The sequence below is a fragment of the Schistocerca cancellata genome, chromosome 2, assembly GCF_023864275.1.
Source record: "Schistocerca cancellata isolate TAMUIC-IGC-003103 chromosome 2, iqSchCanc2.1, whole genome shotgun sequence".
Lineage (NCBI taxonomy): Eukaryota > Metazoa > Arthropoda > Insecta > Orthoptera > Acrididae > Schistocerca > Schistocerca cancellata.
Window position 1 is genome coordinate 775,527,130 of NC_064627.1, and position 72,089 is coordinate 775,599,218.

Genomic DNA, 72,089 nt, shown 5'->3' on the forward strand with positions numbered 1-72,089 from the left:
ATTCGAGTTTGGAATCGCCTGTAAACGCTCCTGAATACCGCAGTATTTAAGTTGGTATCTCAGGGTTTTGGGGTCGACTATCTGTTTGTTTACGCATGCGCAACTACTTTCCTTTCCCCCTCCGTACACTGTGCTGTACCGGCCTCACAATACGTTACGAACGTGAAGGAACCAAGGACAGAGGTTACACCAATGAAGAGTATGCTGACACGCATTTCATGTATGGCAAAGCGAATGGCAGTGTCCTTGTGGCTCGACGATTGTGTGAAAAAGTTTTTCCTGTCTGCAGGCAGCCCGACAGGCGTTCATTTAGCTGTTTACGTCAGCGCCTTCGAGAAACCGGGAGTTTCACGCACCATGTACTAGGAGGCCGACCCAGATCCATAACACCCGATGTTGAGGAAAGGGTGTTACGTGTTCTACACGAATGCGAAGTACTTCAACAAGAAGGATAGCTACCCAAGAGCGTGCCCTGAGTCACAGCAGTGTGTAGCGGATTTTACATCGGCAAGTACTCTATCCATATCATCTCCAACGAGTGCAAGCCCTCAGTAATGCAGACTTCTCTCCATAAAGAGAATTTCTCCCAATGGGTGCAACAACAGTGAACCCTGAATCCCCTGTTTATAAGCAATGTTCTGTTCACATATGAGGCTGGATTTACACGTGATAGTATTTTTAACTACTATAACTGTCACATTTGGGCCTATGTCAATCCCAATACAACGCAAGTATCACGACATCAGCAACGTTATTCGTTGAAAGTCTGGGCAGGACTGCTTGGAGACTGCATAACTGGACCACCCTTCCTACTATAAAGACTAACAAGACAGCAGTACATGCGGTTTCTCTGAACTGCACTTCCAGATGTACATGATGATGTCCCACTGAACCAACGGCTGAACATGTGGTTCATGCATGATGGTGCTCCAGCACATTTTCATTTACGACTACGCCGGCCTCTCTAACTCGGACGCACGATCAACATTGGACAGATAGTGGAGGGCATGTGCAATGAACTCCAAGATCTCTGGATTTAAACCACATGACTTCTGTGTGTGGGCCCCTGCCAAAAGCCTGGTCTACGCTATTAAGGTCACGCTTCCGGATTGAAGCAGTCTTCCAGCATTTATAGAATTCCCCAGGAATGCGTATGAGGGTTCATAACTCATTTCAGAGACGATTTCAGTTTTGCATTCAGACGCGTGCACAACATTTCTAACACCTACTTTAACGTCTAGAGATGCCATGTGTTCCTAGACACTGATAAACCGCAACAGAAAATGTGTTCTATCCCGACAACGGTTCATTTGTGGATCCATGTTTATTGGAACTTCTTAGCTACTTTTCGCCTGTACTTCTCATGTGTGAATTATTGACCATCACTTCTGAAACGCCCTGTATACATAGAGATGCTAATGTGAAATTCTAGCCGCGCGGGATTAGCCGAGGGGTCTCAGGCGCTGCAGTCATAGTCTGTGCGGCTGGTCACGGCGGAGGTTCGCGTCCTCCCTCGGGCATGGGTGTGTGTGTTTGTCCTTAGGATAATTTAGGTTAAGTAGTGTGTAAGCTTAGGGACTGATGACCTTAGCAGTTAAGTCCCATAAGATTTCACACACATTTGAACATTTTGTGAAATTCTATATATTCCACATTACATTTGTGTCAATATTAGAAAGCAGCTTTATTAAAATGTTACCCAGAACGCCCACTAGAAAATAAATAACCCATGTATGATTAAAAGGATTAAAATCTCATGTAAGACAAATGGGAAAATTATATAAAGACTAGAATAAGTCAAGACCCGAGGTTAATTGCATTCTGCACAACATACAACGATATTGTGCGGAAATTCATTAAAATGTCCAGAAATATGCATGTCCTGTAACAATTTAATAATGCATATCGTAAGGATAAAACTGTGTGGGATGATGTGAAATGGGAGGCAGCACAGTCAGTCATTGCACAAGGTTCCATCACAATTAAACAAAATTACATTGTCGTGCCTGTAAATTCACAAGTTACGAGTACTCTTAGTAACCAATGTAGCAGGAAAAAGTAAGATCAAATGGTGCAGTTGAAGAAGCAACAGAATATATTAAAAATTAAATTCCACAGAAATTTCAGCAGCTAAAAGTAGCACCAACATCTTTCGCTGAGATAAAGAGAATCATATGATTGCCAAAGTACAAAACTCATATGGTATTGATGAAATTTCAAGCATAATTCTGAAGAATCGTTCTGACTTAATAAGTAATTCCCTTAGTGATAAGGCCTCTCTGACATAGGAAATTTTTCGAGACATATTAAAATATGCCATTGTTAAACCTCTTTATTAGAAATGTGGCAAGAATGATGTAAGTAATTATCATCCATCTTTCTTCGTGTTTCTTCATTAAAAAACATTCAAGAAATAATGTACGTAATTTACTTAGCATGTTCCATTTCGGGTTCCAGAAGGATTTTTCGACTGAGAATGCAATTTATACATCCACTCGCTACATGTTACAAGTCTTAAATAATGAAATATCGCCAGTTGGTTTTTTTGTGATCCTTTCGAGGTTTTGATTGCGTAGATCATGTTACTCCTACGGACAAACTTAAATTTTATGAAACTGATGGCCATACTCACAACTCATTTAATTCATACTTACCAAACAGAATGTGAAACGTTATGCTGAATATGTTAAAATGTTGGAAGGAGAGAATGTTTCAGTAATTGGGATGAAACTACGAAAGAACTCCAAGAGGGTTCACTTTTGGGCCCCATTCCATTCGTTGTGTGTGTGAATGACCCTCCACGTAAGTCATCAAGAAAAATTTGTACTTTTTGTATATGTACTTGTGCTATAATTGGTAAAACTAGAGAAAAAGCACCACAGGAAATTGTTAATGATGTATTTCAAATAACTGTTAAGTATTTCCGTGATAGGAACTCTGCCTAAATTATGAGAAAACATTATATTCAGTTCTGTATAAAAAATGGTCATATCCGCAACTGGTTCACTGGATGGGCAGAAGTCATTAAACAGGGCAGAATGTTCCGAAGTTTTGGGTGTACACTTACTGGTATAATAGGGCTATAGTTAAGTTCAGCTGCTATTGCCCTTCGTATAATTGCTAGTCATGGGAATAAATGACTCAGTCTCTTAACATAATTTGCATATTTCCTCTCAATAATGTCTTAAGGAGCAATTTTTTAATTAACTGATAACTCAGAAAGAATGCACTGATTGCACAAAAGTGAGCCGTAAAAGTAATATGTTGTGTTTACCCACAGTCAATATTGCAGTTACTTTTTCAATTTTCAGTTACATTTCATCTATTGTACCACTATACAGAGACATCCATACCTGCAATACTAGAGGAAAAAATGACCGTTATTACCCATTATTAAAACTGTCAGTGGTTCAGAAAGGAGTTCAATACACAGTTCGATATACATTGGTCCAATAACGCAAAATGTGTAACAGATAGCAAAATAAGTTTTAAATCTAAACGAAATCATTTCTTCTGCACAACGGCTTCTGTTCCATGGACGGGTTTTTTATTTAAAAACTGGTAGCAAGTAAAAGAAAGCCCTAGTTTTTAAGTGTTGCTGCATGAGTAGAACTGAAAAATTATCATGCATGGTACATATCCTGTAGAATAACTCGTTCCACATCATTTCGATAAAAGAATCGTTGAAATGATCTACGGAACATGTAAATAACTAAGTAACTATCTTGTGTAATTCAAATCATCGCACATCTTGCAGAGGCTCCATCAACAGTCTTGGATGCCAACGCTCATTTTGCACTACATTTTTTCCTTGATATTTATGTTTGACAGAAACTGGTTTCAGGCGAACTGCAGTTTACACACCCACAAAATTAATTTGTATGTAGACTGTCACTTTCTCAGAATTTCTCTGAATTTTGGCACAAACATTTTTATTTAATTTATTATTTTGATATTTTTTCGACATAGTTATATGAGCTTTCCACAGTGTCATAATGTGTTCACATTTTATTCAGTTTGGATATATCACTAATCATTTTAATTTCTGCTATATAATTTATGACAGTATTACTGTCTAGGTTTTCTTGACCCTGCGTTAGTGTCTATTACGCAAAATGTTCTCGTTGTCATTATTTAAAGCAACGTTAGATAAATCTTCCATGCATTTAAAAATTTTGTGAACGTGAGGCACTTGACGTGGTAGTCTTTCCTTAGAACCTCTAGCCTTCTGTGTAAATATTTTTATCTAATGCGAGTTTGAAATTACAGTGATGTTAAGCTGTTACTAAATTTAAGATGCCCTTACATCACTTTTCGTCAGTTAATTGTGGTCTTTTATTTACTTCTTACAATTGTGCTTTAATCCATCGCATTTCACACTCTTTTCTTATCTTGTTAGCTCTCCCAGAAAAGTACTTCGTTTTTATTGTGCAGTAAGTAATTATGATTTCTGACTTTAAACAGGTGTTATTAAAATTAATTTTAACTCTCTTTGTTAACTGCTTTAGTTTAAGTTGAATAAATATCTAATACCTCTGTACACATCTCTCGGTACACTCTTTGGAAAAACAATATATTGTCTTGGAGAAAAAGTGATTAACTTAAATGCTGATGTGATTGTGTCCAATAACTATAGTATAACTAATACAATGTTCTTGCTTATAAGGTCTTTATTCATATTAGGTCTACAACTTTGCTTCCGCCGTTTTGCAATAGACGGCAGTAGCGGCAAGTGGGGTTCAGGTGGTTGGGCATAGGTGTAATACAATAACTTAGGCATCTGTAAACATAATGCCATAAAAATATTAGTCGATTTGGAATTGCGTCATAAGGTTATTCTCGATTAAGTACGTCAACTTACCTACCCATTTCTCGCCATTTCTGTTAAGTTTTAATTTTCTTCTTTAACATGAAGAAATCTGCGGCTGTGGCTCTTAAAATGCTGGATAAGACCAATGGTGAGGGAACTATTAGTTAAAGAACGTGCAGAGGATGTTCCCAATGCCTTAATAACGGTGATTTTGACGTCGAAGACCGGCGTGGTGGTGGAAGACAGAACTTTTTCTTAGCTATTGAAACAGACGAAGACAGTCACAGACATCATTATCGAAAGCAGTTGATGCGTTCGAGCCCAGCACTGAAACACAAATGGCCACAATACAGCGACAGACACGTAAAGGTAATTTTGGAGCAGGTCAGTGCTCGACCCCATGTCGCAAAACCCGTCAAAATATACATGGAAACGTTGAAATGAGAAGTCCTGTCCTTCCCTCCGTATTCTCTCTCTGGCTACTACCTTTTTCGATCAGTGGCCTACAGTCTGGCTGACCAACACTTGCGATCATGTGAAAAAGTGCAAAATTGAATCGATACATGGATCCCCACAAAAGACGCCCAGTTCTTCCGCCGTGGGATTCGTATGCTATCCGAAAGATGGGAGAATGTAGTGGCCAGTGATGCGTAATACTATGAATCATAATTTTTTGTAAGTTTTTCACAATAAAGCCCCGAACTTCGAGACAAAACGGCGGAAGCAAAGTTGTAGACATAGTACAATAGACAGAAATTTTTCTTTTGATAATTATTGCCATGTATATATTAAGCAACCAATAGAAGTGTGTTGTACACATTAAGGGTCAAAATTATATACATAATACAGGATTCTAAACTGAATATTCTGGGGTAAGGATCTAACTTGCAGAAGTAAATATTTGGTCTGTCTTTATGTACAGAACCAAGTACAGCTTATAGCAGGTTCTCAAAGTGATGACTTTCAAGTTAAAATGTGCTTATCGATGTGTCTTCTGCCACATGATGCACAATTGCCTTCTCAGAAATCATTGCTGAGAACCTTGCACAGTTCTATGGTTGGAACGGCCCAGTTTCTTTTACATATACGTCCACGACGGTAAATTTCTTCCAGATGGGGCCACATCTGTTGAGAAATTTTAGTATATCTACATTCCTTCGGCTTTCAGGAAGCACATACCCCTACAACATATGTTAAACGCATGTACGTGAGTTGCTGTAACAAGCAAGCCTCCGTCTTCAACAGACAGGCGTGAGCTGTAGCAATACTGAACTCCGCCAGGGAAACACTGTAGCGCTACATACCTTGTTTTTAACTCGTAAGTGTCATGGCATTTATTCTTTGATTGTCGCCCTGTGATTATTGGATTTGGTGAACAATTATTCATTCGATCTCTTCGTATTTTTTGGCGCTAAGTACCATATCGATGATCAGCTTTGTACAATGCAGGAGCCTCAGAATCTTAACACAGTTCTGTAAAATAAACCCATTAACAAATTTTCTACTTGTAGAAAAGGCTAACATAGTTTTTTACACCACGCTAACTGTGATGACGACTATGCTGACTGAAATCTTGTCCACAACTGACGGACGCTATTATTTATTGACATGTATTATACAAAGAACACAAAATGGTCAAATACAGGCTTACTACCTTTTAAATATATCATATTATTCTTCTTCCATGTTCTATGCATCTACCTTCCATACATATATAAACTGAAGTACCAAGCTATGGTTCAGTTCGCATGTTTGGACTAAGCTTAGAAACTACGGTGTTGCACAGATTTTGAAATGGTTTTCACTGACATATAGACTGATTTACGAAGAAGGTATGTGTGTATAATTATTTCATTAAAATAGACTGAACTATGAAGAATTAAAATTTCCTGTCGTTGTGAAAACGGTATCACTGCCACCTAGCAGTGAATGGCAGAGCTCCTTGGAATCGCGATAGCTCGTGCGATGCTCCGTACCAATGTTATGTAGCAGACGGTTCTTCTTATCAGTTGTGTGTGGCAAATGATGTTTCTTTCCATTGTTGCTCGGCACAGGTAGTTTCGTATCGACGTTCCGCGGCGGAGGGTGCTTCGTACTGTTGGTGGAGGGTCTTTCGTACTGATGTTGAATGGTATACAGTGACATCATAACTGAATGGTAAAGGCTGCTATGTACCAATGCTACATGGTAGAGGGTGTTTCGTACCTACGTTACGTGGACGAGAAAGCTTTGTACAAACGTTGTGTAATAGAAGCTGTTTCATACAAGTGTTTCATGACAGAGGGTGCATTTTGCCGATCACGCATGACGCATGGCGTGCGCTGCTTACATCATTTGTTATATGAAAGTGGTGAGACTCATTTATCTAACATCATTCTCTGAATTTTTTATCAAAAGTCTATGCAGTGGCCCACCACCAAAATTACGGCTAGGCCAGGCAAGTCATCTGGCTGTAGACACGCAGTGCCACCTGCGCGAAGCTGGAGCGTGTCAATAATACCAACACACAAACATAAACAACAAGAAATACAAAGATACTATAGGTAGATAAGTAAATCTGTTCAACAAAAAACTTAACTATAAAATACACTACTGGCCATTAAAATTGCTACCACGAAGATTACGTGTTAGAGACGCGAAATTTAACTGACAGGAAGAAGATGCTGTGATATGCAAATGATTAGCTTCTCAGAGCATTCACACAAGGTTGGCACCGGTGGTGACACCTACAACGTGCTGACATGAGGAAAGTTCTCAACCGATTTCTCATACACGAACAACAGTTGAACGGCGTTACCTGGTGAAACGTTGTTGTGATGCCTCGTGTAAGGAAGAGAAATGCGTATTACCACGTTTCCGATTTTGATAAAGGTCTGGTTGTAGCCTTTCGCGATTGTGGTTTATCGTATCGCGACATTGCTGCTCGCGTTGGTCGAGATCCAATGACTGTTAGCAGAATATGGAATCGGTGGTTTCAGGAGGGTAATACGGAACGCCGTGCTGGATCCCAACGGCCTCGTATCACTAGCAGTCGAGATGACAGACATCTTATCCGCATGGCTGTAACGGATCGTGCAGCCACGTCTCGATCCCTGAGTCAACAGGTGGGGACGTTTTCAGGACAACAACCATCTGCACGAACAGTTCGACGACGTTTGCAGCAGCATGGACTATCAGTTCGGAGACCATGGCTGCGGTTAACCTTGACGCTGCATCACAGACAGAAGCTCCTGCGATGGTGTACGAACCTGGGTGCACGAATGGCAAAACGTCATTTTTTCGGATGAATCCAGGTTCTGTTTAAAGCATCATGATGGTTGCATCCGTGTTTGGCGACATCGCGCTGAACGCACATTGGAAGCGTGTATTCGTCATCGCCATAGTGGTGTATCACCGGGCGTGATGGTATGAGGTGCCATTGGTTATACGTCTCGGTCACCTCTTGTTCGCATTGACGGCACTTTGAACAGTGGACGTTACATTTCAGATGTGTTACGACCCGTGGCTCTACCCTTCATTCAATCCCTGCGAAACCCTACATTTCAGCAGGATAATGCACGACCGCATGTTGCATGTCCTGTACGGGCCTTTCTGGATACAGAAAACGTTCGACTGGTGCCCTGGCCAGCACATTCGCCGGATGTCTCACCAATTGAAAACGTCTGCTCAATGGTGGCCGAGCAACTGGCTCGTCACAATACGCCAGTCACTACTCTTGATGAACTGTGGTATCGTGTTGAAGATGCACACCTGTACACGCCATCCAAGCTCTGTTTGACTTATTGCCCAGGCGTATCAAGGCCGTTATTACGGCCAGAGGTGGTTGTTCTGGGTACTGATTTCTCAGGATCTATGCACCCAAACTGCGTGAAAATGTAATCACACATCAGTTAATGGCCAGTAGTGTAATAAATACAGCTTTATGAGAGATAAATTTTAATGTGTGCTAGGATTCCCAAAGTTCGCCAAGTATTGTCAACAAACTGAATTATTTAATTAGAATAATTAACAAACTAATATGCTATTTTAGTGAAACTATACATTTTCAGAAAAAAGTCAGGGCCACAAGACTGTGACATTGAATTTTGGAAATAATTATAGATTGGAACATTCTACAACACAAAAATCTTGAATGGAAATAACTTGTGAAATAATACGTTTTTAGAAAAAGTAAAGCGATTGCTGAACGTTGGGAAACGAGGGCTTTTGAATCACCTGCAAGTTCGTTATTTACATGTGTGAGGCGAATGATTTTTAGCAGTATTGAACTTCAAAGTGTATTTGTTTTCATATACCAAGAATTATGAATATTCCTTTAAATGAAATATTGCCAACTGTGTTCAACAATGTTTAATGAAATATCGTACGGATAAGAATTTAACTATTTTTGTGTAACTGTGATATATGCGTTAAGTGTGTAGTGGAAAAAATTATGCATTTAAGAAGTAGAATTGTAAAAAGTGGAGATATTCCACCCTGCTACGTCTCAACGTCACAGATAGCTGCGTCGAAATAATCAACTTAAGACCCTTTGCAGCGTTTATAATTTTGACTCCAATGGTTTTCGCCATCCCGGGTTGATGAGGATGCAGTGGCTTTGATTCAAATAGAATTATTTTTAATGCAATACAAACAGTTAGTTTATGACAGCTATTTCTCTTCGTAAAAATTGGGTATTTTTAAGGTCTAGAACTAGCATTTGGGAGAACGTCGGTTCAGATCCACGTATGGCAGACAATATTTACGTTTTCATTAGTTATTGTAAATCACTTAAGGCGAATGCCGTTATGGTATCGGTTTTCCTTTCGCATCCTTTTGCATCCAAGAATGTGCTGTGTCTGTGTTGGCGTAGTTGTCGATGGACAACGCCAAATCGCCTGCACTTGCTATTCGTTAGTGTGTAACAAGAAGTTCCATAATCCTGAAAGTTCTCAAAATATGGTGAAAGAACGTGGCTACTCTCGTAAGAGCAATGAAAGTGTTAAGTGAAGTTCGTGGTTTATTATAACACACACACACACACACATACACATACACACACACACACACACACACACACACACACATTCACGCCCTACTTTAGAACCTTGCAGCGCAGTTTATCTTGTACTGAACAGCTTTTATTATTTGGCTTGGGTTTAATGAGCCACGCTGCCTACAGTTTGGTAAAAATATGAATTCGTATACAGAGGGAACCAAACCTCCACAGATAAACTTTCAGGGGCTGTTCAGAGATACTTTCTGAGTATTCTGGTATAAGGGACCCATCGTTATTGCATTTAGTTGGCATCTTGTCCCAATTAGCTTTGTACGAATATCTGTATTGCACTGAGATAGTGCGCAAGAATGTAGATGTCGACAGTATGTAATGTTTACTGTGCATCGTGTCGGAAGAAACTTGTTCTGTTCACCCACGTACTTGTTGTTAGGAACCACATTGAAGACAGTATGGACAAGAATGGACTGGTCGCGGAGCTCGCGTTCTGTGGCCAGCTCGGTCACCAGACATGGCACCAATGGACGTCGTCTTCTGGGGGCACGTGAAGAGCCTAGTTTACGAGTTACATACTTCTTCACTGTTATGAAGGTATCTTCACAGAAACAAGGGCGTTTGCTGTGATAATCCGAATAAATCATAATTACGTAATTACTCTGTCACGAGCGGCTGGATACCATGGATCCCTTACACCAAAGTACTCAGAAGGTATACCTGAATAACCTCTGGGAGTTTATCGGTAGAATTCTGCTCCACCTAGAATACACAGAAAAAATTACAATATGAAAAGTTTGAGCAATTATTCTACAATTTCCAGGAGAGTAAAGTGTTTACGCAACAACAGGTATAACACCAAATTTCATACACACATGTTACAATCTCAGAGAAAACAAAAAGAGGGCTCTGTATATTTGATGATCGTCATGACACAATAAAACAGGAGCACTTGGAATTTCCCAAGGTTGTGCTGGAAGCCGTTTTCCGGGCTCTGAAGAAACCGCAGGAAGACACAGAGTGGTTGACATAACCTTCTTCTTTCTTCTGACAGTCGCCCGAACGATTATCCTTGATACCTCTACGATTTAAGTGAGAAGAAGTTGAACCATGGTTGATACGCATTCGTGCCAGGGTAGTTATCTGCTTCCTGCTCGTCTGAAAAATTAGAAACTAGGGGGTGCTTCTAATTGCTGGTTAGATGGCAGCGTGTTATTGACCTTCATGGACTCTTAAACATGAAACATGGAACGTCCTGATACTCCTCACTCTAGCAAATTTATGTTGACAGAATTGGAGGTAGGCTTGTAAGACAAGCACACGCTCTTGTCAGGGCAACAACGCCCCTCACTTCAAAAGCGATCTCCGCATGGCGAGTCCACACTGGCCGCGTTGTATATGCGTCGTCCTATTATCAGCGCTGTGTTAGCTGCCTTCAGTTACCTTCACAGCCACTGAGGGTCATTTAGTGCTCATTAGGGCGCCCTACCTACGTCTCCCGAACAGTTGTTGACATGTCGCTATTGTGAAGCGAGAGTACCCCATGAAAACTGCTACGAATTTTGTTGAATAGTTTCTATCGTCTCTACAGCGGAGTATATTTTAGACAAAGGAATAAGCGACTACGTCGGTCCGTCATCCCCTCTTTCCACACATTTTACCGTGCGTAAACTAGGCCTATCCGTCTGGTTAATATAATCAGATCATGATACATGGTTTATGGAACACCTTACAATACAGGGTATGCACGGTATAATCACGAAAACAACTGTGTGTTGATTACAGCGCATTTAGAAGCAGTGGTTTGCATATAATACTCAAAGTATGCCACAATAACGGTTTTGTGTTCACGTAAATACTCTCACTAGTAAAAGAAAGATAGTGACTTCCCGTGTTTTTTTTGCTTTTACAAGTTTATTATTTCAGCTAGCTTAAATCTTATCATAAATTACCTGGTTGTCGTACCATCTGTATGAATAATAATATAATGTTCCAAAACAGACCCCTATGAATTATGCACCTTCTCTTGGTTTTCACAGGAGGGTAATCAACAAAGCTGCACAGAATCAACCGTTATAAGAGTAATTTTTTTCAGTGCAGAATATCATCGGTAGCTTCACATACTTAGATGAGGTTTCCCATGCGTTTATAACCATTCGGTAAAACATATTCCGCTAAGACTGTAAGTGAACATACACACATCAAAAAACGTTTCGCATTACCCCGATTTCCACAACTTGACTGTGGATATTGTATCACAGACACAATCCCTTTAACTGTTCAGAGATGTCACGAAACCCTCCCAAAATATGTAAACAATAATGCATGAGCAGCGCCTATTACACGGAGGGGGTGCGACAGCCGATCAGTTCCAGTCATTCCACTACGAAAGAGGTACACAGCACGTGTTTGTTCTTCAACCATGCCTAGACGGTCCATACCGCTGTTCGATCGCGTCCGCATTGTTACTTTGTGCCAGGAAGAACTCTGAACAAGGGAAGTGTCCAGGCGTCTCGGAGTGAACCCAAGCGATGTTGTTCCGACATGGAGGAGTACAGAGAGACAGGAATTGTCGATGACCTGCCTCGCTCTGGCCGGCCAAGGGCTACTACAGCAGTGGATGACCACTACCGACGGATTATGGCTCGGAGGAACCCTGACAACAACGCCACCATGTTGAATAATGCTTTTAGAGCAGCCACAGGACGTCGTATTACGACTCAAACTGTGCGCAGTGGGCTACATGATGCGCAACTTCACTCCCGACGTCCACAGCGAGGTCCATCTTTGCAACCACGACACCATGTAGCGGAGTACAGGTGGGCCCAACAGCATCCCCAATGAACCACTCAGGATTGGCATCACGTTCTCTTTACCGATGAGTGTCGCATATGCCTTCAACCAGACAATCGTCGGAGGCGTGTTTGGAGGCAACCCAGTCAGGCTGAACGCCTTACGTGGGGCCGACGTACGCATCTGGTAGTCGTGGAAGGCGCCGTAACGGCAGTACGATACGTGAATGCCATCCTCCGACCGATTGTGCAACCATATCGGCAGCATATTGGCGAGGCATTCGTCTTTATGGACGACAATTCGCACCCCCATCGTGCACATCTTGTGAATGACTTTCTTCGAGATAACGACATCGTTCAACTAGAGTGGCCAGCATGTTGTCCAGACATGAACCTCATCGAACATGTCTGGGATAGATTGAAATGGGCTGTTTATGGACGACGTGACCCACCAACCACTGAGGGATCTACGCCGAATCGCCGTTGAGGAAGGGAAAATCTGGACCAACAGTGCCTTGATGAACTTGTGAACAGAATGCCACGACGAATACAGGCACGCATCACTGCAACAGGACGCGCTACTGGGTATTAAAGGTACCGGTATGTACAGCAATCTGGACCACCAACTCTGAAGGTATCGCTGTATGGTGGTGCAACATGCAATGTGTGGTTTTCATGAGCAATAGAAAGGGCGGAAATGATGTTTATATTGATCTCTATTCCAATTTTCTGTGCAAGTTCCGGAACTCTCCGAACCGAGGTGATGCAATACTTTTTGATGTGTGTATATTAATTTTTCTGAAAGTTATCATGCATCTCACTCTGGCTATGAATTAAAATAAAAATACACTATAAAACGTTTCGAAACACTGCTACTATGAAACAATAGCTTGGTTTTTATCATAGAGTATTTGCTGTTGCCGGACGTGATTTTCGTTTATTTACCTAATTATGAGGACTGGGAGTTTTTCACGGCCAGTAGTGTTTTTTATTACATTATGAAGATTTAAATGTGATGCCTGTTGCGTCTCAACACCTGCGAAGTTATGAAATCCTTACTGTTATGTACACCCGCTAACATTTGTTGTTACTGACTTTCATAGACTGTTCTACAGGAAAATTTGATGGAACATGTGAGTCTACGATAGGCTGAAAGTTCTAGGTTTGTAGAACAACTCCAGCTACTCCTAAATTACGAGTACTGTTTATTTAATAGCAACATTTACATGCAGCCAGGCAGGTATACCTGTACGATCGTCCTTATGTTGTACCATAGCTGACATCTACATAAATCACTTGCATCAGAAAGTACTCCCAGTCATTACCTTAACTGAGGAAAAATATTTATTAAAAATATGCATATGCACATACGTCGAAGGAGTCGCCAAACACATAATTAATAGTATTAAAAAAGAAATCACTTCCTAATGTTCCGCAAAGCTATATTTATTTGGTCTCGAACCGGTTTCTGGCTTCTTAGGCCATCAAATAACAACTGAATGTTACCGACACAGATAAAAATCATGTGAGACACACACTGATATTATTTGTACAGAAGTTACAAAGATGTCGGAGTGCTAACATGCAGAAACATTGCATTTTTTGTCACTTAGAAATAATGGCATATGTAAAAAGGGATAAACAAAGTTTTTATGTGGAAATACATTTAACAACTGATGATGAATAAGGTGACATTGAAGTCTGAATCTAGTATTCGTGACGAAAACTTTGTTTAACAAATGGAAGAATGGAAACGGAGTCTGATCATTTAATGCTAGGCTGGTATTTTGTGTCATGTGTTCGTTGTATTCCAGTATTACCTGCACGGTCATCTTTCTGCTTTTCTTAACAGAATATAGAGCTTCACATTCTACTTCATATGAATAGTCTTCTTTTAAAATATGAGCATCAAAGGTTTAATCCTTCGTCCCTAATCTTCACCTTCTCTCGTGTTCACGTAGCGTAATTGCCACAGCTCTGCCTGAATGACCAATACACTATTTTTTACACTGCTTATAATTTATTTTATACACACCACTCTGTGCCAAGGGTATCAGTTTGTTTTCACTATTGAATAAAAATTTTAATATGCTATTGGTATCATGAAATGTAGGTCTTTAGTTACGAGATTTTAACTTTTTTGCAACGTTGTCTGAAATGTCACCAATACATGGAATTTTGCAGCAGGCTTTGTAACTACCGAGTGACTATTTTTGACCAGCGTAAAATTTTTTGTAGAATATTATCAACCAGCGCAGAGCTATAGCCATTGCTGGAAGCGATGTGTTTGACGGTCTGTAGTTCTGGTTGAAAGGTTGATTCAGATAATGGAAAAGGTATGCACCATCGAATAAAAGTTGCATGTTTATGGCTGTGCATTTAAGTACTTCAACGGTCTAGATAAAAAAAAATAGTACTTATATTTGAACAGTAACGGAACAAAAATATTAATTATCTCCATTTACGCATTAAATGATGCAACACACACACACACACACACACACACACACACACACGCACACACACATATTTAAAACATAAAGAAGAGACAGTGATAGATGCACAACACCTTTGACGTCACAACTTCACATTAAAAATTAATCTCCCCTGCGTTTTTCTGTCTGTAACCCCTGCGTTTTCCTGTCGAAGATTAATCTGTAGAGCTACTGAGGCATTTCGATACGGTTTTCACTAATAAACAGACTGATTCTCGAGGAAGGATTGTGTGTACGATTTATTACCGCTATGCCAGACAGTAGTCCGGCCGTAGATGCTCAGTGCTGCCCGTAAAATACAGTGTTTCTTCATCTCAGAGTAACAGTTGCAACCTACTTCCTCAATTATTTGCTGAATGTATTCCAATCTCTGTCTTACTCTACAATTTTTGCCCTTTACAGCTCCCCCTAGTACCATGGAAGTTTCCTGATGTCTTAATAGATGTTCTATCATTCTGTTCCTTCTCTTTGTCAATGTTTTCCACGTATTCTTTTTCTCTCCAATCCTGCGCAGAACCTCCTCATTCCTTACCTTATCAGTCCACCTAATTTTCAGAATTCGTCTCTAGCACCACATCTCAAATACTTCGATTCTCTTCTGTTCCGGTTTTCCCACAGTTCATGTTCCACTACCATAGAATGCTATGCTACGCACGTACATTTTCAGAAATTTCCTCCTCATATTAAGATCTATGTTTGATAGCAGTAGATTTCTCTTTGCCAGGAATGTCCTTTTTGCCAATGATAATCTGCTTTTAATGTTCTCCGTGCTCCGTCCGTCATTGGTTATTTTGCTGCCTAGGTAGCAGAAGTCCTCAACTTCATCTACTTCGCGACCATCAATCCTGATGTTGTTTCTGGCTGTTCTCTTTTCTGCTACTTCTCATTTCTTTCGTCTTTCTTCGAATTACTCTCAGTCCATATTCTGTACTCGTTACACTATTCCTTCCATTCAGAAGATCATGTAATTCTTCTTCACTTTTACTCAGGATAGTTTTGTATTGATATCCTTTCACCCTGAATTTTAATTCAGATATAGGGCGTTTTACTTGTGACGTTAATGTGTGGTATTCACAGGTGAGGCAGGCTTCGCAAGAGATGGCATAAGAAATTGCCACAGCCGCACGCATAGGCAGATGCAAATACTCGAGCAATCATGAAGGTGAGGCATCAGGATCGCTTCAGTATCAATGTTTGCGCGGGAATTGTCTGATAGGGCCATAAATTATACCAAAATTTCTTCACGAGGAATTACCAGCGCTACTGGAGAATTTTAGCCTTGCAGGAAGAGAAGAATTGTGGTTTTGCACGGGACGCCATCCCATTTTCTCCGGGCCGTGCGACAGTACGTCATCGCAACGTTTCAGGGGAGATGCATTTACTGGTGGAGGAGATGCGGTAGCACGACCTCCTCGTTACCGGCGATGAATGCGTTGGATTTCTGGCTGTGGGGACGTTTTGAGAAACTGGTGTATGATCAGCCCGTCGACACAACGTGCAAACCTTACAAGAGCGTATGTGATCAATGTATGTGGCGCAATGGGAATGGAGCCAGACGTGTGTGAAAGAGTGCGTGATTCACTGCGAAGGAGGGATGAAGGACGTGCCAGGGCGGCGTGTGGTAACCACATGCATCACTGCCTGTAGTGTCTACGTCTACGTAAGAGATAGGTAGATTGGTTCAAATGGCTGTGAGGACTATGGGACTTAACATCTGTGGTCATCAGTCCCCTAGAACTTAGAACTACTTAAACCTAACTAACCTAGGGACATCACACACATCCATGCCCGAGGCAGGATTCGAACCTGCGACCGTAGCAGTCGCGCGGTTCCAGACCGAAGCGCCTAGAACCGCACGGCCACACCGGCCGGCAGATAGGTGGAAATGAAGGAAAAGACAGTCCCATATGTCCACAGAAATTGGTTTCCGGATCTAGTTTTGACCAGGACTACCTCCTATAGGAATAGTGTCAAGGAAAATATGCTCAAGAAACAAATACAGTGGAACAAGTTATTGTATTCAACAACTTCTCTTCGTCCATGAGCAGTCTTTTTTATGCAACTGGTACAAATCTCTCAGTGGGAGAAAATCTCCTATGCATAACAAGTATGCCATAATACGCAACGTATCTCAAGAGAATTGCGAACTTTTTAAAAACATCACAAAAATAGGTTTCTCTACATTTACCACTTTTGCCAGAAGTGTTCTCTTTTCTAATACCGTAACATTATTGGTGTATTGGCAGTCCATCACAACATATCTCTGTGTCTGGTTCACATACATGGTGTCCCATTTATCTTGCTCATCCAAAATAACTTTTATCTGATGCATTAAATGAATAATTATTTCAGCCAATGTTTTTTAACATAATTGGGTAATTCTTGGAAAGGGTATATGTTTTATGTATCTCCACGGATGTAGGAGGTACGAGGTAGAGGTTAATTTTTTTAAATGTAACCATGTACATTTTATTCGAGAATACACTCACCCTCTCCAAGAGCTATTCAAGAATGTATCACACTTTACCATTTTATCCATGGAACTAATAGCTATAAAAATGATAAATAATACACAACTTCTGTAATTTAAATATCAGTTAAATGCAGTTCGTTAACTAAACCATTTAACCTCTTCAAGGCGCTTTTGAACATTTTACAAATTACCGATAAACACTGAATGCAACAGTATTGCACTGTACAGCAATTGAATCGTTTTGTCGTGCAGTACTGCATTACAGTACGTATGTGGCAATGCACAAGTAATGTTGCCCTTTGTAGTAATTTTTACTGTGATAATACCACTACATGAAAAACAGAGCATTTGCATCACATGCTCATAATGGTAGCCATTGGCAGGGTCACTCTGTGGCTAAAGGACACCCTGCATTGTGATACTACTTCCTCTGTAATGGCTGTACGAGCGTCAGTAATGTGTTGCTGCATGTCTTCTGGTGTTGTTGAAACATTTTGATAGACAGTATACCTAACTACTTCGGCCGGCCGTTGTGGCCGAGCGGTTCTAGGCGCTTCAGTCTGGAACCGCGCGACCGCTAAGGTCGCAGTTTCGAATCCTGCCTCGGGCATGGATGTGTGTGATGTCCTTAGGTTAGGTAGGTTTAAGTAGTTCTAAGTTCTATGGGACTGATGACCTCAGCTGTTAAGTCCCATAGTGCTCAGAGCCATTTGAACCATTTGTAGGTGGTACATAGGCGCACTTCTGAAATGTACCAGTTGGTATACTGGAATATCCTGTTTGTGGAGCTTTAGCAGGCTGTTCACTATGGGTGCCTTGGGATTATTTTGTTTAACCCACTTCACTTTCGTGAGTATGTGTGAGATGTTTTCACAAGTGCCTGTATATTTTTCTGGTATCTTTGTTTTGGGTCACTGGTTAGCTTCTTTATGTTGCCTTGAAGAAAGTAAATATCGACAGCCGTAAATTGTAAAATTATAGCTGTCGGTATTTATTTTCTTCAAGTCTTTGACCCGCCACCGTCCCATTTCATTCAGACAAGATGGAATAACAGAAACTTCTTATGTTGTTGTCTTTTAGAAATGTTAATATTTCATTTACTGTGCAAATGTTCAAATGTGTGTGAAATCTTATGGGACTTAACTGATAAGGTCATCAGTCCCTAAACTTACACACTACTTAACCTATATTATCCTAAGGACAAACACACATACCCATGCCCGAGGGAGGACTCGAAACTCCACCGGGACCAGCCGCACAGTCTATGACTGCAGCGCCTAGACCGCTCGGCTAATCCCACGCTGCTTTATTTACTCAACGTGGCAGCTTAGACCCTTGTTAACCTCTTTTCTAGAAAACTGGAGTGTCAGACAGTCACCAAGTAAACATATGATTTTTGTTAGTTTTACTAGGACTAATGACATACGCATGTAGCCTGTGACTTACGTCAGTGCCTGAACTAGGTGATCAAACACATCCGAAAAGCCATATTTATTGCGGAATTGACCTCTAGAAGCTACAAGAGGTGTCCGCCAGTATAAAAGAAGACGGGGAATATTATCTTGCCAGTAGAGAAGCAGTACCAGCAGAATAGGCCGATAATGGGGACTCAGCGGCTTCGTATGTGGACTAGTCATTGAGTATCACCAGAAGTGACGAATCAATTAGGGACATTTCAAACCTTCTAGGAGTTCCTAAGTCGATAGTTGGTTATGTGATTATGGAGTGAAAATACGAACAAACGTCCACAACTAAAGAGGATCAGGCATTTACTGACGGACAGGGACCATCGAGAACTGCGGAAGGTTCTTGTAAAAAATCTCATGTAATGATCGGAAGAAATCTCTCGTTAGATCCAAAGTGCTATCAGCAGTCCAATCAGCACGATGACTGTGCATGAGGAGTAAAAAAGAAAGGGGTGTAGTGGTCGAGCAGCACCTCATAAGCCACCCATTTCCGTAGTCACCGCTAAGCGGCAGTTTAAGTGTTGTAAAGTGCGTCGCAACTGGATAGTGCGTGACTGGAAACTAGTCATTTGGAGTGGAGGATCACGATATACCCTACCGCAATTCAATGTAATTATTGAACTCCGGTGAATGCCTGTAGAAATACCTACCATCTTGTTTAGTGGAAACAGGGAAGTATGGAAGAAATGGTGTTACGATACGGGGATGTTTCTGTGGTTAAAAAAAGGCTAATGCGGAAAGATATGAACGCATTTTCAGCATTGCATACTGCGTGCAGCGGGGAAAGATTCTGAGACGAAGATTGTATCAGCATTACAATCCAAAAATGGTTCAAATGTCCCTGAGGTCATCAGTCCCCTAGAACTTAGAACTACTTAAACCTAACTAACCTAAGGACATCACACACATCCATGCCCACGGCACAATTCGAACCTGCGACCGTAGCAGCAGTGCAGTTCCGGACTGAAGTGCCTAGATCAACTCGGCCACCACGGCCGGCCATTACAATGCACCCTGCCATAAAACGCCATCTGTGAAACAATGGTTTCTGGACAATAACAATCCTAAAATGGACTGTTCTGCCAAGACTCTAGACCTAAACCAGCTGGAACACCTTTGGGATGAGCTAGATCAAATGGTTCAAATGGCTCTGAGCACTATGGGACTCAACTGCTGAGGTCATTAGTCCCCTAGAACTTAGAACTAGTTAAACCTAACTAACCTAAGGACATCACACACATCCATGCCCGAGGCAGGTTTCGAACCTGCGACCGTAGCGGTCTCGCGGTTCCAGACTGCAGCGCCTAGAACCGCACGGCTGAGCTAGATCGTCGACTTCGCTCCAGACCCCAGTGTCCAACGTCAATATCTCCTCTGAAATGATAATTAAATCGACACCTTGGCTGCAAACAGGAGTTGATATATATCATTGGGGACATGTTGAAAATGTGTGCCGCGATCGTGACTCGAACCTGGGATCTCCTGCTTACATGGCAGACGCTCTATCCATTTGAGCCACCGACGGCACAGAGGTTAGTGTGCCTGCAGAGACTCATCCCTTGCACGCATCCCGTGAGACTCGCATTACCAACATGTCGACACCACTACATTCGTTGTGCGACTAATAGATGTTTGCCCATAACACTCATTACTCGTGGCAGATTAATCGACGAAGTCCCGTACGGCTCATGAGGAAGAATGGGTTGCCATTCCGCCACAGATATTCAGGCACCTCTTTGGAACTGTACTCCAAAGTTTGAGAGAACGCATTATTTTTATTTCTTTGCACCAAATGAAACATACCAACAAGTGATGTAGTACATGGACATGAGTCCTTAAATAGGGCAGAATGCTCCAAACTTTAGGGTGTACATATTCGTGGAAACTTGAAATAGAAGAAGCATATCAATGAGCTGCTCAAACACTTAGTTTAGCTACTTTTACTTCTCGTATAAATGCTAGTCTTGGAAATAAACGAATTACTCTTCTGAAATATTTAGCAATTTTCCACTCAATAAATATCATTAAATTATGATAACTTATCGCTTAGCATGAAAGTAGTGATTGCACAAACGCGAACAGGCGGCCGGTATGGCCGTGCGGTTAAAGGCGCTTCAGTCTGGAACCGCGTGACCGCTACGGTCGCAGGTACGAATCCTGCCTCGGGCATGGATGTGTGTGATGTTCTTAGGTTAGTTAGGTTTAATTAGTTCTAAGTTCTAGGCGACTGATGACCTCAGAAGTTAAGTCGCATAGTGCTCAGAGCCATTTCAACAAACGCGAACAGTAAGAATATTATCTGGCGTTCACCTATGGTCGTGTTGTTTTCAAGAGGCTAGAACTTTTAACTGCACCATCACATTACAGGTATTCATAATGAAATTCGCCATAATTCGAGAAGAGATGTTCACATCTGCAACACTAGGGGAAAAATTAACTTTATTAACCATTATTAAAGCCGTCAGTGGCTCTGAGATGAGTTCAGCATGCAGCATGTTTGATCATTTACCCAAACCATAATATGTCTGACAGGAATCAATGCAAGTTTTAAACCTAACCTAAAACAGTTTCTTCTGGTCAACTCCTTCGATTCCATGGATGAATTTTTATTTTAAAACTGGTAGTCTTTAAAAGGAAACGCTGTGTGTGAAATGTAGTTGCATGAGTAGGACTGAAAGACAATATGCGGATTAATGTTAACATTGATCATGTATATATTCCCTGTAAACTGCCTAATACACGTCATTTCGACAAAAGAATCGTTCAAATGATCTGAAAAATGGTTCAAATGGCTCTGAGCACTATGGAACTTACCATCTGAGGTCATCAGTCCCCTAGAACTTAGAACTAATGAAACCTAACTAACCTAAGGACATGACACACATCCATGCCCGAGGCAGGATTCGAACCTGCTACCGTATGGGTCGCGCGGTTCCAGACTGAAGCGCCTAGAACCGCTCGGCCACATCGGCCTTCTTGCCGGCCGGAGTGGCCGTGCGGTTCTAAGCGCTACAGTCTGGAGCCGCGGGACCGCTACTGTCGCAGGTTTTAATCCTGCCTCGGGCATGGATGTGTGTGATGTCCCTAGGTTAGTTAGGTTTAAGTAGTTCTAAGTTCTAGGGGACTGATAACCTGAGAAGTTGAGTCCCATAGTGCTCAGAGCCATTTTAACCACACCGGCCGGTGCTCAAATGATCTGTGGAATATTTAAGTAACGAACCAACTCTCCAGCAGAGTTCAAGCCGTCATTAAGGCAAAGGGTGATCACCACACGTTAATGTCCGTATAGTGTATATTTTCGTTTTTGTTTGGAATATTTTTTCTTCATTGGTTACTTTCACATTTTATTTTATACTCGTATTGGTTTGTTCAAATATAACACAATTTCCATATTTGGCCTTGTATTCCGAATACGTCCTGTGGGTTAAAGAAAAGCATAAATATATAAAAAGTCAAACAACACATTTCGAGACCGCATGTATCGAAACTATCATTCCGATATTATCGGGTATCGATGTAGTTTCAAGTATTGGTATCGTTACTGTTAATCGTATCGCATCTGCAGTTGGAACGTCCCTTCACGTGTACTGGCCGGTTGATTGACGCGAGTGGTGCGGCGCGCCTGTGGCAGTGGTGGTCGTCACGTTTGGCGCGGCGCCGACTGACAGGCGCGTAACCATCTGCAGCAGGTATCAAGCACGACATCGGGGAATTTCAGATTTCACCCGTCCGAAATGGCGCTTTCATCGCTAGGAAACAACGGTGCGAGATAGCCGAACACTGGTTAAGGACAATAACAACTGGCAGAAGCAAATACACAAAGAACCTGGCAGGTTCATTCAACGAAATCTTTACTGAAACAAAACTGCTCATTTACTGATCTAGTATGTGCATCTTTCACTTTAAGAGTTACAAATATTCAGTGACAAAGAGTTAGCGGAATCACTGCGAATTTAGTAGTGACTAAATGCAGGTACCTACTTTGACAAACGACGTGTCAGCTTTATAGGACGTCAGTTTCCTCTTCGGGCTGAATGATATTCTATTCTACTGTTGCAGTTTCGGCATTACACTACTATCAAGCGTCTCTGTCCATTCACTTCACAAAAAATTCAATAACCAGCTTTAGAAAGGACATCAGCGCCTAACGAATACATAACCGTTACGTAATCGAATAAAAATTCTGCATCTACTGCTGTAGATACGAGGTGTGTCAGAATAGTAATGAGACTGATTTTTTTTATCAACCGTAGTTTCTATTTTTTTTCAAATATTTTCGCCTTCAAAATAGTTCCCTTCGGCAGCTATACAACGGCGGAGTCGTTTTTTCCAGTCTTGAAATCAGCGCAGGCTTCAACATAGGGCGTTTAACATGTTGCTCACATTCTTTTGAATGGTCTCCTAAGTTCGAAAGTGTTCTTCTAAGATATTTTTCAATTTAGTTCAAATGCTCAAATGTCTGTGAAATCTTATGGGACTTAACTGCTAAGGTCATCAGTCCCTAAAGCTTACACACTACTTAACTTAAATGATCCTAAGGACAAACACACACACACACACACCCATGCCCGATGGAGGGCTCGAACCTCCGCCGGGACCAGCCGCACAGTCCATGACTGCAGCGCCTCAGACCGCTCGGCTAATCCCGCGCGGCTTCAATGTAGTGAAAAGAAAGAAGTCAAAAGGAGGAATGCCTCTTGAGGTCAAAATTCCATGACGGAAATGGCCGTGTGACGTGGGGCATTGTCATGACGCAGCCTCCACTTGTTTGCCACGTCCGGTCTCACATGATTTAGTCTTCTAACGAGTTTTTCAAGGACATCTTTGTAAAATCTTGGTTGACAGTTTGCACTGGAGAAACAAATTCTTTGTGCACAGTACTACCACTCTCAAAAAAGCAAATCAGCGCTGTTTTGATCTTTGATTTGTTCATTCTAGCTCCTTCCGATCGTGGAGATGTCTGTCTGAAACCCCTCACATTGCCACTTTGTCTCAGGATCATTCTCAAAAATACAGGATTCGTCTCTTGTGATCACACGACTGAATCATTCGTGGTCACTATCAATCCTCTCACGAAGATCAACGCACAGGTTTCTCCGATAGTCCTTTTGCTTGTTTGTGAGGTTTTTCGGCACAATTTTGGCTCAAGCCATTCGCTTGCTCAAACCTTCGGTCAAAATCTGATGCACGGTGGGAGTGTGTACGTTTAATAGGTCATCCACCATCCTTATTGTTAAATGTCGGTCTGATCTCACAAGAGCACGCACACGTTCGACGTTTTCGTTCGTTTTTGAAGTGGAAAATCTCCCTGAGCGACATTCATCTTCAATGTTTTCTCTGCCTTACAAAAATGATTTATACCAGCGAAAAACTTGTGCTCTTGATGTGAAATGTTCCCTGTAGACCTGTTTCAAGTTTTCATAGGTCACACTCGCGGATTCCCGAAATGTAACACAAAACTTGATGGCATAACTTTGCTCTAAATTCCGTTGTTCCATTTTCGTAAGACACTACAAAAATGCAAGCTCACTGATGGCGCTGTCAAAAATCACGGGATGGGTGTACTTACCTGAAACTCGGACTGAGCATCTGGAAGGAATGAACACACCCGTCTCCATAAGTAGAACCATACAGCATTGCCAGATCGCTCCCAGTGTTGTCAGTCTCACTTTTCTGACACACCTCGTAAATGTAACAATAACGTCTTGTTGCTCCTAGTAAGGTGAAAAACAATAAGAGCCACAGGCAAATAATGCAAAAGTAAAAGCTGTTGCTTCCTAACAGTACTGTGATGGGGTCCACGGAAGTGGATTTCGACTCTCGAGCATCCCATGGGAAATTGTGGCGTGCCAGCAAATTCTTCATTCCCAGACGCTCTGTTAGTGGATATCAAGCCAGTCTGGAAACTATAAGTTGTAGTTAAATTCCGCCATCGTTGTTTTTGTGCCCTTTGCCACTCAATGCATGAACCACTCAATGAGCGATTATATTCAAAGCAGGTAACTTAAATTTTGTTCTGAAGTGGCGGAGAAACATCCTCGACAGTGGCGCAACGCCGAAATTGCAGTAGCAGAATAAATTGTATCTACACCTATAGGCGGAAAGTGACGACTTGTAAATAGTTCATACAGGCTGGCGACTCACATTACAAGATTTGCTGTATCAACTGCTACAGAGGGGCGCCAACGGTTGAATTATTTTTCAGAGTTTCACAATAATTCACAGAATTGCCGGAGCCAGAAAACTATTAATTACAAGTAATTATCGATTTTCACCTGTAATGGACCTATACAAATTACAGTGCATACTGTAAGGGGAGGTCAGATGAAAATGATATAGATTGAGGAAAATTAAGTAAAATATTCATTATTTCAAACTTAATTGCCATATCTGTTAATTCATTGATACATTACAAAATGTATCAATGCGCGGTCTTTCCCGCTCTTTACTTAAAATGTATCCATACGCGGTCTCTCCCGCCCTTTTTAAAATTATATCAATTTGCGGTCTCTCTTGCCAACAATACTTTGGTGCAGACATTCTCTGCTACCACAATTATTTCCAACATGACAAATATTAATTATTCCTACTTAATCCTATTAATAAAACATACACATCTTTCATAAATTGTGGTTTGACAATAGACAATAGAAATATACACGTCTTACAACATTTATGGCGATTTCTTTTGAACATGCATCAAAGACTGTAAATTTGCGCTAGTGTCGAATGCTCAAGAAACTTCTACAGAGAGCTGGTGAGCATGCGAAAGTGTCTTCTTGGTAAGGACCAACAAAATACTAAATAAAGTTTCGGTGCCCGTGTACAGCGTTTCCTAAAAGTAAAATGTAGTGTACAAACTTCTTTACTTCGTGAAATTTGGACGCGGCCTGGAGTTTACTGCGAAGCTAGGAGGATGTTGGTTTTTATCTAGTGTTCAGACATGAAAATCATCAGTTTGATTCTTCGCTGTGATTGCAAACCGTCTCATTGATGTTACTGGCTTATGATTGGCGTACAGTCCAACAATGAAACTAAATGCTGGATACAATGCAGTTGATAGGACGTGCCACGCGTGACCTACGATAAGTAGACAAGAATGAAAGTTTATATTCGCTCCTTTTATACATTTGTGATGCGTATGTTGGCATTGTCAATGTGAGCAGGAAATACTCATTGAGAATTGAATAAAGAACTTGTTTATTGGCAGAATGTTATTTGGCTAATCGAGTGCTGCAAAATTAGATAACATTCGTTACTTGCTGCTGTGACAGAAGAGCCGTGTAAGGAAGAATGACATGAGTCACTGCTATAATTATACATTTCCGTAGATCTGTACTTGCTTATCACATTCAAACGACATATTTCGTTGATTTCTACTGTTTCTATTTAGTAAACCATATCAAAATTCTTCTGTTAACTAATGACAAATCCAAACTTGCATACGTTTGTCTTCCATAGTGCCATTTTGCCAGTACATATATTTGCTTTTAGTGAGTATTTCTTGCTTGATCTGTTTTGACATAGACTTATAAGAAGTTATTCTTTGAGCTCTTTCTCAAACATTTTTTTTATAAGTAGCTAGTCGCGACAGTTTTATAGCTGCAACATCTGCGAAATACGAGTTGCGGAATTATACTTGTTGCAGCATTTTCTGGGAAATACTATTGTGATTTGAAAGTATGACATAAATATTATCTCTCTACTCGTCAACTTCCAAACTGTGGTTGTTAAAACAGAAGTTGGCCGTGCCGTGTTTTGAACAAGAGTTGTGAAAAGAAATTGGCAAACACAGCTAGCAACGGTCACATGAAACGTTTTTGTGAGTTTCAAATGACTGTCTCTTGGAAGTCGACGCACATAAATCAAATAATTTAGTGTTCGGAATGCTGCCACAAGCAGTGCGTTTTGATCATGTTCCAGACCGAGAAAATCTTGTCAATAGAGGCAGCGTAAATTTTCACGCATGTACTAAATAAACTGAACAAAAAGGTAGTGAGAATATTTTAACAGATGGTAGATTTTACAATAGCATCACAAAAATGTGCCACTGTGCTGTTACTTTAATTGTAACATCTCATAATCTTCAATTATCTCTTCACCGAAATTTTTGGAAGGGAAAACAATAGTTCAGGAAACCAAAAGACAAAAATACAACATTACTTTAACTGTAACATTTCAAAACCTTTACTTATTTCAACATAAAAACTTTTAAAAGGAAACACAACAGTTACTAAATAGAAAATCAGAATTATTGAATAATTTGAGATTCGTTTGGGTTTAACTGGGGCCTTGAAAGAAATGGTTTGCCATGTGATGAAAGGCGGTGATGTAGCTATAATTTACTTATTATTCACTGTTAGTACACGAATGAATTTGCTCTGTCTGTTTTACTTTAATATTGTCAGAAAAGATTTTCATATTAAACACAAGCAGAGTGATGGTGAAGTTATTAGAAGCTGAGTTCTTTCGCCAAGGTCTGAAGTCGCCTGAAACAAATTATGTACTGTGCAAAATACTAACAACACTGCAAGGGCCAACCTTCAAAGTGGTGTTCAAGTACACGGAGCTTACATTACCTGCATGTCTGCTGCCTATTTCATGAACGAGTACATGGAACAAGAGTGGCCGGAAAGGAGATAAGATTATAAACATTTAATTTTTCAGCGTTTACTCTCTTCATTCTGAAGTATGTAGCAGATGTCTCCTGATAGTTTATGTAACATGTGACATATCTCCATTACGCAGACAGTACATGTCATACGGAGACACAAAAAAGTGATTTGGGTTTTAAGATCTGTCGACGACAAGACATTAACTTCAGACTGGGGTAGGATACGAAGGGATATCAGCTGTGTCTTTTTCAGAGCACCTTCGCAGCACCAGCTTCGCAAATCTTGTGTTTTAGTTACCGCACTGCATCAGTCAGTAGATATCAGGTCTGGTGGTCTAGTGGTAAAGTGGATGCCTGAAAACCAAGAGGTCGCGAGGTTGAATCCTTGTGAGACCACGGAATTTTGAGTCTACCTTCAACCTAGCCTCGCTCAGTAATGTGAAGTTCTGGGAGGAATAACAAGTGCTTCGCATTCCACATTAAACTGTAGGCCTCCATTCCTCTATAGGGTCACTGGACTGGGTTAGGTGCATCCAAGTAGCAGACGTGGCGTCCAATTAAAGACTTGCTCCAGGCTCTTAAAAAAAATGGTTCAAATGGCTCTGAGCACTATGGGACTCAACTGCTGAGGTCATTAGTCCCCTAGAACTTAGAACTAGTTAAACCTAACTAACCTAAGGACATCACAAACAGCCATGCCCGAGGCAGGATTCGAACCTGCGACCGTAGCGGTCTTGCGGTTCCAGACTGCAGCGCCTTTAACCGCACGGCCACTTCGGCCGGCACCCAGACTCTTAAGCCACACGGAATTATTATTATAATCACTAAATTAAAGTAAATATGTTAATATTTATTTAGCATAACAAGATTAGTGCTATCAAGCCCTCTGACATATCCAACCAGACACTGTACATATTTTACGTTACATGCGGTATATTAGGGATATAGTTCACATATATTTTTATTGGTGACTGAGGATAGTGCACGAAACAAAATTATATCAGTGTTTACTTCATTTGCAGACTGATAATTGTAGGAGTAGCAAGTTTTTAGGTTGATTAGTATCTCCAAATACAATGTTGAGTCAAAAGTCACATTTAATGTTGGCGGTAGTATCGCTCACACAGGGTATGAAAGGGCTGTGCATTGGTGGAGCTGTCATTTGTCCTCAGGTGATTCAGGTGAAATGGCTTCACCGTGCTTATGGCCGCACCACGGCAATTAACAGACTTCGAACGCGGAATGGTAGTTGCAGCTAGACGCATGGGACATCCCATTTCGGAAATCGTTAGGGTATTCAATGTTCCGACATGCACAGTGTCAATAGTGTGCTGAGAACGTCAAATATGAGGAATTACCTCTCACCATGCATAACGCAGTGGCCGATGACCTTCACTTAATGACCAAGAGCAACGGTGTTGGCGTAGAGTTATCAGTGCTAACAGACAAGCAACACTTGGTGAAATAACGGCAGAAAACAATGTGTGACGTCGATGAACGTATCCCTCAGGACGCCAAATTTCTCACATTGTCCGGCGAAATTTGGCGTTAATTGGCCATGACAGCAGACGACCAACCCGAGTGCCTTCGCTAACACTGCGGCGTGGCCTGCAGCGCCTCTCCTGGGCTCGTGACCGTATCGGTTGGACCCTGGACGGCTGTGAAACCGTTGCCTGGTAAGATGAGTCCTGATTTCAGTTGTTAAGAGCTGATTGTAGGGTTCGAGTGTGGCGCAGACCCCACTAAGCCATGGACCCTACTTGTCAACAAGGCACTGTGCATGCTGATGTTGGCTCCATAATGATGTGGATGTGTTTACGTGGAATGGACTGGGTCCTCTCGTCCAACTAAGCCGATCATTGACTGGAAAGGGTTATGTTGGGCTATTTGGAGACCATTTGAAGCCATTCAGTGATGGAATTTTTATAGATGACAATGCGCCGTGTGTCACCGCGGCGCAATTGTCAGCGATTGGTTCGAAGAACATTCTGGATAATTCGAGCGAAAGATTTACCCACCGAATGTGTATACGACGTGACCGAGACAGTTCGTGCACAAAATCCTCCACTAGCAACGCTTTCGCATTATGGACACTGTACAGTCAGCATAGCCCCATATTTCTGCAGCAGGCTTCCAATAACTTATTGAATCCATCCCATGTCGAGTTACTGCACTACACCCGGTAAAAGGAGGACCGAGACGATATTACGAGGTATCCCATGACTTTTGTCACCTCGGTGCATATTTGGCAAGAGCAAGCCATTAATGCTTTTTTTTCCCCTGGGCGGCAGGTTATGTGTCGAGGTGTGGACGCGTTGAAGCAAAACGGTTAGTTGATACTGACAGGTGTAGTCCACTTATTTGTGTAGTTACGACCATACAAAAAACATCAGATAGTAAAGTATGTGACTTGTTTACGGGAAAACTCTTAGACACAATTAAAAAACAGCAAACACACTGAAGTAGGAACAAATTAACGATACCAATGATCACAATGTCTGTCTTTATACCCTTAACACCCTGTATATTTCAGTAAGAATCTTATGCTACATTCGTATATTAAAAATCGCAATAGTACAGATAAAATAAATACACGCCCACAGTTTACATTCGGACATGATAAGCACAGCAGTACCTAGAAATTCCCGCAGGGCGTTAGAGAAAGAGGTGATGGAGGGAGGGAAAGAGGAACGTGATAACATACACTTAAAAATGAAAAGGAAAAGAAGGTGGCGTGGTACACAGACGAAGGAACAGAGAAAGAAGCGTAACTGGGAGAAGAAAGAAGTATTGGCTTTGCTATTTGGCAGAGTGGCCGAGGGGGATTTGGGTTCAAAATGGTTCAAATGGCTCTGAGCACTATGGGACTTAAAATCTGAGGTCATCAGTCCCCTAGAACTTAGAACTACTTAAACCTAAGTAACCTAAGGACATCACACACATTTATGCCCGAGGCAGGATTCGAACCTGCGACCGTAGCGGTCGCGCGGTTCCAGAGTGAAGCGCCTAGAACCGCTTGACCACACCGGCCGACGGGTATTTGGGCTTACACGTTAATTTTGAGGAAAATGTTACGAGGATGACAGAAGGAAGTGCTTCAACTTGAAGTGTGAGCAGGGAGCATGGCAGCTTGTTCCAGAGGCGACGGCAGCGACAGCGAAGGAGTTTGCGAATGTTTTTGTTTTGTGAGTATGCACAGCTAGGATAATTGCCATGAAAGGTGTTTAATCTGTGATGCGGGGTAATGTGGTGCTTGCGCATTGAGGAGCGGCATTTGTCTGGCCGCAACCACACTAACTGGCGTATGCAACGCTGACATTGTCATATCGACGGATGTTGCAGATGTAATGCACACAAGCGTTCATGGTTAGTTCTAACCGTCTTGTGTTTTCACTACTCGTCCCAGGTTGAACTACATCACGATAGTGGATTGACTGATTCTGGAGAGGGGACCAAACAGCGAGGCCATAGGTCCCGTCGGATTAGGGAAGGATGGACTAGGAAGTCGACCGTGACCTTTCAAAGGAACCATATCGGAATTTGCGTAAGCGCTTTAGGGAAATCACGGAAGAACTAAATCAGAATGGTCGCACGCGGGTTTGAACTGTCGTCCTCCAGAATTCGAGTCCAGTGTGGTAACCACTGCGATAGTGGAGGTTCGGTAGAACGAGTGCTCATTGTGGTTATGATGAAAACAAAAGCTACGCAAGACCAGACAAGTTAAGAGTAGGACTCGCACTCTGGGGCTTCGGTACAAACTTAATTATGTATGTAGACTCCGCCTGCTTGGCTAGGTGGTGACGTGCTCGCCTCCCATGCAAGCGGGCCGAGGTTCGATTCCAGGCAGGGTTGGAGATTTTCTTCGCTCGCCCAATGTGACGTCAACTGAAATAAGACTTGCACTCGGCGGCCGAACTTCCCCGGGTGTGCCCTCCCGGTCAACAATGCCGTACGATCATTTCGTTTTTGCGTATGTAGAGAGTAAACTTGTATGTCTCAATGGCCTGGTGCAAGTCTTTGTATTCAACGCCACTTCGGCGACTTGTATGCCCCTAATACACAAATTACCCAACCGGGTAGAGGAGTTTAACGTGCTCGCACTTTCCCGCTAGACCATCAGGCCAGATGTGTATGCAGATAGTACATAGACAAATTGTGATGAGTGGTTTTGCGAATATCAAAATATACGACATATATGGCCGTGTCCCTTAATTGCATTGACTTAGAAGCTTAAATTATTTAAATCGCTAAGGGACTGCAGACCTTAGTACGTGACATAATTTGAACTTCATACATATATTCGTTCCTGAGGAAAAGGGATCTTAACAGGCGGATAGACAGACAGGCATTAACAGATGGCAACAACAACAAAAAATTTATTTCGTATGATCGTAAATTAACATTTATCAGATTTTTCCATTACTCATAATGTGAAGTCTTGCTTCTTGTCAAGTTTCAGGACTCTGGGTCAACGGGAAGTACACTATAGGTTTTGATCAGTGAGGTTGCCAGTATCAAAATGTGTGACGTAATGGCCAAATGACCGTGTCTTTTCCCTGCATTGACATGAAAGCTTAAATTTTTCGCAGTCACGGTGCTATAGACCTTAGTCTGCGACGTGAAGCCGGCCGGTGTGGCCGTGCGGTTCTAGGCGCTTCAGTCTGGAACCGCGTGACCGCTACGGTCGCAGGTTCGCATCCTGCCTCGGGCATGGATGTGTGTGATGTCCTTAGGTTAGGTAGGTTTAAGTAGTTCTAAGTTCTAGGGGACTGATGACCACAGATGTTAAGTTCCATAGTGCTCAGAGCCATTTGAACCATTTGCGACGTGAATTTCAACTTACTATGTCTACCCATTCCTGAGAAAAAGGGATCTTATCAGTCGGACAGGCAAACAGACGGATAACGCAGTGATGCTGGAAGGGCTCCGGTTTTACCGAAGGAGGACATTTTATACCTTTCTGTATTTCTCAATTTGGATGTAGAGAACTATGAGCGAACAGCAGTTTCACTCGCTTTTGTAAGCCTGTTCAAAGAACGGTCCTCAGTTTAAATGCACAAGAAAATTTGTACTACGCCCGCTGGAACTCCAACATTTCCGTAGCGTAGCGTTGTCATCGGTAGCGAGTAATAACAAAAAACGTAAAATTCGATGTTACGGAAACGAGCGCAATGTCTGATGCCTAAGGGATTAAACGCTTGTGACAGATATTAAGATCGGGATTTAGAAAATCAACTAAAGTCTGCCAACAAGCATTTCTGAAACCGCTAAGTTTGTAAAGCGTTCGCGTGCCACCGTGTTTAAAATATACCGCACATGAGAAAATCGCGCTATCCAAAACCGGCGAGGGGGGTACCACGGACCGTAGACGACAGGCGTAAAAAACGGCTGCATAGATGTGTACGGGGAGTGGACGTGCAGTTGTTGAGCAAAGGACCACCGAGATGAGCCAAGCCGCTGCCAACGCTATCTCCTCAATTACAGTTAAGCCAGCGATGCCTCGTATGGGCCTCGGCAGCCGGCGCCTGATCCATGCACTCATGCTGACTGTTGTGCAATAGCGACGAAAGCTGGAATTTGCACGCCAGTAGTACGAGGAGCAGTCAAGTTCTAAGGGCTCCGATTTTTTTTCTCCGGACTGGAAAGAGATAGAAACATGCGCATTGTTTTAAAATGAGGCCGCGTTCATTGTCAATACGTCCCAGAGATGGCAGCACCGTACGGCAGATGGAATTTTACCGCCAGCGGTGAGAATGAGAACTGTTTTAAATACTTAAAATGGCGACGTTTTCCTTACTTGATCAGCGTGCAATCATTCGTTTTCTGAATTTGTGTGGTGTGAAACTAATTGAAATTCATCGACAGTTTAAGGAGACATGTGGCGATGGAGTTATGGATGTGTCAAAAGTGCGTTCGTGGGTGCGACAGTTTAATGAAAGCAGAACATCGTGTGACAACAAACCAAAACAACCTCGGGCTCGCACAAGCCGGTCTGACGACATGATCGAGAAAGTGGAGAGAATTGTTTTGGGGGATCGCTGAATGACTGTTGAACAGATCGCCTCCAGAGTTGGCATTTCTGTGGGTTCTGTGCACACAATCCTGCATGACTACCTGAAAATGCGAAAAGTGTCATCCAGGTGGGTGCCATGAATGCTGACGGACGACCACATGGCTGCCCGTGTGGCATGTTGCCAAGCAATGTTGACGCGCAACGACAGCATGAATGGGACTTTCTTTTCGTCAGTTGTGACAATGGATGAGACGTGGATGACATTTTTCAATCCAGAAACAAAGCGCCAGTCAGCTCAATGGAAGAACACAGATTGACCGCCACCATAAAAATTTCGGGTAACCACCAGTGCTGAAAAAATGATGGTGTCCATGTTCTAGGACAGCGAGGGCGTAATCCTTACCCATTGTGTTCCAAAGGGCACTACGGTAACAGGTGCATCCTACGAAAATGTTTTGAAGAACAAATTCCTTCCTGCACTGCAACAAAAACGTCCGGGAAGGGCTGCGCGTGTGCTGTTTCACCAAGACAACGCACCCGCACATCGAGCTAACGTTACGCAACAGTTTCTTCGTGATAACAACTTTGAAGTGATTCCTCATGCTCCCTACTCACCTGACCTGGCTCCTAGTGACTTTTGGCTTTTTCCAACAATGAAAGACACTCTCCGTGGCCGCACGTTCACCAGCCGTGCTGCTATTGCCTCAGCGATTTTCCAGTGGTCAAAACAGACTCCTAAAGAAGCCTTCGCTGCTGCCATGGAATCATGGCGTTAGCGTTGTGAAAAATGTGTACGTCTGCAGGGCGATTACGTCGAGAAGTAACGCCAGTTTCATCGATTTCGGGTGAGTAGTTAACTAGAAAAAAAATAGGAGGCCTTAGAACTTGAATGCACCTCGTACAACCGGTCGTTCACTGAATGGCGAAAGGTGGACTTTGCAGGTAAATCACGCTTTATGTTCGATCGGACTGATGATCGTTGGCGTGCACGGCGTAAAATGTCTGAAAGCAAAGGGATCACCCCGGTGGTGGGAGCATTACAGTCTGGGGAACGTTTTCGTGGCATTCCCTCAGTGATCTCGTCATTGTGGAAGGCACAGTGGATCAACACGAATACGCATCTATCCTTGGGGACTGTGTTCACCCTACATGCAGTTTGTTTTTCCTTGGCACGATGGTATCTATCAGCAGGACAATGCAACGAGTCACACAGCTCGCAGTGTACGTGCGTGGTTCGAAGAGCACCAGAATGAGTGTACCGTATTCCGCTGGCCACCAAACTCTCCAGAGTTATGCCCAATCGAGAATCTGCGGGGCCACCTCGATCGGCCTGTTGGCGCTGTGGATACTCAATCCAGAAACGTAGCGCAGATTCCCACGGCAGTGGAGTCGGCACGGCTTCACACCCCTGTCGGTACGTTCCAAAACCTCACTGACCCTCTTCCTGCACGTCTTGCAGCCGTCCGCGCATCAAATAGGAGTTCTTCAGGCTTTCGACAGGTGGTAACATTAATGTGAATGCACGTTGTATAAGGCTGTTACTGTTCAGAAGGTATATGCAGGGATTAAAAGACTACGTATACAATTTTGTAGAATTATTAGAGGAGATAGCCGAGCGGCTCTAGACGATTCAGTCCGGAACCGCGCTGCCACTAAGGTCGCAGGTTCAAATGCTGCCTCGGGCATGGATGTGTCTAATGTCCTTAGGTTAGTTAGGTTTAAGTAGTTCTAAGTCTAGGGGACTGATGACCTCAGATGTTAAGTCCCAAAGTGCTCAGAGCCATTTGAACCATTGGAGGAGATAAAAAGAAGCACTACTGTTATGTTACACAAATATTATAGCAGCAAAATTTGCTCGCTTAGGGTATTTGGAAAATCTGCTGCATTTCCCTTACGCCAACGTTCACAGTTATTTTGACTGCTTCGTAAGCAACACGTTGACACAGCAGTCTGAGTTGAAACACAATTACATCTCAGTGCGAGGAAGGGTAAGTTTTCATTACTGCTAGCAGTGTCAACCTACCTTGATAAACAACTGCGTTCGGTGGACGAAACTGCGGTATTTAGCTACAATATAGCAGGTCAGCAACTGGAAGCAGTTAATTCCATAAATTATCTGGTAGTAGGCATTAGGAGCGATTTAAAATGGAATGATCATATAAAGTTGATCGTCGGTAAAGCAGATACCAGACTGTGATTCATTGGAAGAATCCTAAGGAAATGCAATCCGAAAACAAAGGAAGTAGGTTACAGTACACTTGTTCGCCCACTGCTTGAATATTGTTCACCAATGTGGGATCCGTGCCACATAGGGTTGATAGAAGAGATAGAGAGGATCCAACGGATAACAGCGCGCTTCGTTACAGGATTATTTAGTAATCCCGAAAGCGTTACCGAGATGATAGATAAACTCCAGTGGAAGACTTTGCAGGAGAGACGCTCAGTAGCTCGGTACGGGCTTTTGTTGAAGTTTCGAGAACATACATTCACCGAGGAGTCAAGCAGTATATTGCTCCCTCCTACGTATATCCCGCGAAGAGACCATGAGGATAAAATCAGAGATATTAGAGCCCACACAGAGGCATACCGCCAATCCTTCTTTCCACGAACAGTACTAGACTGGAATAGAAGGGAGAACAGATAGAGGTACTCAAGGTACCGTCCGCCACACACCGTCAGGTGGCTTGCGGAGTATGGATGTAGATGTAGATGTAGATGTAGATCTTTCTCGTTGAAATAATACTTGAAATGTTGGAGAATGTTCCGGTAGCAGTTAGGCAACCATCGTGGTTCCAGCTTGACGGGGCTCCACCTCATTTTGGCGTTGATGTTAGAGAACATTTAGACAGTGCTATCCCAAATATTTGAGTGGAACGGGTGGGCCAGTACCGTTGTCACCACGTTCCCCCAATTTCTCTCCTATGGACTTCTGTTTGTGAAGAGAGATGAACCGTTAGTTGTGCGAGACCGACACTTCAGAAGAGCTGGTTCCCCGTTTGGCTCAAGCTGCAGCCATCATTCGTAAAACACTTGATTGTTTAGACTTGAGAGCCTGTTAGAAGGGCGTTTGCACGCAGATACCAGTTGTGCGAAAATGCAAATGTTGCTGTTGCATACAAGACAGTAGCAACACCGTAAAAATTGTATCGTGATGCAAGAAAAGATCCACAGGATTGACTCTTGGTGCAAGGACTGGTATGTGACATTGAACACAACACATGTAACAGATTATGCATAAATAGGTGCAAAGACCTCTTATTGTTTGATCCTACGATTGGCGATCAGTTACTAGAAAGAGTAGCTGTCTAAGAGTATGCGTACTGTGCGATTTCAAGCGGTACGATCACAAAAAATTAGTTATCAGAAAAGCACATGCCAGGATCAGATTCATTGGAGAATGTTTAAGAGATTAATTCATCCACGAAATAAGCTGCTTGCAAAACATTCGTTCGACCAATACTAGAGGTTGATACCATTTGTGGGTCTAACTTTTTTTTATGAGAATGGAGCTGGCATCTACTCAAGGTGATAACAAAGAACTGCAGATAGCTAATATCCATGTCGTAGGACGAAATACCCCAGTGTATAGTGTCGGGTGGAGGGTATGTAGTGCACTAGAAGCACTTTTACAGACATATTCCATTCGTGACCAGCACCTCTCAGAATGAAACTGAATTTCCCTGATTTTGTCATCGTGGTCATTACGCGAGATGTATTTTTCAAGAAGCAATATAATCATAGACCACTATTGTAAGAGAGGCTGAAATATGGCTTTTCTTCCTGCACAATGCATTTTTGTAACGTTCCCCATCAATATTTGCCAGCAATGTTAAACGTATGTGAGAGAAAACGAATTTAACGGTAGCTGTTACGCTGAGCTGTTTAAATCCTGCTCTTGTAAAAACGGAAACGCTTCTGACGTATAAGTGCAGTCTTTGTTCTTGAGCAGCACTTCAAATCTCGATCGTAAAAGTGTAGAAAGATCGTTTGAGTTTTTGCCGCATTGCGCTGTGACTGACACCTGGTGTTCAGGGCAATATTAGCGTTCACACATGGGTCGGTACCGATACGGCCCTGGGCGGCAGATAACGCATTTATCTGCGGACTGAGCAAGCAGCTGCGCTGTACGCGTGAACACGATGACAGCGGCGTGTCCGTATACGTCTCTGCTAATGCCTGTCGGCCGTGGCGGAACTCTCTCTGCCTTCGTGAGACGAACCTTTCTGTTAACAGAGATGATAAACCACACGAACAGTACCTGGTGCATCCCTTCACACAATGCGCCCTCGCTGGATCATTTATACCGACTACTCTGATGAGCGTGAGGGCCCGTCTTTGGTACGCAATGCAGCGGCGATACTGCGAGGTATGGAGTCGACAAGTCCGTGTTAGTACGTTTCCGTATTACTGTTATTATTATTATTATTATTATCTTCCGCTCGAGGATCGTGCGAAGGGTCAACTTGATGTGAGATTTTCTAAGGCGCCACACTTCTTTCATCGTCTCACAATGTTTATAATCCTTTCATGCCATCAAGTTGTTCCTGTCTTGTTATTCTTGACCTCTTGGCTCACTTTCAACTTGAGGTCTCTGTGATTCAGTGTTTGTGTGACTAGCATAACTGAGTAAGTTGTGCCAGCATCCTTCAGTTCTTCTCAGACTTCAGTGATGCACTTCATGTCGCACCAGATGTCTACGCCACGTCTTATGCACCTCCCATAAATTACGGACCGATGGTTTTCGGGCGTGGAGCTAATATCCGACAGCGTCCCCAAATACGTTCTAAGACACATAAAAAAAGACGCACACGAAGGAGTTATGCAAATTGGTCGCAAACTGATGTTCATACAAGTGTCAACGCAAAATACAAAACTGTAAACTTCGGCGTCCGATGGATGAATCTGTGACACAACAACGCAATTTCACCGTGCAGCTGCCAAGGATAGTAAGCAGGGGGACATACACTCCTGGAAATGGAAAAAAGAACACATTGACACCGGTGTGTCAGACCCACCATACTTGCTCCGGACACTGCGAGAGGGCTGTACAAGCAATGATCACACGCACGGCACAGCGGACACACCAGGAACCGCGGTGTTGGCCGTCGAATGGCGCTAGCTGCGCAGCATTTGTGCACCGCCGCCGTCAGTGTCAGCCAGTTTGCCGTGGCATACGGAGCTCCATCGCAGTCTTTAACACTGATAGCATGCCGCGACAGCGTGGACGTGAACCGTATGTGCAGTTGACGGACTTTGAGCGAGGGCGTATAGTGGGCATGCGGGAGGCCGGGTGGACGTACCGCCGAATTGCTCAACACGTGGGGCGTGAGGTCTCCACAGTACATCGATGTTGTCGCCAGTGGTCGGCGGAAGGTGCACGTGCCCGTCGACCTGGGACCGGACCGCAGCGACGCACGGATGCACGCCAAGTCCGTAGGATCCTACGCAGTGCCGTAGGGGACCGCACCGCCACTTCCCAGCAAATTAGGGACACTGTTGCTCCTGGGGTATCGGCGAGGACCATTCGCAACCGTCTCCATGAAGCTGGGCTACGGTCCCGCACACCGTTTGGCCGTCTTCCGCTCACGCCCCAACATCGTGCAGCCCGCCTCCAGTGGTGTCGCGACAGGCGTGAATGGAGGGACGAATGGAGACGTGTCGTCTTCAGCGATGAGAGTCGCTTCTGCCTTGGTGCCAATGATGATCGTATGCGTGTTTGGCGCCGTGCAGGTGAGCGCCACAATCAGGACTGCATACGACCGAGGCACACAGGGCCAACACCCGGCATCATGGTGTGGGGAGCGATCTCCTACACTGGCCGTACACCACTGGTGATCGTCGAGGGGACACTGAATAGTGCACGGTACATCCAAACCGTCATCGAACCCATCGTTCTACATTCCTAGACCGGCAAGGGAACTTGCTGTTCCAACAGGACAATACACGTCCGCATGTATCCCGTGCCACCCAACGTGCTCTAGAAGGTGTAAGTCAACTACCCTGGCCAGCAAGATCTCCGGATCTGTCCCCCATTGAGCATGTTTGGGACTGGATGAAGCGTCGTCTCACGCGGTCTTCACGTCCAGCACGAACGCTGGTCCAACTGAGGCGCCAGGTGGAAATGGCATGGCAAGCCGTTCCACAGGACTACATCCAGCATCTCTACGATCGTCTCCATGGGAGAATAGCAGCCTGCATTGCTGCGAAAGGTGGATATACACTGTACTAGTGCCGACATTGTGCATGCTCTGTTGCCTGTGTCTATGTGCCTGTGGTTCTGTCAGTGTGATCATGTGATGTATCTGACCCCAGGAATGTGTCAATAAAGTTTCCCCTTCCTGGGACAATGAATTCACGGTGTTCTTATTTCAATTTCCAGGAGTGTATCTGTACTGCGGCATAAAGTCTTTGCGAATCTGATTCCATATAGTCAACTGAGCAGGACAGGTGTGTGAACAATAAACGCAGTTGACAGCATTTGAGAGAGGACGTGTAGTTGGACTCAAAGAAGCCAGTTAGACTAATCGGCGAATAGCTCTACATTTGAATAGGAGCGATGCCGCTATTGGATAGTTTTGGCGGAATAGGTGAACCATGGCCGAACACAGCGTTAAGAAGGAAGCGATCGACCTAAACAGACGACAGAACGTGAGGACCGAACAATCGTCAGAGAGGCACTCAGACCTCCGAATTCATCATCATCATCCATCCGACGTGCAGCTGGTGCTTCAGTGATCACAAGCGTGATTAACAGGCGGCTCACATAAATGGGGACTGGGCTCACACCTCCCCTTGGGCCAACTAGCATTGACCTCTGTTGTCCAGCAATACCGTTTGTATTGGTATCTGGAACATTTGGCCTAGAATCTCAGTGACTGCAGTGGAATTACCTTCACTGATGCGACCCACTTCGAGCTGAGCCCCGATGGCCGGCGAAGACGCCTGGGACAGTTGTGGAATACCAACCTGTTTCTACTCGTCATACGGCCCGAAAACCAGGAGCGATGGCCTGGGGTGCCATTTAATTTCATACCAGGCCCCCATTATTTGTCATCCGCGGCACCATTACAGCACAGCAGTACTTTGACGCCATCCTACGCCCGTTTCGTTGCTCTTAATGGCCAGCTATGCTGGGCTTAAATTTCATAAAGGTTGAAACACGTATGTACTCAGTAGCAGCGATGGCGAGGCATGACAGAATCTCTGACCAGAGAGTTATTTATCGTTGCTAGTCTGCGCTTGACCGCGCGTGAGTGCAGTAGTTGTACGTAGCGAGTCGCGAGAGCATGTAGTTCAGTTGAGAGTTGCCTGTCGGAGTTGTGTTTGAGGAGTCGGCGGGCGTCGACATGGGTCTCTGGTCACGATTCAGGACGAGGTATATTGTTAAATAAGGTATTGAAGCAGCGTTGCGCTCAGCTAATAATGTATGGTAATTGTAATTAATTTGTTCAAGAAATGCCCCAATAATAATTTCGTTTTCAAAGCAATCGTTTTTAAGAAAAGAATCATTACAATTGAAACGATATTTCCTATGCTTTTCCTCCCTGAATCAATTTATCAGATTAAATATTGCACAGGGCCTAAGGTCAGCGCAGCTGGTCTTATAAAATTTATCAGGTTCACCTTAACGTTAATTTTGTGGGGACTTAACATTTTTGCACATTTTTATTATCATTGAGTTTTATTACTGTGGGAAGCTAACATTTGGCACTATTTGCAATTTAATTCCATTCTTTTCATTTTTCACATTTTTTCGGGGAGGTTACACTTGGCTCCATTTATATTTAATTAATATCATTAATTTTTGCGGGAAGGTTACGAGGTAATGGACGTCTGCACACGGCAAGAGTTTCTTCTGTTTGCCTTCATGCTTTCCAGATCCTACCTCGATCAGCAAGGTCACGTGGTCTCTGCCCAGCTGAGATCGTTTTGAGCATTATGGGCAGGCCCCTCCAGCCAGCTCGGGATTTTGACTGTTTAACGCTGGACATTTCGCGCGAAATTCCTCAGGACATCCAACAACTTAATTAGTATCAAGCCAGGTAACTAGTTCCGACCCGTTATGAGAATTATTTCATGGTGTGTCCTTTTTCTGTAAATTGTATGTTACACCACGTTCTGATCCGCCAAATATTACAAAGACCTCAACGTGATTTCATTGTCATGCCCCTGAACACACTTTAGCATGATTCTAAGCTTCTGACACGGAAATTATCCTGCTGAAGGATGCCGTTGATGTCAGGAAAGACAAAGCGTGGTCGGATGCACATGGTCCGCATTAATAGTCATCTTTTAAGTCTCAAACGTATGTGATGTATACATGCAGACGACAAATGAAAATTTGTACCAAAACCGGGATTCGAACCCGGGACAGGCAGGATCCCCCATTTCGTTCTATACTGTGGCACTATTCCAATACAGTGGGAGAGGCTCTGCAATGCTGTTCGAGTTTATGGGGAATATCAAGTAGTCTGCAGTATGATAGGGAATTTGATTTGAGGAGGCGGCATGCTAGAGAAGTTAGTGCAGTTGTGCAGAGCCACCGTGTCTGGGTGGTGTAGTGATTAGCAGATCTGCCTGGTAAGCAGGAGACCCGGGTTCGAATCGCAGCCTTGGTACAAATTTTCATTCGTCTCTTCAGTCTGCATGTATACATCGTAAATGTTCATCTAGTCCACAACTGTCATGATGCCTTTCATTACTGCCATAGGTCCCTTGCAAGACAAGGTGAGTGTCCCTCGTAGAATAATATTCCCGCACTGGGCTGCGTCCGTGGCGCAGTTAATGTACCAAGCAACCGTTCATCCCCATGACGGCTTATCCGGGTACGAACAATGACTTGGGGTAACAAGAAGCGTGATCCATTCGATCATACGACAGGTTTCCATTGATACAATGTCTAATCTGGATGATCCTGCGTCCACTCCCATCGCAGCTGACGATGTCGTTGGGCATTGGTTCATAGTAGGAACACGTAACTGATGTCTGCTGTCGATCCTTATGTTCAACAATATGCACGGAACAGTGTGCTCCTAAAGACTTGTGCCTGCACCAGCTTTGTGCTCTGTCGACAGACCGGCCAAAGATCGCCTCTCCTGCTTTACAGGGCAGGCAATCCTCCGACCTCCACTTTCTATGATGAGGCGTGAACGTCCAACACCTTGACTCGAACTCGGGACCTTTGCCTTTCGCGGTCAAATGCTCTACCAACTGAGCTACCCAAGCACGACTCACGCCCCGTCCTCACAGCTTTAATTCCGCCAGTGCATCGTCTCCTACCTTCCAGACTTCACAGAAGCTCTCCTGTGAACCTTGCAGAACTAGCACTCCTGGAACAAAGGATATAGCGGGTAGAGCACTTGCCCGCGAAAGGCAAAGGTCCCGCGTTCCACTCTCGGTCCAGCACACAGTTTTAATCTGCCAGGAAGTTTCATATCAGTGCACACTCCGCTGCAGAGTGAAAATTTCATTCTCGTCCAACACCTTGTAGGCGGTTCGTGGTTTCACCGACCTTCAGCCACTTTGCATGGATGCTCACGACAATAGCCTGAGAATAACCGACCAGCTTCGTCGCTTCAGAGATGCTCGTTCCCAGGCGCCGGGCCATTAACAGCCTTACCTTTGCCACAGTCGCTTATGTTAGTACAGTCTCCCATTTGCAGCACACTACAAAAATTGCTCAAAACTGTTAAGAAAAGTTATTTTAAAAAATCCAGAAACATGCACATAATGTCAGGGATCAGTAATTCCGACAACAGACTCGAGGTTATTTGGAGTTTAGTGGAACGAGAGGCATGACAACCAAACACAGAGCGGGATAACATCACTACTGAACTGAATGGAAGGGCTATGTATGATGAGTCACGGGCGGAGGAACTAAAAGTAGCCCGGTCGAGTGGCAGCATTAACGGAGGAGGGGAAGACCTACAGTTACTTCCAACAGGATGGAGCAACTGCCCATACAGCCAGCTGAACATTAGTGCACATTTACACAATCTTCACGCCTGACAAAGTTGTTAGCAGAGGTCAGTCTGGTCGCGGCCCTAGCTGTCCACCCAGTTCAATTGATCTGTCAATGTGCGATTATTATGTGTGTGGAGCCCTCAGGCATAAAGTGTATCGCAGAAGCCTTCATAGTCTTCAAGAACTGCAGCAGAGCATTTCAGATGAGACTGCAGAAATTCCAGCACTCTAGCTTCGATCCGCCTTCAGCAGCTTGCTAACCAGGGCCCATAAATGCCACGAGTCACTTTCACCATCTTAGAATATGATGTACACGGTAGACAGCAATGTGCATACAAGGCATGAAAGCCCTCAACAAGGAAGAAAAGACACTGCCTCACTGAACATTATACCCAATGAACAATGGATAAATCATTACACAGACTTGCGGCGTACCCAGAAGGCCAAAGCTGACATTGGAGAAAGTATTTACAATTAAACAGTAGATCCAATTACTATGGACAAATTACAAAAGGCTTTGAAAAGCATCAAGAACAGAAAAGCTACTGGAATAGATGGAATAAACGCAGAACACATTAAATATGGAGGGCTACCACTAGATAAAAGACTTTTACAATCAATAAACGAATGTTGGTTGAACTGCCAAATCCCAGAGCCTTGGTATACAGCAGAAGTAAGTAATCTCTCTTTTCAGAAAAGGAAACATTGACTGTAAAAACTATCATGGCATAAGTCTTGTAAATACTGGCTACAAACTATACTCAAAGCCATATTCAAAATGCCACGAGATGAATGGTGGTCACTTTCACCATCTGCTGTAGTCAGGTTAGTACTGTATCTCCTGTCCTCTGCTGTGTTTCCCTGTAAACTGGAACCCTGTTCTCCGGGCCGCTTTTATTTGCCTCACCGTTTATATTTAATAATCATTTCTTAAATGTAGTAGAAAGTGTAAGGACAAATAGTTCAAGAGTAAAAGCACAGAAGTATGCTAAAAAGCTACTCTCATAAAATTCACACATAAATGTATCACCAACTACTCCTTCTGAAATTAAGAAAATTATTCATTCTCTCAAAAATAAAAGCTCATCTGATTTTGATGCTGCTCCCAACAGAGTGCTAAGGATTTGTTGCCAATTAATAAGCCCTGTCATATGTGAAATAAGAAATGCGTGACTAGCTCAAAGGCCAGCCGGAGTGGCCGTGCGGTTCTAGGCGCTACAAAAATGGCTCTGAGCACTATGGGACTCAACTGCTGTGGTCATCAGTCCCCTAGAACTTAGAACTACTTAAACCTAACTAACCTAAGGACATCACACACACCCATGCACGAGGCAGGATTCGAACCTGCGACCGTAGCAGCAGCGCGGCTCCGGACTGGAGCGCCTATAACCGCACGGCCACCGCGGCCGGCCCTAGGCGCTACAGTCTGGAACCGCGAGTCCGTTACGGTCGCAGGTTCGAATCCTGCCTCGGGCATGAATGTGTGTGTTGTCCTTAGGTTAGTTAGGTTTAAGTAGTTCTACGTTCTAGGGGACTGATGACCTCAGAAGTTGAGTCCCATGGTGCTTAGAGCTATTTGAAACATTTTTGAACTAGCTCAAGACATTTTTCCAGAGAGACTGAAATGTGCCATTGTCAAACTCTCTTTAAGAAGGGCGATAGGAGAGATGTCAATAACTACCGACCAGTTTCACTGCTGGCATTATGATGTGCTCTAGAACAGTATCTCACCTGAGCAACAATAATATTCTCAGAAAATGACAGGTTGTGTTTCAGAAAAGTTGGCCTACAGAGAATGTCATTTACATGGTCACTCACCAAATTTTACAAGCATTAAAAAATAAAACAGCGTCAGCTGGTATTTAGTCTCTAAGGCATTTGACTTTTTGAATCACAGTATTCTCCCAGGTAAATAGAGGTTTTATGGGATTGGTGGTATAGACAACCAATGGATAATGTCATATCTGACCAAAAGAATGCAGAACGTTGTACTTAGTACCTCGGCCACTGTAGTCCGGATATATGATTCTGGCTGGAGAAAAATCACATACGGGGCATCCCAGGACTTAGTCTTGGGTCCAATATTGTTGCTTATATATGTAAACGATTTTTCGTCTAATATACAATAAGCATAATTAGTTCTTTTTGCAGACGAAACTAGTATTGCAATCGATCCATACATACATACAGAAACAGAAGAAATGGTAAATCATGTTCTTGAAAGTATCATTGACTGGATTTCTACGAATGTTCTCACACTCAGTTCTTCACATTTAGGGGTACTACACTAGTGATAAGTGAACACATGGCGAGGAAATGATAAATAGGGTGGAAACTTCAAACTACCTACGTGTCCATACGAATTAGAATTTAAATTGGAAAAAGCATGTTTTGGAACTCATAAAACAACTTAGCTCAGCCAATGTCGTATGGAATAATGTTCTCAGTCCAGTCAAATGATGGTTTTTCCCGTAGCAAAATTGCGGAAGTTTTCCTCTCAGAGGTTCTACATGTTTCTTGGGGTACTGAATCTCAATTTCAAGTTTACTGTCTTGTAGGAGGCAGCTTGACGATACTGATTACCATATATTCATCAGTATTTCTATTACTAATTATTATTATTATTATTATTATTATTATTATTATTATTATTATTATTATCTTCCGCTCGAGGATCGTGCGAAGGGTCAACTTGATGTGAGATTTTCTAAGGCGCCACATTTCTTTCATCTTCTCACAATGTTTATAATCCTTTCATGCCATCAAGTTGTTCCTGACTTGTTATTCTTGACCTCTAGGCTCACTTTCAACTTGAGGTCTCTGTGATTCAGTGTTTGTGTGACTTGCTTACCTGAGTCTGTTATGCCAGCATCCTTCAGTTCTTCTCAGACTTCAGTGATGCACTTCATGTTCATAATGCCTTCTGTGTACTCGAAGATCTGTTTAGTCCATCGGATGTCGGGTATTCGCTTGATATTCCCGTAAAATAAGAGTCGACGTTTCTTCGCGTCATGTGCTGTGTTAGATAACTGTTCGGTCTCTTGTTTAATCCCCAGTCTGTAGCTTACTTCTGTCTTATTGTGTTCAGGCATTTTTCTGATGATTCTTGTCTCTAGATTCTTGACACTTTCTGATGTACCTTTCCGAACCATGGACAACTTTGTTGTTGCATATAACATTTCTGGTTTTATGGCAGTGTAACAATGTCTCACTTTTACATTACACTACAGCATAATTTACTGTACATGTTTCCAGTCTTCCAGAATGCTCTAGTTATTTTTTTGATTTCTTGTACTTTTCTCTCCATCCCATTTGTCTGTATCATCGACGAAAGGTACCTGAATTTGTCAACTGCCGTGACCTCAGCATTCTCGATTCAATTCCCAATGGCTGAGAGAGCGGAAAACCTGTCAGAGAAATCCTTTCAGCTTCTGCTCGGAGCGAGCGCGAAAGGTCAGCATCTGTTCAGCGACATGGTGCGGCTGTAAATAGAACTCTGGAAGTAACCAGCGAAAGCTGCACTCTCAAACCAAGAGATGACATGAATCGTGAGGGGAATATAGCAATTTTTAATGTTATTGTGACTATTATTATTGTCGTTGTTACGTATTGTTCAGGCACCATGCACAGTTCTTTTGGTATTGTTGTTATGTATAGTTTGTGTGATATGTATATAATAATATTTACTATAGATATCATCATTTTTAACGTATTATGTTTATTGGAATTTTAATTTTCTAAGGATGTCTGATTGGATGTAAAGAGATGGCCTACAGGCATTCATCTTTCCAGGTGAAATAAATGTATAAATAATAGAAACTTGCAGTAGTCACCAATTACGCAATCCTCATAAAATCAGACCAAATTATCAATGTATTATGTAGGGCCGTTACAAGGTGTAACGCTTTAGCGTTAGGTGAAATTTGATAATGTGATAAAGCAGTATTGTCCTTTAAAAAATCCGGATAACTGCGAGTAGAGCTCCCGCACTAGGGTTCCGTACAAACATACTGATGTATGTAGGTAGTTTATTCATCCAGAAAATCGATAATCTCGACAATTGTTGCCCGTTATCGATATCGATACTGGCAAGGTATCGGACAACGAGAAGTACTCTAGAGGTTTTCATGAGTGAGTTTGCGAGTATGACAATACGTGACGTAAATGGCCGTATCTTTTGATTGCTTTGATCGAGAAGCTTAAATTTTAAAAACCGCCAAGGGACAATAGATCTTAGTACGTGATATTCCGAAATCAGATGTTGGGTTGTAAGGCGTATCCAGGGGCAATTATAGACTAAGATCATAATTTAGTAGTGATGAAAGAAATCACAATTCAGTAGTGATGGAGAGTAGGCTGAAGTTTAAGAGATTAGTCAGGAAGAATGAATGTGCAAAGAAATGGGATTCGGAAGTATTGAGGAATGAAGAGATACTCTTGACATTCTAAGGTTACTGATACTGCGATAAAGAATGGCTTAGTAGGCAGTTCAGCTGAAGAGGAATGAACATCGCCGGCCGGAGTGGCCGAGCGGTTATGGCGCTACAGTCTGGAACCGCACGACCGCTACGGTCGCAGGTTCGAATCCTGCCTCGGGCATGGATGTGTGTGATGTCCTTAGGTTAGTTAGGTTTAAGTAGTTCTAAGTTCTAGGGGACTTATGACCACAGCAGTTGAGTCCCATAGTGCTCAGAGCCATTTTTGAATGAACATCTCTGAAACCGTCAGTCACAGATGCTGAGGAAAGAAACGGAAGTACAAACAAAATAACTGCGAAGAAACCAAGGGTAACAGTAGAAATACTTCAACTGATCGATGAAACAAGAAAGTAAAAAAAAAATGTTCAAGGAGATTCAGGAGTATAGAAATACAAGTCACTTAGGAATGAAATAAATGAGAAGTGCACGGAAGCAAAGGCGAATCGGCTGCATAAAAATGTGAAGAAATCGAAAAATAAATTATTGTCGGAAGGACTGACTCAGCATATAAAATAGTCAAAATAACCTACGGTTAAATTAAAAGCAAGGGTGGTAACATCAAGAGTGCAATGGGAATTCCACTTCTAAATGCAGAGGAGAAAGTGGATAGGTGGAAAAAGCACATTGAAGGTCTCTATGAGAGGGAAGACTTGTCTGAGAACTTGATAGAAGAAGAAACAGGAATCGGTATAGAGAAGATAGGGGATGCAGTATTAGAATCAGAATTTAAAAAGGCTTTGAAAGATTTAAGGGTCGAATAAGGCAGAAGGGTTCGACAACATTCCATCAGAATTTCTAAAATCATTGGAGAAAGTTGAGACAAAACGATTATTCACGTTGGTGCACAGAATGAATGTGTCTGGCGATATACCATCAGACTTTTGGAAAAATATCATCCACAGAATTCGGAAGTTTGCAAGAGCCGACAGTGCGAGAACTATCGCACAATCAGCTTAACAGCTCGTGTATCCAACTTGCTGACAAGAATAATACACAGAAGAATGGAAAAGAAAATTCAGGATATGTTAGATGTCGGTCAGCTTGGCTTTAGAAAAGGTTAAGCCACCAAGGAGGCAGTTCTGACGATGCGGTTGATAACGGAAGCAAGACTAAAGAAAAATCAAGGCATGTTCGTAGGGTTTGTCACCGTGGAAAAAGCATACGGCAATGTCAAATGGTGAAAGAAGTTGGCAATTCTGATAAAAAAAATAGGTGTACTCTGTAGGGAAAGACGGTCAATATACACTGAAGCGCCAAAGAGACAGATATAGCGTGCGTATACAAATAAAGAGAGATGTAAACAGGCAGAATACGGCGCTGCCATCGGCAATGCGTATACAGGGTGTTACAAAAAGGTACGGCCAAACTTTCAGGAAACATTCCTCACACACAAAGAAAGAAAATATGTTATGTGGACATGTGTCCGGAAATGCTTACTTTCCATGTTAGAGCTCATTTTATTACTTCTCTTCAAATCACATTAATCATGGAATGGAAACACACAGCAACAGAACGTACCAGCGTGACTTCAAACACTTTGTTACAGGAAATGTTCAAAATGTCCTCCGTTAGCGAGGATACATGCATCCACCCTCCGTCGCATGGAATCCCTGATGCGCTGATGCAGCCCTGGAGAATGGCGTATTGTATCACAGCCGTCCACAATACGAGCACGAAGAGTCTCTACATTTGGTACCGGGGTTGCGTAGGCAAGAGCTTTCAAATGCCCCCATAAATGAAAGTCAAGAGGGTTGAGGTCAGGTGGTCAGGAGAGCGTGGAGGCCATGGAATTGGTACAGGCAGAGTATCCCGTATGAAATCATGATAACGTGCTCCATTGAGCGTAGGTGGAAGAACATGGAGCCCAATCAAGACATCACCAACAATGCCTGCCCAAACGTTCACAGAAAATCTCTGTTGATGACGTGATTGCACAATTGCGTGCAGATTCTCGTCAGCCCACACAACTTGATTGTGAAAATTTACAATTTGATCACGTTGGAATGAAGCCTCATCCGTAAAGAGAACATTTGCACTGAAATGAGGATTGACACATCGTTGGATGAACCATTCGTAGAAACGTACCCATGGAGGCCAATCAGCTGCTGATAGTGCCTGCACACGCTGTACATGGTACGGAAACAACTGGTTCTCCCGTAACACTCTCCATACAGTGACGTAGTCAACGTTACCTTGTACAGCAGCAACTTCTCTGACGCTGACATTAGAGTTATCGTCAACTGCACGAAGAATTGCCTCGTCCATTGCAGGTGTCCTCGTCGTTCTAGGTCTTCCCCAGTCGCGAGTAATAGGCTGGAATGTTCCGTGCACCCTAAGACGCCGATCAATTGCTTCGAATGTCTTGCTGTTGGGACACCTTCGTCCTGGAAATCTGTCTCGATACAAACGTACCGCGCCACGGCTATTGCTCCGTGCTAATTCATACATCAAATGGGCATCTGCCAACTCCGCATTTGTAAACATTGCACTGACTGCAAAATCACGTTCGTGATGAACACTAACCTGTTGATGCTACGTACTGATGTGCCTGATGCTAGTACTGTAGAGCAATGAGTCGCATGGCAACACAAGCACCGACGTCAACATTACCTTCCTTCAATTGGGCCAACTGGCGGTGAATCGAGGAAGTACAGTATATACTGGCGAAACTAAAATGAGCTCTAACATGGAAATCAAGCGTTTCCGGACATACGTCCACATAACATCTTTTCTTTATTTGTGTGTGAGGAATGTTCCCTGAAAGTTTGGCCGTACCTTTTTGTAACACCCTGTATAAGACAACATGTGTCTGGCGCAGTTGTTATATCGGTTACTGCTGCCACAATGGCAGGTTATCAAGATTTATGTGAGTTTGAACGTGGAGTTATAGTCGGAGTACGAGCGATGGGACACATTATCTCCGAGGTAGCGCTGAAGTGGGGATTTTCCAGTACGACCATGTACCGTGAATATCAGCAATCCGGTAAAACATGAAATCTCCGACATCGCCGCGGCCAGAGAAAGATCCTGCAAGAACGGGACCAACCATGTCTGAAAAGAATCGTTCATCTTGATAGAAGTGCAACCCTTCGGCAGATTGCTGTAGTTTTCAATGCTGGGCCATCAACAAGTGTCAGCGTGCGAACCATTCAACGGAACATCATCGATCGGGCTTTCGGAACGGAACACCCACTCGTGTACCCTTGATGACTGCACGACACAAAGCTTTACGCCTCGTCTGGGCCCGTCAACACTGACATTGGACTGTTGATGACTGGAAACATGTTGCCTGGTCAGACGAGTCTGGTTTCAAATTGCATCGAGCGGATGGGCGTGTACGGGTTTGGAGACAACCTCATGAATCCGTGGACCCTGCATCATGTCAGCAGGGGACTGTTCAGGCTTGTGGATGCTGTGTAATGGCGTGGGGCGCGTGCAGTTGGAATGTTTTGGGACTCATGATACATGTAGATACGACTGACAGGTGACACGTACGTAAGCATCCTGTCTGATCACCTGCATCCATTCATGTCCATTGCGCATGTCGATGGACTTGGGCAATTCCAACAGGACTGTGCGACACCCCACACGTCCACAATTGCTACAGAGTGGCTTCAGGAACACTCTTCTCAGTTCAAACAATTCCGCTGGCCACCAAACTCCCCAGATAGGAACACTGTTGAGTCTACCTGGGATTCCTTGCAACCCGCTGCTGAGAAAAGATCGACACCCCTGGTACTCTTACGGGTGTACGGACTGCCCTGCAGGATTCATGGTGTCAGTTCCCTCCAACACTGCTTCAGACATTATTCGAGTCCGTGCCACATCGTGTTGGGGCACTTCTGCGGGCTCGCGGTGTCCTACACGATATTAGGCGGGTGTACCAGTTTCTTTGGCTCTTCAGTGTACAATACGTACAAGAGGCAAGAGGGAACAATAGGAGTGGAATAACGAGAACGAAATGCTAGGATTAAATAGTGTGTAAGACTGGGATGTAGTTTTTCGCCCCTACCGTTCAATCTGTACATCCAAGAAGCAACGACGAAAATAAGAGAAGAGTTCAAGAGTGGAATTAAAACTCAAGATGAAAGGATATCAATGATAATATTCGCAGATGACTGCTGTCCTGTGTGAAACTGAAGAATAATCACAGGATCTGCTGAATGGAATGAGCAGTCTAATGAGTACAGAAAATGAATTGGGAGTAAATGGAAAAAAAGACGAAAGTAATGAGAAGTAGCAGAAATAAGAACAATGAGGATTTAACATTAGTATTGGTCATCGCGAAGTTGAGGAATTCTGCTACCTAGGCAGGATAACAATCCATGACGGATGGAGTAAGGATGTCACAGAAAAACAGACTAGCACTGGCACAAAGGGCATTCCTGGTCAAGATAAATCTACTAGTATCAAACAAAATCCTTAATCCGAGAAGGAAATTTCTGAGAATGTACGTTGTATGATAGTGAAACGTGGACCGAGGAAAAACCGAAAAGAAGAGAATTGAAGCATTTGAGATGTGGTGTACAGAAGAATGTTGTAGTGATAACGTAAGGCGTGAGGAGGTTGTCCTGAGAATTGGCGAGGAGAACATATTTATTCTTGTCACTGTGCCGGCGGGGGTGGCCGAGCGGTTCTAGGCGCTACAGTCTGGAACCGCGCGACCGCTACGGTCGCAGGTTCGAATCCTGCCTCGGGCATGGATGTGTGTGATGTCCTTAGGTTAGTTAGGTTTCAGTAGTTCTAAGTTCTAGGGGACTGATGACCTCAGAAGTTAAGTCCCATAGTGCTCAGAGCCATTTGAACCATTTTCTTGTCACTGTAACTGACAACAATAAGAGACATGATGGTAGGAGGCATCACGGAATAACTTCCATGGTGCTAGAGGAAGCTGTAGATGGTAAGAACTGTAGAGGAAGAGAGAGATTCGAATGCATTCAGCAGATAATTGAGGAAGTAGGTTGCAAGTGCTACTCTAAGATGAAGAGGTTGACACAGGAAAGGATTTCGTGGCGGGCCGCATCAAACCAATCTGAACACTAATGACAAGTGATACGTTTACTGTTTCGTGAGAAAAAGGGTTATTAAAAGTCGTACATGGAGACAGACAGACAGACTGACAAAAAAGTGATCCTGTAAAGGTTCCGTTTTCATCGACTGAGATACGTAACGGTGAAAAGAAGCTGATTACGTAAATATTTTATGTTTTAATTATAAATACGAGGTATTACGTTCAAAATGAAATTTTATGGCTCTACAGTCTTAGCACCGGCATAAAGTAGAGTCTGACATTATGTTTTGTGCCAAGAAGAAAACGTAGACAATGAGACAGGAGGTAAGACTTTATTTCCACCGAAGTCCGACTGCCTTCATGGAAAATAGGACTTCAAACGGCTCTGAGCACTATGGGACTCAACTGCTGAGGTCATTAGTCCCCTAGAACTTAGAACTAGTTAAACCTAACTAACCTAAGGCTCTGAGCACTATGGGACTCAACTGCTGAGGTCATTAGTCCCCTAGAACTTAGAACTAGTTAAACCTAACTAACCTAAGGACATCACAAACATCCATGCCCAAGGCAGGATTTGAACCTGCGACCGTAGAGGTCTTGCGGTTCCAGACTGCAGCGCCTTTAACCGCACGGCCACTTCGGCCGGCCAAAAATAGGACTCCAGGGACCCCAGCAAACGGGGTTCACGAGATGTGTAGTTACTGTTACTAAAGAAATGTTCTCATACACGGCGCTATAGTATAATTCCAGTTGTTGTCTTTACGTCTGAAGAAAATTGGAAAGCGAAACAATTCCACATTTGCGCAAGAACCATCCCATTATATTTCGTAGTATGCACTGCTGATACGGGCTGTAGTGAGCATAAATTTGATTTACGCTTGCGAAGCTGCACCTACGTTGTAAAAAATCATGATGATGTCAGAGACTGCCTTTTAGCGACTACGGACATAACGCCTCTCCAGGTAGTGCAGCTGACAGCTCCCCTCACTGATGTCCCGTCAGTAGCATGTCGTGTATAGACAGATTAGCGGCTGCCTGGTCTGTGTTCCGCTCACAGGCGGCGCGGTCACTTTGTGGCGTTGTAGCGCCTGTGAGCAGCCGGTGCCCCTGGCCCCGTTTACAAAGTGCAGCCACTCGCTTTGCGCTCGGCCGGTGACGGATATGATCTAGCGTGGCCTTTAGCAGAGACTGCACGACAGACTGCAGCGCCACATTCGCCAGCCATGAAGTTGCTCGAAAGTTGGCACAGGCTCTCACTCAAAAGAAAGTCGAAAATGCAATTAGAGCAACTTTCACAAACTACCGACTGAAACCGCAAGCTTACTGTTACCAGTCACAGTTTATTTTGTCTAGACGAGCGTTTCAGAGGTTTAAACCCCCATCATCAGGTCAGTTTATGAGAACTGATACTACTTCGTGTATCCCATTGAACTGGTTGCTATCGATTCAGTATACGAATAAAAATTCTGTGCTCCACATTCCAGGAGGGGGAGCGGGAAGGGGCGGGAGGAGGAGGATGAGGACGACGACGACAAGTACTCCCTCTTCCCCTTCCCCCTACGCACCCACCCCCTTCCTTGCCGCTGCCTACTATGCTGTGGGGTAAACTGTAGCCCTGATTCCACACCTCAGGCTCTTTTTGTTCTGTTGTCTTGTATATGATATGTATGTGATAATCTGAGCAGCCCCCTTGGACTGTTTGCAGATGACGCTGTAGTTTACCGTCTAGTGAAATCATCAGACGATCAACTCCAAATACAAAATGAACTAGAAATAATTTCTGTATGGTGCGAAAAGTGGTAATTAGCACTAAACAAAGAAAAGTGCGAGGTCATCCACATGGGTACTAAAAGAAATTCGATAAATTTTGGGTATACGATAAATCGCACAAATCTAAGGACTGCAATTCCACTAAATACCTAGGAATTACAATTACGTGCAACTTAAATTGGAAAGACCACATAGATAATATTGTGGGGAAGGCGAAACAAAGACTGCGCTCTGTTGGCAGAACACTTAGAAGATGCGACAAACCCACTAAAGAGACAGCCTACATTACATTTTTCCGTCTTCTGCTGGAATATTGCTGCGCGGTGTGGCATCCTTACCAGGTAGGATTGACGGAGGACATCGAAAATGTGGAAAGAAGGGCAGCTCGTTTCATGTTATCGCGCAATAAGGGTTGAGAGTGCCACTGATATGATACGCGAGTTGGCGTGGCAGTCACTGAAACAAAGGCGGTTTTCTTTGCGGCGGGATCTATTTACGAAATTTCAATCATCAACTTCCTCTTCCGAATGCGAAAATATTTTGTTGACACCCACCTACGTAGGGAGAAATGATCATCATAATAAAATAAGAGAAATCAGAGCTCGAACGGAAGGATTTAGGTGTTCCTTTCTCCCACGCGCCATTCGAGAGTGAAATGGTAGAGAAGTAGTATGAAAATGGTTCGATGAACCCTCTGCGAGGCACTTAAGTGTGAATTGCAGAGTAACCATGTAGATGTAAATGTAGATATATAGCTTACAAAAGCACATTCACTTTGTAAACATATCAGTGTTTACGAAGGGCATATGATTGTGTCACTAGAAATATTAGATGTTCATTTCGGAACATTAGTTCTTTATAGCAAATTACTCTCTTCTGTCTGCATAATTTAGACCCTATATTTTTAGGATGCGTGATGTATATAATGCATAATTCTACGGTGTAATGCTGTGTGCATCTTCAGTTCTCATCCGTGCGTACGTCGCCTCCAAACGTAACGAAGCCACCTGCGATTGTAGATCATTATTGTAAGGAGATGTATATTGGAAAACGAGTAAATCGGTGTGCGATGCTACTTGCATGTTACCTATCTAACGACTTCCAGGGGCAAATAAAACTTGATTTCAACGTTTGATATAATCATTGACCGAATTTTGGCTACACGATAAATAATACAAATTAACTGTTGACGAATCATCTAGATACCTAGCGATTATCAGTTACGAACAACAAAACTGGAACCATCACATAGATAAAGTTGTGGAGAAGGGAAAACAAAGACAACGTTTTATTGGAAAAACATTAAGAATATGCAACAGGTCTACTAATGAGGGTGACTACACTGCGCTTGTCCGTATTCTGCTAGGGTGATGATGATGATGATGATGATGATGATGATGATGATGATGTCCTCCTCGAACGTGTCCGGCGACAGCGACTTCGTCAGTCGTTTAGTCCGTATTGTCGCGGGCTCGTGATGTGGCTTGCAAAACCGAGCTTTGCTTTGAAGATTCGGTCGCTCGGTCGCACGAAGTGCAATACAGTTGCCCTATGGAGTTATACCAATAGATGTAATTAGGCTTGGGCTTATATTTGCGGAGCTTTCGTTTATCGTCAGGTTCTTTAGGCGGATATGCTCGAATTGTTCCACACTCTTGTGTACAGTTCAGCGCCACTCTGTTAGGTGCAATGCAAGCTCCTCCCAACGTTTGCTCGGAATGCCACAGGCTGTGAGGTGGGGTTTGATGGTGTCTTTATATCGCAGGTGTTGGCCACCTTGCCGCCGCTTTCCACACGAGAGCTCGGAGTGGTACACCGCTTTGGGAAGTCTAGTGTCGTCCATGCGTATGATATGGCCACTCCATCTCAGTTGGTGTTTCATTAAGAGAGCTTCATTGCCATGAAATTTCACAGCGAAGATGAAAAGTGTCTAGCCTCCTAATGTCAGCTTTATAACAGCACCAGGTTTCCGAAGCGCAGAGTAAAGTTGGTAATATTATTGCTTTGTAGACCACAATTTTAGTCTGTAGTCTGAGATCATGTGATTTCCATAGTCGGTGATTCAGTTTGCCGAAAACTGAGGCTGCATTGGCTATACGAGCTGCAATTTCTGTTGTCAGGCTGATGTCGCTTCTAACTTGGCTACCTATATTTTTAAAGTGTGACACGTTTCCGAAATGTTTGTTTTCCAGCTTAATACTACAGTCGTCTGTATTGGAACCCCTAAGTGGTTGTTGAAGGACTTGCGTCTTGGTGATGCTTACTCTGTTAGAGCACTGCTGCGTGGTATGGGATCTGTACCAGATAGGATGACGGAAGACATAGATAAATTTCAACGAAAGGCAGCTCGTTTTCTGTTATCATTAGAACATTAGCGGTTTCCGTTGTGGCGAGATCTTTTCACAAAATTTCGGTCACCAACTTTCTGTTCCGAAAGCGAAAATATTTTGAATCGCACCTACATAGGAAGAAATGACTATCAGTGCTTGCACAGGTAGAATTAAGTGTTCATTTTTTTTTTTCGAATGCTATCATAACCTACTGATCAAGAGGTATAATCTTATGTTAACATTTTAACGCAAAGTCAGGTATTAAAGTTACAAACTGTGTATGTGGCTCGAGACAGCGTAGTTCACATTGCATGGGGGCTTAATTAATAAGAATAAAATGCAATAATTTTAGTAGCTGTGTGACCGGTTACGAAGTCTCGTAACCGGTTGGCCCTGACTAGTATTAGCACCAAACCTGACTGCATAAAATAAAAATAAAAATGACAAGGAATTTCCATTAACACAATTGATTAATTAAGTCCCCTGCAACTATAAAAGCTACGAAACAGCAAAGCACAAGTGTAACTGTTCTGTGTGTGGTAGTGTGACTCAACGTACATGTATCTGGCTCGGTTCTTTCTCAAAACGACAAAATATTGTAAACACCATTTACAATGAACTAATTGAAAAACCAGAAATACTATAATTGCACATAGAAACCAGAATTACAAGTCTAATACATGAACACGAGCCAGGTTCTTTGTTGACTGTACCTGTGACCAAGAGGTATTGTCATTAAAGAAATCTGTAATACCTTTTTACCTGATTATATATTGACAAAAATTTTCCATTACACCAGCATCATAAATCAAAGCCCATTTCCTATCTCAAATACACTGTGATAATTGCAACATCTTCCATCTATACATTACACCAACCGAACAGCACCTACTCTCTCGCCCAACAGAACAACAACTGCACTCGACATCCTCTGAACTACTACTGCACCAGTGGAGGCGGCGCAATAATAATCTTTGACGCAAGCTCTCGCACTATGACTCAGTGTAGCCACCTTTCAACATGGCGCATTTTACCCCGTCTATATTCATCCAGTATTTGAGAATGAGAACACTTATCGATTTCCAGGACACTTTACACACGATTTCGAACCTTTTCAAAACTTTTCTCGCTGACACTCTTCATATATTAATGAAAAGGAAAATCGTTTTATCGCTTACTAGCGCCGTTCACGGCGTTTCAACTTACTACTTCTTTGCTGCTACCTCTGTTCGCAACTCATTTTGTAAGCGGTGTCCACATATACTACTGCAGACATGTACAAAATTATTTAACTATACGAGACATAGTTCAGCAGATATGACGTTTTACGTGCGGGAGTTTGATTTTTTATAGACTCGGGGGCTGCGGTGGGGGCTCACTGATATACGTAGTATGTTATGGATGACACTAATGATTTATCCTCCCCTTTGACTGAGATAGACAATAGAGTTGTGCAACCTCTAGTTGTGCGGCTTGCGGGGCTTTCCACATCTAATTTTTTATTAGTGTGAGTGATAGGACACCGTCCCCCACTTACACACACACACACACACACACACACACACACACACACACACACACACACACGAAGGAACTGTGAGATTTTAAGACGGCGATGTATTTCATCAAACTATGAATCAGTGCGGCCGCTTCATATCTTGATATGAGAAATCATGTTGCTTTGATTATGCAGGCATATGATAGCACAATATCTGTTTTCTTCATGTATTTGCCATTGTGCCGTACCAAGAAGTTCGAGAGACACACTGAACTGTTTTCGTGTTCGTCTGTCGCAGTGATTAGTTTAATGTAGTCTCGGAATACCAGCGTTCAGATCCCCACTGCGCCAACTAGATTTAGAATTTCCATAGTTCACCTAAATAAAGTAATATGAATATACAACTAACATCACTTTCGTGCTTCAGTCTTTCTTTAATATCTGCTGTACGTTTCAATTGTCATGCCGCCATGACGTGAACAGAAAGCACCTTACCTGTTAATGATGTAGCGCCTAATGGACTGCAAAATGTAGTGACTGAATCAGAAAATCAATGTTACTGGCCTATTACGCAGTCACCAACATTCATCGAATAACATTGCATTACCGTCGAGATATTATGTTGTTGTTGTGGTCTTCAGTCCTGAGACTGGTTTGATGCAGCTCTCCATGCTACTCTATCCTGTGCAAGCTTCTTCATCTCCCAGTACCTACTGCAACCTACATCCTTCTGAATCTGCTTAGTGTATTCATCTCTAGGTCTCCCTCTACGATTTTTACCCTCCACGCTGCCCTCCAATGCTAAATTTGTGATCCCTCGATGCCTCAGAACATGTCCTACCAACCGATCCCTTCTTCTAGTCAAGTTGTGCCACAAACTTCTCTTCTCCCCAATCCTATTCAATACCTCCTCATTAGTTACGTGATCTACCCACCTTATCTTCAGCATTCTTCTGTAGCACCACATTTCGAAAGCTTCTATTCTCTTCTTGTCCAAACTATTTACCGTCCATGTTTCACTTCCGTACATGGCTACACTCCATACAAATACTTTCAGAAACGACTTCCTGACACCTAAATCTATATTCGATGTTAACAAATTTCTCTTCTTGAGAAACGCTTTCCTTGCCATTGCCAGTCTACATTTTATATCCTCTCTACTTCGACCATCATCCATTATTTTACTCCCTAAATAGCAAAACTCCTTTACTACTTTAAGTGTCTCATTTCCTAATCTAATTCCCTCAGCATCACCCGACTTAATTTGACTACATTCCATTATCCTCGTTTTGCTTTTGTTGATGTTCATCTTATATCCTCCTTTCAAGACACTGTCCATTCCGTTCAACTGCTCTTCCAAGTCCTTTGCTGTCTCTGACAGGATTACAATGTCATCGGCGAACCTCAAAGTTTTTACTTCTTCTCCATGAATTTTAATACCTACTCCGAATTTTTCTTTTGTTTCCTTTACTGCTTGCTCAATATACAGATTGAATAACATCGGGGAGAGGCTACAACCCTGTCTCACTCCTTTCCCAACCACTGCTTCCCTTTCATGCCCCTCGACTCTTATAACTGCCATCTGGTTTCTGTAGTTCAGGTAAATATCAGGACACTTCTTTTGAGTATCCACTGTTATTTATCCTATGCCAATTTTTTTCAATTCGAGCTTGCGCTCCGTTTGCAATCACCTCTTGTTCAATGAACCATAATGTTTGTTTTTTCAAACTCTGTTTCTCACAACTACTTTGTTAGGTACCTTAGGTAACTTAACTTCATCGCTTCGTTTGACAATTGGTTCGCATGAATTTGCATGTTGCATGTTCTCTTTTCTGTCCTCATGTTTTATTTATGTTATTATGTTCTGTTCTTCGACATAAGTTACGCCACACTCGGACACGTAAGTTTCTTCTTATCGTTATGTTTATGAAGCCAATGTATAATAGAGAAAGAAGCGTAAGACGGAAATTAATCACTTCCATAGACTAGAGCAGGGCTTCCAAACGCGTGGGGGTCCGCCGGCTCTTTCTAGGGGGTCCGCGGCCACCTTTCGCCAAATCGTGTAAAATAATGAGTAAAATTATTGAATAAAAATGTGAAAATCAAATTCATCACTATTTTCTTTCGTGTGAAAAACGTGTGTACTTTTACTTCAGGTCGTATTCCCAAGCAGCCTTTGCGGTTCCTAAGTGAGAACGCATACACAGTTTAGTGCCGGAGAATGCGGCTTTTCTTAATCGACTGTTTCGCAACAATTCGGGGGTCGCTAGATGCGCTGAAACCTTTTACGCATGCGCGGAGCGAGCTTTGTCGACCAATCACAGCGCTCAGTGGCACATATGCGTCCCCAGGCATCGTTAAATGTTAAACTTGCTTTGTCAGTGCACTACCTATTTCGTAAGTCGATTTTTGACCAGTTTATTACTTCTAACATGGATCCGTGGCTGAAGTCGGGATCATTGAAGAAGGGTGCGGTTTCTCTATCGCCTTCACAACAAGGGAAGTTTCCAGTTGAAATGAAGGAGGAGGCAGGACGACCAAAGTAAGAAGAATCACAAGAAGCTCCAAAGACTATTGATACTTCGGGGGGGGGGGGGGGGGGGGCGAACGTGGAACTTGCATTAAGAAGCTTTCAGTTCCCATGGGGTTCGCTCTGAAATTTAAAGTTACTGTGCTCTTGATTGACTAGGGGTCCGCCAGATGAAAAGGTTCGAAAGCCCTGGGCTAGAGGGTTACCACAACTAAGATAGTACCGAAGTAACGTCGACGTTACATGAAAAAACATTTTTTGTATTTGACATTTCGTCGTTTCATAGGATACGCAGAAACTTATTTTTGCTTATGTGCCAGTGTTATGACGTTGACGTTATTAGGGAGTTCTTGATAATGAAAGAAGGCTGAAAATAGTGACCCGTCTCAGCAACCAGGCAATCTTGGAACGAAATTAGTAAACAAATGTATTCTGCTTGTACTTCCGGTCTATTTATAAAATATCGTACACGATCCACAGCGAATTTAATGCAATAACACAGGAAATAGCATTCAGCTCCTCGCAGATCTGTGATGGATGAAGATTCGGCAACGATAATTGTTCTGGCGGTAAATCCGTTCAACAGTGATAACAGTTTCGAAATGTGAACCAACCCGGGACCTAAACTTACTCTCGTCCCTTTCTGTTTCTTCGAAATTCAATGTCAGCCACAGCACTAGACGGTAAAGAAGGGAAGTAATGGTCATTGTCTTGTTGGAGCAGCAGTCATGATGTTCTCTGATGCTTATTGAAACAAGACCAACGAATTTTGCGTCAGGCTGCCAACCCCTCTCCGTCTGATTACGATGGCATCCCTCTCTGTCACAGTAGTTTCCTCTGTCCTACAAATATGAGTTGAGAAAATGGTAATGATTTCTCTTACGGTTATATTTTGAAAAGAAGAACCATAGCCTTCGGCAAAGAGGGAGTAGTTAAGATAACGAAAGATCCATTTCCTCATTATTAACAAATTAATTACTATGTAATTCCATGTGTTTTTTAATTTTAATTGGAATTTGCTTACGTTTGCTGCTTCTGCAGCCTTCGTGAGTACACTATCATATTTCCTCCATGTCGTGAAGAGAAAACGTAATTTCGTAGTTACATCTTATCCCTCCGACCCCTCCCCCCCCCCCCCTACCTCCCCCAGAAAGTCACTGCAGTTACTGTTGTAAGTCACCGTGGGAATAACTCTGCGACCAAGAAGTTATAGCTGCAGGCTAGACGTTCGTATCGTTGTTGGTGATAATAATACTGTAATGAAACCAATTCACTGCTTGGGCTTGTGTACTCTGCGATGGCACACTTCTTGTGTTTGATGACGATGTGAAAATCCCATAAAATGCTGAGCAAATCGCTTACACAGATGCAAATAATGAAATTATACCGGAAATGTACGTCTGAGTTCTTCTACGAACTATGGCTTTAACAGGCCGTGATAGGTACCTATTTTCGAAGTTCGAAGTAGTGTTTCCCACATCAGTTAAGACGCATTCCAGAGAGACGTGTTGGTGTTCATGGATGCCAAAGAGTAGGACAGAATTAGCGGATAAATAATGCGCTTGAAATTGCTGCACTTTGAAGATTTTTAATAAGATAATTTTAGCAAAAAAGAAAACGATCCTGCTGCGCTGGTCGACAAATACCCAGCAGCCATGGTGCTCGAAATTCAGATAAACTGTGCTCTCTTTATTTCTCCGCCGCTTCTTCCTATTCAACTAGTGGCCGAACGGGTCTAGGCGCTTCAGTCTGGAACCGCGCGACGGCTGCGGTCGCAGATTCGAATCCTGCCTCGGGCATGGATGTGTGTGATGTCCTTAGGTTGGTTAGGTTTAAGTAGCTCTAAGTTCTAGGGGACTGATGACCTCTTTGAACCTATTCCACTGCCCCCAAAAAGTCACCTTGGTGTAGCTGTTAAGTAACTTGTACACTGATCCATAGTAAGAAGGCATAGAGCAGCAAATCATCACTGAAGTGTAGGAAAGCCAGTCCCACTACCACAACTGATGGAAAATACTTCACTGTTCTAATTACACACAGAAATTGTGGTGATGAAAGAAAAACAAAACCAACACTTCGTAAACAATAGGTCTCAATGCAACACATGTATTGAACTGAGAAACATCATTGTAATAACATAACTACCGCAAAAACCGACCCCAAAAGATCGCACCAGGAGAGAGAAGTGGCAGCTGCACATGTGTTCTCCTCGATTTGTGGTCACGAACAGCTTAGAGCCACTCTTACCTCTACTTCTGCCACGCCTCATCCCTTCCTCTCCTCACCATGAGTAGGGATACAGGCCTGTTCTTTCCTGTTACTAATGGTCCACAAAAAAAGATGTATCTGGTGGAAGTGATATACTGTTTCTGGTCTGCGGAAATCAGATGGACAAAGGACTCAAGAACATGACGCTTCCTGCAAGCTGTTAAACATATTTTCTGGAAAGAGTGTCCCCATTCGAATTAACACGAAATTCTGGAGAACTCTCCAGAACACTTTTTCTAACGTCCGCTATTTGGGAAACAGGCAGCTGCCACCGCTTCCGCAGGCCGCCGCACAAACCACACCAGCAAGCAAAGTCTTTGGCCAGCCGTAGCCAGAGGCTCTGCGCCTCTAGCGGAGCAGCCGGTCTGGGCAGTCAGCGGGCCACAGAACAAAGAGAGATGAATTACAGCTATCCTGACCGTGTGTTGTTTGTCTGAAAGTGCAACTGCGCCGCTTTCCCCCTGCCGCGAAGTATTACATCCTCTGGCGCCCACCGTTCTGCAAGAAACATTTCAGTGTAACTGTTGTATTTAACGTGACTGCACCTCTTATAAGCGAACATCTACTTAAAAAACACACACAATCGCTCTGACAATAAAAAAGAATAGTCTTACTTCCACGAAAATAGGCGCGGTCCATTTTTTTTTTTTTTTTTTAGTTTTATGAGAAAAACCAGTATAGTCTGAGAGCATTCATCGTGTTCAGATTATAAATTGTCATGTACGAGGGCATTACATTCTTTTCAGATCACTGAATTACCAATATATAACTGCGTCTATACAGTCATTCTTTTACGTTTGACAGCAGGACACTCTGTCTGCTTGGTTGTCTGTCTGTCTCGCCGTTCTACGAATCAAATAACGAAACCATTTCATTTATTATTTTGGACATTCTTTAACAAATTTTTGGGGGGCCATGTCACGGACTGCGCGGTCACTCCCGCTGGAGATTCGAGTCCTCCCTCGGGCATGGGTGTGTGTGTTGTTCTTAGCGTAAGTTAGTCTAAGTAAGTTTAAGTAGTGTGAAAGTCTAGTGACCGATGACCTAAGCAGTTTGGCCCCTTAGGAATTCACACACATTTGAACAATTTTTGAACAATTGCATTTATTTATGTAACTGATTAATAGCAAATGTCTTGAAACACTTTTTGTCTACCCGTATTCAAATAAAATTGCTGTTTTTTTTGTTTAACACGGCAGTCTCAACGGTGAGACACAACCAGTAGATCGCTTTAACGAACAACTGCCTGACTGCGATGCTGGTGTAGCCGACCGCCAGGGAGCAGTAACGGCCGTGCAGCGTGGTTTTACGTTGACAGCTCCTGCGATTTTCCCGTCACAGAGCGGAATGACAGCTTGCGCCTGTCACTCAGAAATCACAGTACCGATGCCAGATAACAAACGATCTGACGGTTCTCCCAGTTTTCCTCATTCATACGTTTATATTATAATCACCGATGCTCTGTCCGAATGGCTTGCATTAATATGACATGGAGAGTTCATTACACCTGTTAACTTGGTTGTGTTGGCACGGAGAGAGAGTGAAATTTTGATGCTGCCAATGACATCTCGGGAAGACAATGTGGACGACTGCTGCTCGTGTGTAGTGTGATAATCCACATATACATGTCTACTCTGCAAGCCAGCATGCTGTCACATCTCGTGACAGATAATTAAAATTTTGTTCATTTACTGGTGGGTCCAGCATATCCAAACCACCTCGTGACACTTTCTAGTGGTCTGTCGCCCGCAGTTAAACATTATTCTCATTTAACATTGCCCCTTTTTGTGTTGGCTATGGAACGAATTGTGGCCATACTAGCACCATGTATAAGGTTTAGAGTTCTTAGTTTAATTCTCTCTATTATTTAATGAGCGCATTATTAATGTGACTACGTACTATTATTAATTGATTTTTATTTATAGTTTGGTTTAGCGATTCCTTTTTAATGTTTGCTTCTTTTAATTGAATCCTCTTAATTATGTTTGCGGTGGTTATTAAGTCTATATTGCTCAGTGTTCTCTGTAAGTTAAAGAATACGGTAATACCATATGCGTTTCGCAGCAGCAGATGTCGTTGATTCTCCTTGCTGGAACTTCTCCACATGAAATCTCTAAAGATAATTTATCGCTCTACGGAAATCGATCGGTACAGCCAAGTGCTATGCTGTGCCATGTGTATGAAATGTGGCCACCAACTGAAGTTCGTGAAATTATTTAGGTCTTCGCAAAAATATTCTCGACGAATCCCAAAACCGTGTAAACCTGCAGGTTCGCACCATCAAACCACACAACACTTCCGAACGACTTGCGTCTTTATAATCACTGAATATTTCTTTTGAAATGATTAAAGGTTATGAACTCTACACACCTGATACTCCTTTTTTGTGCTTTTATATGTATTTATTTTCTTCAATATCATAAAACAGATTACTGTCTGAACGGCAGCTTCCAACAATGTCCTCCCAATCCGACATAGAACATCTCTCTTCAATGTCCAACATGGAATTGCCGTATATCTTTGTTATCGAGTTCGCACGTAGATGCTTAAATTCCACAGAGTATTTATCTCTCGCGCAGGTATTTTATATTTATCGTCATATTAATAGTCAGTCTCACTTTGTTTACGGAGTTTTGCGACTCAAAACGCTTCTATGTTGTAGTTTTCAGTCCAGAGACTGGTATGAAGCAGCTCTCCATGCTACTCATCCTGTGCAAGTCTCTTCATCTCCCAGTACCTACTGCAGCCTACATCCTTTTGAATCTGCTTAGTATATTCTTCTCTTGGTCTCCCTCTACGATTTTTTCCATCCATGCTGCCCTCCAGAACTAAATTGGTGATCCCTTGATGCCTCAGAACATGTTCTACCAACCGCTCCCTTCTTCTAGTCAAGTTGTGCCGCAAACTCCTCTTCTCCCCAATTCTATTCAATACCTCCTAATTAGTTATGTGAGCTACCCATCTAATCTTCAGCATTCTTCTGTAGCACCACATTTCGAAAGCTTCTATTCTCTTCTTGTCCAAACTATTTATCGTCCATGTTTCACTTCCATACATGGCTGCACTCCATACAAATACTTTCAGAAACGACTTCCTGACACTTAAATCTATACTCGATGTTAACAAATTTCTCATCTTCAGAAACGCTTTCCTTGCCATTGCCAGTCTACATTTTATATCCTCTCTACTTCGACCATCATCAGTTATTTTGCTCCCCAAATAGCAAAACTCCTTTACTACTTTAAGTGCCTCATTTCCTAATCTAATTTCCGCAGCATCACCCGACTTAATTCGACTACATTCCATTATCCTCGTTTTGCTTTTGTTGATGTTCATCTTATACCCTCCTTTCAAGACACTGTCCATTCCGTTCAACTGGTCTTCCAAGTCCTTTGCTGTCTCTGATAGAATTACAATGTCATCGGCGAACCTCAAAGTTTTTATTTCTTCTCCCTGGATTTTAATACCTACTCCGAATTTTTCTTTTGTTTCCTTTACTGCTTGCTCAATATACAGATTGAATAACATCGGGGAGAGGCTACAACCCTGTCACACTCCCTTCCCAACCACTGCTTCCCTTTCATGTCCTTCGACTCTTATAACTGCCATCTGCTTTCTGTACAAATTGTAAACAGCCTTTCGCCCACTGTATTTTACCCCTGCCACCTTCAGAATTTGAAAGAGTGTATTCCAGTCAACATTGTCAAAAGCTTTCTCTGAGTCTACAAATGCTAGAAATCTTTCTTCTATGATAAGTCGTAGGGTCAGTATTGCCTCACGTGTTCCAACATTTCTACGGAATCCAAACTGATCTTTACCGAGGTCGGCTTCTACCAGTTTTTCTATTCGTCTCTAAAGAATTCGCGGTAGTATTTTGCAGCTGTGACTTACTAAACTGATAGTTCGGTAATTTTCACATCTGCCAACACCTGCTTTCTTTGGGATTGGAATTATTATATTCTTCTTGAAGTCTGAGTGTATTTCGCCTGTCTCATACATCTTGCTCACCAGATGGTAGAGTTTTGTCATGACTGGCTCTCCCAAGACCGTCAGTAGTTCTAATGGAATGTTGTCTACTCCCGGGGCCTTGTTTCAGCTCGGGTCTTTCAGTGCTCTGTCAAACTCTTCATGCAGTATCGTATCTCCCATTTCATCTTCATCTACATTCTCTTCCATTTCCATAATATTGCCCTCAAGTACATCGCCCTTGTATAGACCTTCTATATACTCCTTCCACCTTTCTGCTTTCCCTTCTTTGCTTAGAACTGGGTTTCCATCTGAACTCTTGATATTCATACAAGTCGTTCTCTTTTCTCCAAAGGTCTCTTTAATTTTCCTGTAGGCAGTATCTATCTTACCCCTAGTGAGACAATCCTCTACATCCTTACATTTGTCCTCTAGCCATCCCTGCTTAGCCATTTTTCACTTTCTGTCGATCTCATTTTTGAGACGTTTGCATTCCTTTTTGCCTGCTTCACTTGCTGCATTTTTGTATTTTCTCCTTTCATCAATTAAATTCACTATCTCTTCTGTTACTCAAGCATTTCTACTAGCCCTTGTCTTTTTACCTACTTGATCCTCTGCTGCCTTCACTATTTCATTCCTCAAAGCTATCCATTCTTCTTCTACTGTATTTCTTTCCTCCATTACTCTCAATCGTTCCCTTATGCTCTCCCTGAAACTCTCTACAACCTCTGGTTCTTTCAGTTTATCCAGGTCCCATCTCCTTAAATTCCCACGTTTTTGCAGTTTTTTCACTTTTAATCTACAGTTCATAACCAATAGATTGTGGTCAGAGTCCACATCTGCCCCTGGAAATGTCTTTACAGTTTAAAACCTGGTTCCTAAATCTCTGTCTTACCATTATATAATATATCTGATACCTTTTAGTATCTCCAGGATTCTTCCATGTAAACAACCTTCTTTCATGATTCTTAAACCAAGTGTTAGCTATGATTAAGTTATGCTCTGTACAAAATTCTGCCAGGCGGCTTTCTCTTTCATATCTTAGCCCCAATCCATATTCACCTACTACGTTTCCTTCTCTTCCTTTTCCTACTGTCGAATTCCTGTCACCCATGACTATTAAATTTTCGTCTCCCTTCGCTACCTGAATAATTTCTTCGATGGGTAGATTAAAAAGTTTCCATCTGAGGGCGTTAATGCAAAGCATTAGCACCGCACCGAGCCTTCGGAGTAGGTATATCAGCACCGACATGAATGCAATCTTGTTCCTTCGATGTGCGTGCGTTAAATGCGGAAACGTGAACTACGGTGATGCTATTACCGAATTTCGCCAAACGGGACCAACGTGCTGTTATTCCTTTCTTGGCCACCATAGAACCAACACAGGTAGACATCGATCGGAGCATGAAGAATGTATACGTGGCACAATACCTGTCGAAAACCACCGTTGTGGAACATTGCACCAAGCTTCGTGCTGGTCGTTGTTCGACACAAGACGCCGGTCGATTTGGGAGGCCAAAAATTGACGCCAGTTCAAGTGTGGAACACTCGAGCACCCGCATTTCAGTCCCGATCCCTCCCCCATGCGATTATCGCGCCTTCGATTCCTTAAAAAAGGCTTTCGAGAGTCGACGATTCCTGGCCGACGAGGAATGTGCAGCAGGCAGTTACGGACTTCTTCGCGCTTCAGGACACGGTGTTTTTACTTAACGGTTATCTTCAACCTGGTGCGTCGGCGGGATGATGCCTCAGTGCTTGGCATACCTCTTCTGGACTGTACGGCCTTTGAACAGAAACTTTTTGGTCGTTAGCAGTCCACAAGTTCTTATCAAACATTTACTATAATACTCGTGCACTGAGCAAGAATGACTCTAAATGGAAACGAAAAGTTAGATTTCAGTTTACTTAATACTACAGTGACGATAAAGATCTCTATAGAAACCGTGATTAAGTTGAAACACAAATTAATTGTACGTTACAATACTGGGCTTTAATATTTATCTCATATTTAAATAACCAAAGCTACTTTACATTTTTTTCTCTTCGTAACGAAGATGAATGATTCTCTGGTTTCACACTTTATTATAAAGTCCCTTTTTACAAACAGTAACACCAAGAAGGTGATTTAGTGTACTGCTCAGACATTCCCGGTCTGATGAATGAGTTTGGTATTCAATACAAAAAGAAAGACTGGGGGCTGTTTATTGATTCATCCAAAACTAGTTTAAAGGCAGTTTTATTACACAATGGTAACTTGTATGCATCTATACCTGTTGGACATTCTGTACTTATGAAAGAAAGCTATGAAACCCTAGAAATAGTGCTAAATAAAATAGGCTATTCTGCTTATGGTTGGATGATATGTGGCGATCTAAAAGTAACATCCATGCTCCTTGGGCAGCAAGGTGGCTTTACCAAATTTCCATGTTTCTTGTGTGAATGGGACACTAGGGCTAGGGCTAGGTGCAGAAAGAACTGGCCTGTGAGGGATCCTTTAAAACCTGGCCTTTAAAACCTGGTGAGAAGAACATCCTACGCAAAAACCTTGTAGACCCAAAAAACGTACTCCTACCACCTCTACATATAAAGTTAGGCATAATGAAACACTTTGTAAAGGCTGTGCCTAAAGAGGGGCCATGTTTTAAGTATCTCTGCCAAAAGTTTCCACACCTTTCAGAAGATAAACTAAAAGAAGGCGTCTTTGTCGGACCTGACATTAGCAAATTGATGTTTGATGTTAACTTTGAATCCACAATGACCTTAAATGAGAAATAAGCGTGGGTATCATTCAAGCAAGTCGTAGCAAAGATCTTAGGACATGAAAAAGACCCAGAATGTGTTTCTATTATAGCTAGAATGTTAAAGAAGTTTAAAACTTTAGGATGTTTAATGGGTCTGAAAGTTCACTTTTTCAACAGTCACCTTGATTACTTCCCGGACAATATGGAAAATATTAGTGAGGAGCAAGGAGAGCGTTTTCACAAGGACATTAAAGTGGTGTAAAAACGCTACCAAGGCCATTGTAACACCAGCATGAGGGGGGACTACTGTTTGTCACTTCAACGACAAGTTCAGCGAACAACTCATCGTAGACAAAGCTACACAAAACGCTTCAAAGAAAAAAGAGAAAGAAAATACAAACCAATTCCAGTTGACATGTGAAACCTCTGTTAACACATATCATTGTTTTAATTAGCTTACTGTGGATGCAAAGCGTGCTAATGTTGTAACAGAGCGTCTCATTAATTTCCCCGTTTACCGTTTAGCATAGGGTTTTTATACTATGAAATAAAAAGCATATTGCTCGAAAACTATGGGTGATACAAAAAAGCTAAGGCTAGATTTGAATTCAGCTCATAAAAATCTATAAATATCAGCTATCAAAGTAAAAAAAGTTTTTCAAAAAAAATTTTTCGTTGCCCTGTGTAATTAATTGTAATAACATTTTTACTTGCTGACGAGAAGACCGTGTGGAGTCTATAAAGAGCCGTTCATGGACTTCGTTTGATAGCTACAGAGGATAATGTTACTGTTTCTACAAGAGGCAGTCAAATGAAAACTAGGCAGATTAGAAAAATTAAATAAATCTATTATTATTGAAAAGTAATCACAACAACGGTTGGTACAATTATCTCACAGTGAAACAAAATGATTAGTGCCTTCACGAAAATTCGTTTGCGTTTGACAACAGAACCATGATTATACACAAGCGTGCGTTTAGACTTGATAGCGCTCTTAAGTTTTTGCAAAGTGTCCACGTACCGCTGGGTGTTAGTTGTGGCGCCATGTTTCAGAAAGTCAGTGTGGAGTGCGCTCATGAAGTCAAAGAAAAACGTCGTCATGATTCTCCCAGTGCTGGTGTGTCTGTTGTTTCGACTACGCTGCCTAAGTTTCGTTGGCAGCCCTTGCATGTCTTACACACAGTCCTGATCTCTCCCTATGCGATTTCCGTATTTTCGGAGCCCTGAAGTAAGGCATTTACGGCCGTCAATTTCCTTCAGACGAAGAGGTGCACGCCAGGGTATAATCATGGTTTCGTATGCAACCGCATACGTTTTGCTATCTAGACATTGACCGTCTCATCTCACAATGGGATAAATGTATTAAGAGTCTAGACGATTTCTTTTGATGTAATAAAGAGTCTACTTACCTTTTTCCATGTGTATCGTTTCCATTTGAATGGCCCTTATAAAAAATAATGCTTCCTTTATAGAGTACTAAAAAATTAGAAGCAAAATTGTGATTTGAAAAAGAAACTTTAATCCCGAATTTATTGAACTAGATAGAATGTACGAGGTGCATTCAAGTTCTAAGGCCTCCGATTTTTTTTCTAATTAACTACTCACCCGAAATCGATGAAACTGGCGTTACTTCTCGACGTAATCGCCCTGCAGACGTACACATTTTTCACAACGCTGGCACCATGATTCCATGGCAGCGGCGAAGGCTTCTTTAGGAGTCTGTTTGACCACTGGAAAATCGCTGAGGCAATAGCAGCACGGCTGGTGAATGTGCGGCCACGGAGGGTGTCTTTCATTGTTGGAAAAAGCCAAAAGTCACTAGGAGCCAGGTCAGGTGAGTAGGGAGCATGAGGAATCTCTTCAACGTTGTTATCACGAAGA